The sequence below is a fragment of the Caloenas nicobarica genome, chromosome 2, assembly GCF_036013445.1.
Source record: "Caloenas nicobarica isolate bCalNic1 chromosome 2, bCalNic1.hap1, whole genome shotgun sequence".
Lineage (NCBI taxonomy): Eukaryota > Metazoa > Chordata > Aves > Columbiformes > Columbidae > Caloenas > Caloenas nicobarica.
The window spans coordinates 131,176,887-131,248,975 of NC_088246.1; the positions used below are offsets into that span (position 1 = coordinate 131,176,887).

The window sequence follows — 72,089 nt, forward strand, 5'->3', positions numbered from 1 at the left end:
CTTTGGGGAAATCTAGCGCAAAAAAGCAATTTATGTGGAAAAAACCTAATTTATTAGAAATACCTTTCTTCTCGGATACAGTCAAGTACATTACCATAAATATGTTTTACAAATATGGTGCTCTGAGTACAGACCACCCCTGTTACTGCCCATGGATTGAAACCTGGGGTTTGCCTGCACAATATTGCTTCTCCAGTTCTAACAGTTCTGCATTAATATGGTGTGAAAAACCTATATATAGAATGCTTTTGTTAAAATCAGATTATACTAATTCTATATGAAGTGCTTTAATGAAAAATGTTTAATGGCTGAAATACTATAAGACTGCAGTTAGAGTGCAGGTGCAAAAATGATATTCTACACTCCCTGGAGAGCAAACTTGTACTTACTGTGAAATATCAATTAAAGTTTATAGTTGCCCGTACCAGTTAAATGTCTTTTTCATGGGAAATTTTCATCTTCTCTTACGAAGCAATCACTTGGGTTAAAATGTGTACTGAATTATGTGGGCATTTTGAGTTATTAAGGAATAGATTTGTTTTACAAGCAAGCTGTAAGCATTCTTTGCAGTTTTTATGAGGTCATCTACATGACTTTTAAATGGCACTCTTGGCCAATCTTGATTCTCAGATCAGTTCATTAATTCACACAGCTGTCTTTAAAAACTACAAGAATAATATATACTGGAGTCTGGAAGAAAGAGGTGGATTTCAAGGCTGTATTTCAATCAAGGGGCCTGTTGACATCATAAACTACGAGAGGACAGCCTAAGCTGTTTCGTGAACAGCAGCAAGCTTGTGGCTGAAATACAGCCTTCTTAACTACTTTCTTTTAGAATATGTAGAGAAAGGATGCAGAGTTTCACTTTCAAGTAAGAACAGCTTCCAGAAAATGTTATCTGGGACACATGCAACATTCAATGTTGGCAGAGGCCATCCCCCAAAAATCCTATATTCTGTGGTATATTCTATGGTATATGCTATGGTATTCAGCCTCCTCACATGCTTCTGGACCTCAATGAGGAAGACCTGCATTTATTTCTAATACTGCCACAATTCCTGGATGATTTTGGACAGGCATCTGATCTTCCTGTGCTTCTGTTCTATGTTTTTATATTTTTGAATAATACATCTTCTTACCTACCTTTTATCTATCCTATCTCATGAACTTAAAAAAGTTTTGTGCCAGGGTCTGTCTGCCAACAGATGTCTATATGGTACTTAATGCAAGCTGTTGAGACTTAAACCAAGCTGCTAAGACCTCAAGATCTTCCTGCAGACCAAATAAAATATACTGACACAGAAAAAAATTAGCGGGGCATTTACAGGAATGGAGCCTGGGCTGACAAATTTGGATCAAAACTTTCTAACAAGACCATGCTCTCCCTATTTTTAATATGCCTCTCCACATTCTGGTTGAGAGCAAAAGTCAAAATCTAAGAAATACTTGCAACTAAGCATGTGCATGGTGGAAAGGGGACAATTCTCACACAGCTTCACTAAGAACGAGATGACTAAACAGGCCTGGTAGAATATAATCTGAATATCACAGATGAGCTGGAGTATTGAGCTGTACAGAGAAACGCAAATCCCGTCCAGACTCCTACAACACTTGAGCCAGGGACAGTCAAGAATGACATCTTAGTGAGTCTCAGATATTGAATGGGGCACAAAAAGAGAACGTCCCCTGACCTTAGAGCAAGAAACTCAGGGAGAAAAACAAAACAAAACCCACCAAAACAAAACAAAAAACAGGTTAGGAAGCGAAGACAGGACAAAGAGAAGAAAGTATCTTTGGAAATTATGTATGGAAATTCTCTTTGAATGCCTCCTTGACCAATCTAATTAGTTGATTTTTGTGGTAGGAACTGGAAAGACATTGGCAGTGACATGCTTATCACCCATTATAGCTGTACATGTGTGGTGCATGGACAATTTGCCTTCTATTTTCTCTCTGTCCGGCAGCAGAGAGACTAAAGTAGGAGGAGTTGACAGACACTGGGTGCTCGCTCTGGTGGTCCTCCATAGCAGATCCAGGAGCAGTTTTTCCTGAGGAGACATGCCACAGCTATGCATTGTGAATACTGATAATTGCCCACCATCCTACTCAGCCTGGCCTGGGACAAAACATAGATGCAGGAGACCAAGGCAGCCCAGCCTGTGGTGGGAATCAAACTGTCCCTGCTGCATGGTGAGAATCATAATGAGGGTTATGGTCAGCAGGCTGGTGGTGCATCACAAAGGTGCAAAAAGAATATCTGGCAGAGGCACTGCCAACCAAAAAGCCCGTGTGAGATGCTGAAGAATAAATTGTGGAAGCTGGCTTCTGATCAAGCTTACAGACTTTGAGAAAGAAACAGAATTAATAGGTTCTTCATTTAAAATGTGATACAATTAAACACAAGTGAAGGAGGAACGTGAGGGGATGCTGAACAAAGAGAAGTGGAGTTACTATCCTAAGCCTCCAGGGTGACTTTATTAACTAGGCTGAAATACTGTAAGAAGATAGCTGGGACTCTGTTACCACATCCTGTAAGGAAGTTGCTGTGCGCATTAAAATCTATAGAGAGCCCATAAATGACATTGTAATAGTGGAAACCACTGAAGATCAGATATAGCCTGCTTTTTAACTTACAGCAAGGATGAATAGTGTAAACCATCAACATTTACTAAAGAAAGGCCTGGAAAAAAATGCAGGATATGTGTTCTGAAGCACATGGAAACTTCTCTGCCCCTGTATTTGCCAGGGCTCATAGCATCGCAAGGGCTGGAAAGAGCAGAGCATTGTGCTCCCCCTAGCTACACCACTGCAGGACCTCAGAAGTGTAAGTTGATGGTTTGCTGCATCTGGCACTCTTCCCTTCTGCTACCCATGTGATTCCTAGGAAAATCCACAACTGCATGACTTCAGTACCAGCTGCCTATTGAGATTATGCTATTTGAAGAATGCCTCCTTCCCTGAAGAATATTACTAAGGCCTGTTACTTTTTTTTTTTTGGCCTGTTTTGCCTTTTTATGCTCCTCTTTATTAGTTAATTCTGTGTTTTCTGAGTCTCTCCTGTAAGAAAATGCATCTTGGTACCATTAGTAATAGATGATATATGCAACATATGGGCAGCCAAAGTCCGACATTTCATTTCAAGCATTATCTCCTGAACATCTCATTTACAATATCCTTAGTTCACCAGTGAACAACAGTGTGCTCTCTCACAGTTCTCTTTGCCAGTTAGGAGACAAGGGGCAAGTCTTGTCACCTCTAACACCTCATGTACACAAGAAAAAATCACAAAGGCCTTTCAAATACTTATTTACAGTCTATACATCTACTTTCAAATACTGAAGTTTAAAATTGTATCTTTCATCTTCAAGTCTGCACAGGAGCTCACGACCTGTGTATGTGTCTGGATTGCCCTTAAAATATCTTTGGAAGTGTCGGGAAACAGCCATAGGCTCCAGCCACGCCTCTGGAAACCTCATTATTGTCCCTGACTCATTCAGGACAAACAGGCAAGGACTCCATCATCATGTAGATGGTGAAGAAAGCTGGATGGGACACGGGCGATGACACTCCACACATTGCAGAACCTGTGCCTTGTGAGAATAAATGGTTTCCCCTTCCAGGACAAATCCATTTTTCATTTTAAACCAGAATTTCTGCCTTTGAACACATTGAAAAAAGAAACCAAAATGAACCCTGGGTACAGGGCTTCCTTCCTCCTTGACAGTGTTGGCATTTTGTGGAAAAGCAATCACACAGGTCATAAAATATTTTGTGCTATAGTAGTCCATTTTTAACTGTGAAACAGTGAGGGCTGTGACAGCACATGTGCATCCCCAGACACCCTTTGAAAAGACTAACCTTTGCTTCTTCTGCTTCTCTACGTTTTCTGCTGGGAAAACAGCCAATAAGTGAAGAGGCAACAAAGACGCAATGCGATTCACTCTTTGAGTCTTTAACTCCATAGCTACTTCATGCTCCCAAGACCCCAAGTGATACTGGCTACGGTTAGTGTATCATTTCTTTCTCTTTGTGGTCTCTGCTATGTTTGGATAGTAAGGGCCATTAAAAGCAAAGAGTAACATGGCTGCCCAGTATTGCTCCACTTGTCCGTGCGTTAACTGTTCATATTTAACGATACCTCTATTGTATAACACTTTCGTATAACACTTTCATATAGCATTCTACCATCTGGCCTGAAAGTTGGCTTCTTGGACAGAAAGTGTACTTTTCCAAAGTCACTGTCTTCCATGGATAATGATATCCTTAAATGTTTTGAGAGATTTTGCTGTGCGGTTTGTTTACCCTTTAATTCTCCCAAAGGAATTTAATGTAAGTCTCACGCACCTTTGAGCCTGCCACATCTAGCAGCTGAGAAGACAGCACCATTTCCAGTATTATTTTTTTTAGCACCGTTTGCTTCCAGGAACATTTGAAAGTATTAGAGTCACCTGCTTCAGGTTTCTGCCAGTTTCCTTCTAAATTCAGACTGCTTCAATTATTTCATTTTTCCCACTTACATACTTTATTTCTAACACTGTGTAAAAAAGACATGACACAGGAGTTTTGGCAACAATCCTCAGGGCTTTTCCTCCTTAGGCCATTTCCAGGACATAGTCACATGACACTAGCAATGATTTTAAAAGATTCAACCCTGCTGCAGGCATGAATTGGCTTTGGTAAGTGCTGTGCTTCACAGATGCTTTTGCCCTCCTCTCCTACTTAACTCAACAGGATTTGGGGGTGAAGCAGACGTTCCTTAGCTGTCGTAACTGCTCCTACGTGACTTCCTCTTCTTCTACTGGCTAGAAGTGAGCAGGAAAAGCAAATAGCAAACACTATTTTTTTTTTTTTTTTGCAACAGTTGTTCTAGTCTGCAGCTGTGTTTAATTAATTACTTGGGTAACTGAGATGGATAGAAGAGCTTTTGAAAGCTGTTGAGAAGAGAGCTGTCTGCAAGCTAATTATACTGTTATAATAATCCCTTGGCATTCCGCAGACATTTCGTCCTCTGACTGAATAATAGTATAGCAAAATATCCAAGAGTCCCTTATAGTTTTGAATAAACAGCAGAGTGCTAAAGCAAAATAGGATCCAGTTAGGAACAGCTACAAGTCTCTCAGCTTACTCACAGACAAATCATAAAAGATCAGATCCCAGGAAAATACACAGAGGATTTTCAGAATGTTTCCCCTCCTTCACCCAAAATATTTATTTAAGTTTGGTTTTTGTGCTTTAGGTAGCTGATATGATTCATTTTAATGAAAGTACTTAATACTTATCAGAACCACTTGGGAAAGTTCCTTGTAACGAGCAGCACTGCCAAGAGGGAAAACTGACCACAATGTCACGTAGCATTTTTGCTCATTTTGAGAAGAAAAATATGTACGTGAATACTGAAATACTAATACCACAGAGTCAAATGAAAGATTTTAGATTTTGCAAGGACTTAATAACGTGTCGTTATTGTTGCATGTCTTTTATTTGTTTGTTTTTTTCCAGAACAAACTTTTATCATCAAATGCCCCGGGATAGGGAGGCTGCAGGGAAACACTGAGTACCTGATAAACTGGGAAATCTGTGATAGCAACAGGACAAGATGTGTTGTTCTTCCATAAAATGCAGTGAGATGGGTTTCTTTTTCTTTGTGTGCAGAACTCCACATTGCGAGTTGCTCATGCAGGAGACACAACACATGGAAAAAGTAAAGAATAGAAAAGAAAAAGATCTTCCAATCTGTGGCCCCCAAAGTATTTTTACTTTAATATGTTTATCTCTGCATAAGTCTCAGTGAGCTTTCAGAGCATAAAACAGTCCTCCATGCAGCTACCAATTATGGACGCAATACTCTAAGAGGCATACATCTCATGCAAACATATTGGAAATGAAGAGCACATATGCAAGGTGAGTAAAATCAATGCCAGCCAATGCCTACCAATGCCTGTCAGAGTCACTTTACTAAAGGTCTTCCATTTGCTGAGCTTCCATTCAGCCAAAAAATGCGATAGGAGATGACACTTAGTTAACATCAGACTATATCTCAGCTTAAGTACCACAATTTTTAATCTTACTACATACAAAAACATGTTAGCTCAACATGTTCTCCAGAGCATGACAGGTCTAAATATTAATGGAAGTATTAATTCAGATGTTAAGACACAATAGTAAAATTATTAGAAATGACACATCTGCTGCTGCATCTCCAAGCATGAAAGTTATTCCAGAGAAACAAAACCAAAAATGACAACTCTGTAGTGCAGTCACCCAATGTTGGTTTAAATGACATTTGAGGAAAGGCTGAGAAAACTGGGCTTGTTCAGCCTTGAGAAAAGGTGGCTTAGGGGAGACCTCATCACCATGTTCCAGTATTTAAAGGGTGGCTACAGAGGAGACTGAGACTCTCTTTTTATATGGAGTCACATGGAAAAGATGAGGGGCAATGGGTACAAGTTACTCCTGGTGAGATTCCAACTGAACACAAGAGGCAAATATGCACAATGAGAACAATCAGCCATTGGAACAATATCCCTGGGGAAGTGGTGGATTCCCCAATACTGGATACTTTTAAGGTTCACCTGGACAGGGTGCTGGGCCATCTTGTCTAGACAGTGTTTTTGCCAAGGAACATTGGTCCAGATACTCCTTGTGGTCTGCTCCAACCGGGTATTCTGTGATTCTATGATTCTGTGATTCTGGCATGTCTAAAGCTCTTGTATTTTCAGCTTTCACATGGATAGTCCTGCTAATATTGCAGATGCAATAGATTTTTTTCACTAGTGACACATATTTTCAGGGCTGGGAATGCAGCAGCTACTGCTTTGATAATGTGCCAGTTGCAGACACTGTAGGTAGACAGTGGAAAAATATCTCACTTTTGTGGAATAAGTCTGTGTATGGGCAGGCAGAAAAGAGCTGTCCGTGTAATGCACTGACAGCCACTACAGAGACAACCTGGAGACTTTTTTTGGCTGCTGACTGCAGAGACTTTTCTGCAGTACTTCAGGGTTCTGCATATCTAGCAAAGACAACATTTTTCCAAGGTAAAGTTGTCTGACACTTTCATTTAGGGCATGTCATTAATAATCTGGCTGAAAGGAAGTATCCCAACACTCAGCATCAACAGAAAGGTCCTTAGAGCAGCTGTTGTAATGCAATAACTTCAACATCCAGTTGGTGATTTTCTCATGTGTTCAATAAACCAGTAGGCACCCTACCAGACAGTAGGGTGAACTTGACAGTGACTCTTCCCTCTCTGCCCTTCGGGTTTCTTGCAAAGGTACAAGGCTGTGGTTTTGGGGAGAGATGAGACCTGCAAAGTCAGCACCTGTAATTAAATTCTTGTTGTGAAAATAGAAGCATGGATCCCAGATGGGACTGGGTCTTAGTCCTCTGTGGAGAGGTGACCAGCTTGTGTGTCAGGAAGGAAACTTGTCTCCAGGCAAACTAAATAGCATTGATAATTCAACTGTAACTTTACAGCTTCAGGCTTTCTGTCCTATCCTTCAGACTAGTCATCCCAGACTGTTCGGTAGCATCTGTCTTTGCAATGCCTAGTTAAAGACAGGGATGTTTTGCAAACACAGACATGCACATAACAACAACTTTCCTTATGGCTTCTTCCTAGCCTTATTTGCCTTTTTTTTTTTTTCCCTAATTAGGGGTTCAATTAGTCCTACTGAGCACTTGATCATTTCCCATGATCTAAGAACTGACAGGGATAAATGCTGATCTATTGATTTCTACTGTCTACTGAATATGAAATAGAAAATGTCACCACATCAAGTGCAGAGAATATGATCACAGCACTAATGTGAGCAAAGCACGGCACCCAGCCCCATTTGAGGTAACACAATGTGTAATTTCCATTTGAGATTTCCACTGCTGGTTACAGCTGAAATCAACCAACCACTGTTTCCAAGATTTTTAACAGCACATGTCATCATACATGCTGAAAAGTGAACTCACCGGTGCCCATGGGAATAAAGTAAATTAATTCAAAGGATTCCAGGATGATATCTGATAGGCCAGGGATGTCAAAGTCATTTTCACCAGGGGCCACATCAGCCTTGCGGTTGCCTTCAAAGGGCCGAATGTCATTTTAGGACTGTATAAATATAACTACTCCAGGTGAAAATGAGTTTGACACCCCTGCAATAGGCTGTTTCAGATGGGATTTGCACACCGAGGACATTTCACAGTGCTCTGGAAAACAACAGACTGTTGTGGTAGTGCTGTAATAGATCAGTCACGAAGAATAACCCTCCCTCACCCCACTCAAAAAAACCCAAAGGTGAGGCAACAGTAACCAAAGCCGAAAATCGAACAAAACAGAGAGTAGAAAGACAAAGGAGAGGATGACAGACAGGCATGTTTCTATAGTCATAAATGTACAGTGTCTGGTGATCCCATAAAGCTCCCATGGAATATATGGAGTTTATGGTATTTTCTTTTGCTTCCCTCAGGTAATTTCCCATTTCAGTGAAATACCTCAATGTTGCAGACATTCCTCCCTGGGAAGCTTTGGGTCAGTCCTTTCATGCCTCTGGCTCACAAGGGCAAATGAACAGGTTAAGGGTGAATCAGGAAGTAATACATGGTACCTCTCCCACCTGGCCTTGAGATAAATCCTCCAAAAGAGAAAACTGTGAAGGGATTGCTGAAATGGACACTGCAGCAAACGTAAAGGCACAAAATGTATTTCCCCTAACAGCTCCACCAGTGTTCATCACACATCACATTTATTAATGCCGTATATATAATACAGTAAGGCTTTGTTGATTTGATATGTAACAGGGGGATTTCAGATTTTCTATCTCACCGGCATAGTTCATGAATCACTTGGCTTTCCACTACTGATTGCACAGCACTCGTGGTGCAGCAATGAGTGCTTACACCAAAAGTTGGTATTTGGGCAAGATCTGTAGCATAGTTTAACTTTCTTTTAGCAAAAATATCAGATGGAAACCAGGATAGGATTCAGCAGCGTGTGACCAGTTAGCCTGCCAGAGCTCAGGGGCTGCATTTGACAGGCCCTGTCCTGCATTATACATCCACCATGTGGAGGATCTGCTGCATGGTGCTGGTAATCACCTCTGCAATTAGAGGATGTTATTTTTATATGCATGGTGGTTTTTAAATTGCTTATTGCAGAGCAAACGAATTGTAGAAGAATCGAAACTTGTTGCAATTGCAGTGTAACATTTATATTAATCTCAAGTAACTGAAATGATTTTTAAAGTCAGTCACCCTATACTTCATATCTTATGTATAGTAATGATTTAATGTCAAGAAAGTGCAATTTATTCTAATCAAATTTTATTTGGAAATGAAACAGATTCTAATGGGACTTCATAGATTATACACATTTCAGGACTTGAATCATAGATTTTTGAGCTGGAACTGAACAATAAAAAATCCTGCAGTGTTATTAGCTCATTTTCTTTTTATTTTTTGCCAAAATAAAACTGCTTTTTGAAATGCATCCCCAAGAGCTTTGTCTAATCTATTTTTAAGTGACTCATATAATGGGACTTCTGGCATTCCCCTTCAGAGAATATTCCCAAATCTAATCAACTGATTAATATATTTTTCTTGCTATTTGAAGGGAATTTGCTACCCTTAAATGTTTTCTTTGAACTTCCACTTCAGTTCAAAATTTATATGTATTATGGTATCAAAATTTCAAAAAAATTTCTAATAATAATTGTTATACACACAGTTCATTTCAGTAGCTGTGTCCTCCATTCAGAGAAATCTGGTCCAAATTTCAGATGTACCCTGAAGGACAGTGGCATGAAGGCTGGCGAGAAGATTGGCACCCTGTCTAAGCAACAGCATTTGAGGGTGAAATGAGGAACAAATGAGAGGTCCGCTAACCTGGTGAAATGCATTTGATCAGCTGTGCAAGATCTCTTTATCTTCTGACTCCTTCTCGTTTCCCCTCCCCTGCAAGGTCAGGCACTCGGAGGAGCAATTTATAAACTCACAGCTCATATTCTGGTTGCAGTTCCAGAACTGACACAAAATTAAATCAGTCTTGAGTGCAGTAGGATACAAAAATTACCTTCTCAGTCTAGGGAGCCCTTCAAGACTTCCAATAAATCTCCCAGCGGCAGCATTCCAGTGCTGGTTGCCTATCTTCCTTGCCTTACAAAAAGACCTTGAAATGGAAACAGAAGGGTTTTCTTTGAAGTCAGATTTCACAGCACAAAAAGACATGCACAGAAGCAGCTGACTTAAGTGGTTTCCCCCTCTTGTTCAAAGTATTTTCTGAAAAGTTTTAAATGGGACTTTTTACTTAATCCCCAGAACTCCTAATTGCTGGGGCCACACCATGTGTGGAAGCAGGAGGTGATGTCAACAAAGTCTCCCTTTAAAAAAAAAGGCAAAACTATTCAAAAATATGCTGGCTAGTAGAAACATTGTTAGGTTTTGTCTAATTGCATTCCTACCCTGAAAATTATAGCACTTCTCCCTAAAAAATATGCAACTTAAGCAAATACGTTCATTTCAGCTTAGAATTATCAATGTGCAGACAAAATGTATCCCTGTGTAATTATTAAATTGAGCAAACCATAATTATCCCTGGTAATATTCTCCGGGCTTCAGTAGAGATATGCCAAAGTTGAAGTCTTGTCTGTTAGAGCAACCCTGTCACATATACTTTGTGGAGCAGAAGGAATGGGTCTGGAGGCTGGCTTGGCTGGGTCCAGAGCCCGTTTTGCTGGCACATGGCCTGGCATGGGTTCCTTGTGCTGTTACTGAGTTGCATTTGCCTGGGGAAGAAAAAGCTCAACATGTTGGCTCATTCCTCTTTCCCAAGAGCTCACAGAGCTGAGGGACTGGCAGGCCCACCACACTCATGGTCCCCAAACCGAGGGGCCCAGGAGATGTCCCGCATGCTGATCGCTGCAGCTGCACTTGCCTGTGTGACTACGGGGATGCAGAAGCTTCTTAGACCCTCAGTGGTCACTCTGCGATTTCTTAAAGGGCTGCTGAGGTTTCTTTGGTATCAGGCTCTCAGTTGCTTGAACCAGCTTAAATACTGCACAGCGGATGTGGGCACCAGCCCTGGCAGATCCCAAACTTTGGTTCTGATGCGGATCCAGGCTTTGGCATGGGGCGCACCTCTATTTTAGGTACGAAGCCCTCTGAACCTGTCTGTGTGCAAGCAGGCTCCGAGAGGAACTCCCGCGTGAGTGACCCGTGAAGAATTCATTTTGTTTGAGGCTGCTTAAAGTGTTATTGGAAAATTTTGTAAGGCAGCTCAAGTGAGTGAAAATGATTTGCCTAGGATGAATGTAACCACCGGTGCATTACTTCACGTAATCTAAACAGCATTTCAGGCACACTTCATCTATCATTCCCTGAAAGAGAGAGTCTGAGTTAATGCTCCCTGACAAATATTATGTTTCTCATGCAGCCCTGGTGCTGTCTTCCATGTTTCCTGACCCACTTTGATTAGATATATAAACAGCACGAGTAAAACACGGGTCGGGTTTTGCTGTTGGAAATGCAAGATAAGGATACCATAAAGGCCCATCAACACCCCAGCACTCTGTGCGAGACACCAAGCACTTGGGAGACTGGAGATTCCTTCTCAGTGCTGTAAGATGAGTCACTTGGCTAATAACTATGATTTATAACAGCATTTTAATAACTCCCTGGGCTCTCTGATGAAGGCAGGAGAGGGCAGGGTGTCACACCTCGGGATGGTTGCCTGCAGGGTTGGGGGAGGGCAGGGACAACGTCCAGCGGTGAGTGAGCATCACTCAGAGGGCAGCTGGAGAAGTCCTGGAGGGAAGCGAGGAAGACACACAAAGCAGAGCCACCCATGGTCTCCTGACAGTGGGTTTGCTGGTGCCGGCACTGTCCTCTGAATCTGACATCAATGTCAGGGACAGGGCTTGGAGCTGGTAGTGAAGAGGCGATACTCCACCTTGTCCATGTTGCCTTTGCTACAAAACTTGTGTGGCTAGTGCACCTCTTGGCCCCTGCAGCCTCTGTAGTAGATGATCGAGTCAGTTACATTTGCCTTAAAACCACATAAAGCCTCAAATGTATGTATTAATTAGCTCTAGGTGGGCCCATAGCCACATCCTCGGGCATGTGTACAAAAAAGTAATCAGAAGAAAATTGGAACGAGTCTTTCCAAACACGAAAACCTCCCACATCCATCAAACTGCAATTCCGTTGAAGTCAGTCCTCACTGCTCGCTTTCCCAGAAAGGAGCATTACAGAGCAACTTGGAAGTCAGCAAACAATGTTAATGACACACGTCTTCACTGTACTGCTAATCCAAAGGGCTCAGAGGTTAACTGAGAGCTGGCAAGAAGAACAAAACAGACTTTTCTCTATCTGGTTTCCCTGATAACAATCATGCTAAAACATTGGCTGGAGGAGCAAAGGCTTAAGACAGCGCTCTGGAAAGCTGGGCTTGTGCCCTATCTTCGGATCTTCACTCATTTGAGCAGGAGAGTACAAACTGAGGGACCCCAACAGGCTGTCCAGAGAGGCAACCACAGCTCTGCCCCATGGCCCTGAAAAGTGATGTTTGGCTGTTCAGCTCCACGGGCCCGAGACACAGTCACTCACCCTGGTGGACAACTTGGGAGCACTCAGATAAGTCTGCAGCTGGAGCTGGGTGGGCACAAAATACCTCCGTATGACATGTCGTGGGTTTTCAAAACATATTTCTCAAGGCAGATCAGGAGAACAAATTAAAAATCTCAAACCAAAATAAAAACCATGAAGCTGATGGTTAAAAACTTTATAACTAAAACTGGGTTATATTTAATTCTGATACCTAATTTCAATCATTATGGTCTATTTTCAGTATTTATATCCTCTTCTTTTTTTTTACAAAAAACTGAAATAGCCACACCAAAACAGTATGGGTGGGAAAGCTGGGTATGGACAGCTTAGGTTCTATCTGGTCGGGAACCACCTCAGCAGCCAAATCCATGGTTAGGATAAATTTACAAAAGAGAGCGTAATTGATTAAGGCTTGATTTCTACAGTTAGCGAAGACCCTGCAGAGTGTTGCAGCCTGGTGCATCAGGGGTGGGAGGAAGGCTGGCAGTCCCGTCACAAACTCGGCATCCGCAATCAGCTGGTGCTCACTCTGCCCTGAAGGAAGGGTCATTTGGCTTCCCTGGGGCCTACTTTAACCTTCTGCAGGTGAACGTTAATGTCTGAAGCTCCCTGCAAGCACATTGAGGTTCTGTGTTGGGTGTCATTGCTCCATGCAGAGACAAGGGACCTTTTGGCAGCCTGCAGTCTTGGCCAGGGTCAGGGCTTGGTCTGCACTGATAACTGAATTAATTTAAGAGTTATGAAGAACAGGGTACTATTTTCTGTCCTTTCATCCTTCTCGATCGAGACTTGCTTTCCTTTAGTTTACCCACCGTATTGACTATGCTTGAATCATCTCCAAGTTGCTTCCCACCTCGAGGCACACCTGGAAGCTGGCTTCAAGCTCTCTGAAGTAAAAATGGATCTTTCCTTTGTTTGCAGTGATCTGTGGGAATTCCTGCCATGGTTGTTACAATGCTTTTGCTTCTATGCAGTTATTAACTAGTGTAACAAAAAAATATGGGGGGGGGGGGGAATGAAGAGTCACCAGCATGTTTGAGGGCAGCTACACTGCCCCTCCACTCCCGTGGCTGTGAGCTGTGCTATAAATGCTGCCAAGTGCCAACACATGACATTACAAAAAGGGCATCCACGAGGCTCTGCAGTTCTGAAAACCTCTCGGGAAACATCATATGGCTTCAATTTGGGAAAGACCGCACATATTACAGCACTTGTGCCACCTGCTATATGTTTCTTGCTAGTCACTGTTTTGCTTCGCCTTGCTGGTTCTGGTATAGAAGGTGATCTTGAAAAAATCTTCTTATTTTGATAACAATACCACAGTAATACATATTCTTCTCCTTATAAACACCCCAAGGGTGTATTGCAGGAAGAGCACAGGCCGCTGAACCAGCAAAAGCCAAATAGTTGGGAAAAGTTCAATTTCTGCAACAGGTTAGAATTTCCCCAGTGGATTAGGGCAACCACTAGGGTCAATATCACTTTTGGAGTTTATTTTTGTCCTGGAATATAAAACTCATGCTGCAGCACATGGTTTTTGTTTTTCCCATCTGCTGCACTACCAAATGCACCCCACAAATGGAGCTGGGGAAGCCAGGGGGTACCCTCTGCAGCACCCACAGTCTCATGCCTTCCAACCCACTCACTGCTGCTGCCCACCAGGGAAGCACTCAGGGAGAACAGCAATGACCACCAACCACCACAGCTGCCCTGTCACTGCTGACGAAAACTGAGCAAATCTCCCAACTGCCTCTAGAACAAACCCAATCAACTGAAATTCTGGATAGCAGGGTGTTAACGCAAGATGGATGCCACTAATGACAACACTAATGCTGCCACAACTAGAATGCCTCGTATCTTGCTTCCCAGGGAAAATGGTCTTGCTGACAGAAACCAAGAAACAAGTGCTGTGCTTGCATGGAGGTCCTGGCAGTAAACAGAAACTTGCTGCGTTTTGAATAGCAAGGGATGATATAATCTACTCCTGCCTTGAAAGAAGTACAGGTTTGCTGCTCCTTCATCTAAGAATGTGCTTGGTTGGGATGACACAAAAAGATTGCAGGTGCCAAATCTAAGAATGACAACTTGCTTTGATTTTGTTTTAGTCTCGCTGAAGCATTTGACCTTTCACAACCCTAACTATTTAGATACACTGTAAAATAAACCAAATATCCAAGCTTGAGTGATGTTTATTTTTATTTTATTCAGCCTCTCTTATTTCTTTCTAGGTAGACATTTTTACTATTTGTAAAGCCTAAGAAGAAAGAAATCCACAGGCCTAGAAATGTATTATTATTTGATTTCATAATTCAAGAGTAAACTCTTTACCAACCATTTGGTGTTTATTTAAAGGCTATTTTGTAAAGGAGGTTTGTAGGCATTAAAAAGCAGACTTTTACCTCAGAAAATATGCATGCTGGAGCTAGGATTCTGTTGTTTACCTCTAGACTCATTAATACATGTTTTATGAGTTCCTCAGGAATTATTTGTGCATTGTTGTGTTTATTCAGATAAGTGGACGTTGCTTTTATGACTCTGCTGGAAAACAAACAAAGCTCCCTGGTGACTCACGGTCCTTGTTGTCAGCTGTTGGCTCCATCCTTAATTCCCCCAACACCCCTTGCCCAGTCAAACTTAAGAAGCTTTATAGCATTGATAGCTTTCCCGTCGCAAACCTAGAGATCAAAAGTGTCCTCTAAGCTAGCTTCACTATAGCACCTTTAACATTGTCTCCCTCCTTTTGAGTTTGGCCATAATAGTTATTTTAATGTTCACTTGCTTACACTTTCCAGAGAAACTCCGCTTGTGCACCGGAGGCGAAGCCTCAGCTGTGCCCTGGCCAGGAAGGGGTACTGAGGGGTGGCACCCTCTGTGTCACCCTGTGCCTGATCTCTCCCTGTGGTGACATCCATCACACAACCGACCTCAGGCAGAGAAGGCATCATAGATCCGCCTTGGTTGCTGTGAAGGCAGAAGGGAACATGAGAACTGGGTTTGGTATAAGGCAGGAATAGGCACCGGGATCCATCAGGTCATGGAAGGCTTCCCAACTTCAGGCCACAGCTGATGCTGTGGCTTGGAGGCAGCAGAGGTATATTCCGGCTGCCATATTCACATTCTAAGATCTTTTTATAGTGTTTAGCAATGCATATTTCTGCTGTAATTTTCTGTAACAACTTTTTGTGGGAAACATTTGCTTTGACTTCTCCAGCTATTTTTCCTTGGTTGTAGCAGCCTGACTTTTGCATTGCCCTCACTCCTTCCACAAGACCCCACCTGTCTGGTGGGCAGGAGGCTGAAGGTGCATATACTATATGTAATACGTATATGTGTGAGTAAAAATAAAGACTATTTCATTATAAGTGTGAGGTGTGTTAATACAGTCAGATGGTCAGATATAAACGCATATATGCGTGCAGTAACCTACATTTTTGTTGAGCTCAAAGAAGTTGCCTCTGTTTCCTCCAGGCAGTGAGCTAGTCTGCTTTCTATCTGCAGGAAACAAAGAGAGAGGAAACTTCTCAAAAGCCGTGTGTTTGCAACAGTGTCAGGGCAAGGCTCCAACCCTTAGGCAACTCTGTCAAACCAAGGTGTTGCCTCTGCTGAACAGAACAGTATCGCTCTGTGGATAAATTTGCTTGTGGGCATCCATTTTGTCTGAGAGCATTTTAGAAGTGCTGATCTCCTGTGGGCAAGGCCAGACAAAGCCACCTCCTGGCCAAACACCAGACAAAACCACTAGCATAGTCCTTAACTTGACAATAAAAAAAGCGAGGCCTCACAGTATATAAAAAGCCTTTGCAGACTGCCAAGGCCACAGGCAAACCTCAATACATTACTATTTCTACATTAAAAGTTAAATTTCATATCTAGAGTTAGCAACTGAATTGCAAGTTCCTGTGCTGGAGAGCAATGGATGCAGTTTTTTACGGCTCTGCTTTTGGTAGAGGCTGACTGCAATGGTAATCAAAACAGCTTTGGGCCATTGCTGAGATTTATCCCTTGCCTGAACTACTTGTTCAAGGGTCTGAAGCACCTTCTTTCATAGTTATTGTGACATTGTCCTGTTGCATTTCTATCAGGGTGCCAACAGCTTTATCTAACAGGTTCAGATATGCTTGAGTGGCCTGTGCGCAGACCAACCCATGCACAGGCTCACGTGGAGCTCTCTTGCACTTCACATGCCAGTCCTGATTTACACCTTGGCACCACCCAGTATCTTTTTACTGCTGGGAAAATGCTGCCTTTAAGCAATACTCTTACTTTTGGTATCAGAGATTTTCTCAAATCCTGTGCCATCCTTTGTAGCTTCTCAATCATTTCAAAACAGAAACTCAAAAAACTCTTCTGCTATCCCTAACTCCAAGGTGAGGTTTGCTACACTCCTATGTTTTCTCCATTCATTATTGATAACATAGGGCTAATTCCTGCCCACAGTGAGACCACTTCTGTTAGGCAGTCAATATAAAAACATCTTACAATTGATGCGTACTATGTTGTGCAGCATAAGTGATAACCTTACACTGACAAGGTGGGGTAAAACGGCATTAACCTAAAGGAAGATTTTACTCTGGTTTCTTCTCTTCGGTCCTCCAATATGGATTAAGGATGTTTTCTCATCTCTTTTTCTTTCTCTCACTACACAGTCTGCTTACGGGCATTCTGTGTTATAGAACAAACCCCTAAGCAGCTAGGAGGACCACCACTTTGTTCTTACAGACTTTGCTTCTTCCTCAATACATGTAGCCCTCAAGGGTTTTAAATCCTTCCTGGCTGATGTCAGCAGAGGGGTTCTTCTCTACATATCCTCTGTAATCCAATTTTTCACATAGCAGGCACTGTCTGGAGATCTGAAGGCATGACATTTCAGTGTGAAACATTTTACAAAGCCACATATTCGATATGTTATAGATAAGAAAATGGTATACAACAAAGTAAGGAGAACACAAGGCTATTTCTTTGGAGACAAAATGTAAGAATTATGGAGGCTTAGTTATAGAGTGGCTCTGCCTTTGCTCCAGCAGCATAAGGTCATATAACAAACACAAATACACATATTAGGCAGCTCGAAGCAAGTTATTTCCTATCTACTGGGTTATCCAGCCCTAAAATAGTCTCACTCTAGTCCACTGCAAATTTGGGAACTACAGGTTTTCTCATAGGGCTGCATTTTATTGTTCTAGATTATTTTAATTCACTTGGGTAAAGTATTTTGCTAGTCAGTCCTTCTCAGCAAGAATCAGACACATTCACTAAAAAGCCAGGCCTTTGGTTTCAGCAAAGGGTTGCCAACTTATTTCAGACTGCCAAATCATACTGTAATGGCAAGCATTTCTTCCTCCAAATTGTGATCTTCCTGTGTGCCACACAGGTGAGGCAAGAATCAACCCTTCCAGCAAGAACTCTTGGGGACACTTTGGTTTTGGTGGAAGGAAACGGTGCCATTGCCTGACGAACGCTGCTATTCACTTTGAGGAGAAAGCATTGCCAGAGCTGCTGAGCAGCAGGAAACAAGCTGAAATATTTACCCTCACTCTCAGAAATATTTGATATACAGTTCAGCGAGAGAGAAATGATGCCCACATGTGCTTACAGAGCTGCCTGTACCCTGAATGAGGAGCAGGTGGTATTTCCATTCGGATTAAAGGGAAGCAGTCGATGCAGACTGGATTCAGATATACACCCTTCAAAGTTTGCAGATATGAGATTTGCAGCCAAAGAATCAATTTCAGCTGAATTTATCCGTGTTAATTCCTATATCTGAACTTAAAAATTCACATGATGGCACATTCAGCCAGTATACATGGACGTATGTAACAGGACTGCTTCTAGAGACTGCTGAAATGGCCCAGTATCTTCATCTCAGCCTGTACAATTCTTTTCAAACATAACTGGGATTTGTATTCCAATTGTTACTACTTGTATTACAAGTTTCTTAAGCTCTATACTTGTTGTACTTAGACTCTACTAGATATTTCTGTCACATGACAAATAATCTTAGTCTGATGATTTCCACAGAAAGTTTAATAACTAATTCAACGTTGTAATATTAGCTAATTATAAAATAGCTTCTATCTGTCTTTCCATATAAAAGTTGTTGACCAAAATTGGGTTTTCTTCACAGATTAATTCACATACAGGTGGTATAACTGGTTTTTATCCACTGTTATTTCTGTATCTGCTGAGAACTGCTCCCTCATGAAGCTGAAAGGCCAGATTCTAATTTTGCATCTTTACCTTAAACTGCAGGTAACACCTTTTTTAAACTTCTGTGTTGTCTTCCAGAATTGGCTAATTTTGGATCTGTGTGGCACCATAAGAGTCCTGCTCTGTAGGCACCCAAGAATGGCTTAATTGACAGGTGCTCTCTATATCCCGACCACCATAAACTTTTTTCCTCCCTTTGATCTGTATATTCCTGCTGTTGCTACAGTGAAATGACCAGTTGCCTGCCAACCTGTCCTGATGGCCATGGCAGCCTGAGAATGCGTACCAAACCCAGGAGCAACTACCAAAACCAAGGTATTGATAGACACTAATACCTATTCAACTACCTGTGTGCGAACTACACAGTAAACAAGGGTTATTTGGCAATTTTTCCTTATAAACTTAAATACATTTACCTTTATAAATGGTATTATGACACAGCAGGAAGTTTGGCAGAAGCATTTGTATTGCCAAAATCACTTCTGTATGTGATGAAGTGCCTCGGCTTATTAATCTTGAGCTAGTACTGGATTTAGACCCACACTGGATGCCCAAGCTGTCCAGTCACACTAATTTGTGGAAGAATAGTTGCTACAAATTTTCACATGCTGTGGACTTGCTATGGTTAAGTCACAGAAAAGGAAAAACAAACAAACAACCAACAAGACCATGCAGGCAAACTATGCGATGACATTAGGGTCAGCTTTGGATGTGGATGTGGGAAGGGTGGATATGGTTATCCATATTTCTCACCATAATGACAGCTGTTAAATGAATGAAAGAAGCAAAGCCTGAGGGAAAAAATAAAATTTAAAAAAAGGAAAACATTTATCCAATTTTAAGTTAAATGCTCAGAAAACATGAGAGGCTGCTGTGCGTAAATGTCTCAGAGCTCTGTTTAAAGAGGCTTGAAAGGCTCAAACTTTAAAATCATGAATGCTGACTACTTTGCTTCTGCTGTAACTGTGCTGCTGTTCCTACTCACTTAAAACTACGCATTTAGGCTCAATTAACTTATTCAAAAATGTTATCACTCGCTGCCATCTAGTGTTAATGGTACAGATTGTCAGGGACTTAAACTTGCTTTTCCAGCTTTAAGAAGTAAAAATTTACATTTTTCAAGTTTGGTCTTATCCTGAGAAGCTGGAAATTCCTGTTTTCACAGACAGAGGGAGCCACAGATGCACAGTAGCTCAGAAAATCCAGCCAGTTTATGCATAGGAATAGATTTGAGTTTGAAGGCCACAATGCAACTCCAGCAACTACAGTTACATTCAAGTTTGCTTTCTTGATTCTGACTTTGCTTGTTGGTTCCCTCCCTTTGTGGTCCCAGATTTGGTCCTGAAGCAGAAGCCCCAGCTGCTCCCTCTGCAGCTGGCTGTGCAGATGCAGTGTGCTTCCAGCACATGCTCCTCACCTCCACATGTCAAGAGAAAATTGGAGATACTGTTGTGCTTCACTGTCTGTGCAACACCTTTCTTTCCACCCATGTACGTGAGAGTGCTGGTACACACCAGATTTCAATAGCGCACTTAGAATGCGGTCCAGAGACAGATTTAAGGATGGGGCCCCTGGGGCACCCAGGAGCACATTTGCAGACACAGACTCAGCAGCACGTACATCCATGCCCTCAACTTGCTGTTTGAATGGCATAGCCAAATGCTTATATTCTACCTCAAACTATTACTTAACTAAACTGCTACAGTCACACTTAGATTCAAAATGCGTATGGCGATTCTGGGAGGCAAACCCAGAATAGAACTTCAGTTTTAACAGCAAACTTTTTCAGTTACAACTGGCGTGGATTTATGCCATAGGATTCAAAGGTATCAACGAATCGTGCTAGTGAAGAGAAACAAACTCCAAATGCTTCCTGAATCTCTACAGATGCCATTCACCGTTAGATAACAAGCAACTGTTCACCTTAGTAGGTGTAGTAGAGTGGGCAAAACCAGAGATAACCTCCTGCTTTCTCTTCTTTACCGGGCAAGCATTTAAAGTCTCAAAGCTGGAATGAAGCAGTCAGATGAGAAAGCATTTTCCCCGTGTGTCATCCATGGCAATTTAAAGGCACAAGTCTCACTAATTTACAGTGCATCTTCCTGTGTTTTCTGAAGACTGGACAAATTCTGTACACTGTGAATTACCTTCTGGTGGCTACCTTTTAAATAAACAGGAATCACAATTGTTCTTTCCATGAAGAATTAATGTATATTAAGTTCTTAAAGAAAACGCCTGAATTCAAAAGCAGACCACAGAGTATTGCAACCACATACAGTCATAATTATTTTATTAGCACTGTTTTTGAAACAAATATACTCAGATACTTAAACACAGTTTAATACATGTTTATTTCCACATTTGACATAGTACTGTATATTACATAATGCACTGAATAGCTAGTAAATAAATAACAAAACCAAAGTGCGGACTGAAGTAGCAAGGTCAGGTTTTAGGTTATCAGGAAGGCCAAAATCACATTAGCAGTATAAGGACAGTAAGTTGTAAATGACTAATGTTTAACTTGTCATTCTATTGTTGCTATGTGCATGCCAGTACAAATGATCCCTCTGAGAACTGCATATAGTTATCCACGAAAGAAAACAGTCCTTCTCCTGTTTTCGTGAACTTTTTATTTCTCACCTTTCAGGCCTGATCCTGCAGTCCTTACTCAGCAAAACTTCCAGCGCAATCTGTCAGGTTAGTCCCTTACTTTTTCTTTAAGCTACATAAAGCCCACTGGCTCACTCAAAACATATGAATACTAAATAATTACATTTTTAATTTCTAAAAATTCAGCAATTCTAAAAATATTCATAACAGAAAATATTGTAATTAAGTACACACCTAAGAACACTAGGGCCAAATCCAGAAACAGCTCTAGACAGAAGCCTTGGAACTGTCAGGACAGCAAGGTTGGCATCTGGTGAGTTAGGCACTTTCCGGATTAGCCAGCCACTTCTAGGATCACAGTTTTGGATGTAGACACCTTCAGCCTCCTTAAATACTGTTTTGAGCACCTACATCCTTTTTTTGGATCTGGCCTTTTTTTATACTTGAATACATGATGTATCACATTAACATTATGCACAGACACTAAGAGAAGTGACCCTAAAGTAAAACAAAGTGATAATACAACATGATATCATAGTCATGTCTAGAAGAAGCTATTGTTCTTTTCTGTGCTTTGGTTACACACATTTGTTTTCACAGCTTTTAACACTGTATCCCATTTACTATTCTTGTGTTCTAACTGCCTTTTCCTAAACTTGTGCTGAAACAAATCATTGCTGTCTTCATCCTCAGCCTCCGACACTATCTCCATTTTTTGTATAATCAACTTAATGAGGTCGTGTTGCTTTTCCAGCAGTGTTGATATATCTTTGAGCCTAAAAAAAAGAAAAAAAAATGCATAGAGCAGGCTTTGTCATTTGGTTTCAAAGGACATTTCAGTCATTATAATTACAGATGCAAAAGACCTAACAGTCCTCAACTTCACCCTCTACTAACAAAAATATTATCTGGAGTATGTTTAATTTTTCAAGCTGTGGTACTTTTCCAAGTTTCAGAAAATGGGATTAAAGAAAAAATTCTTGGTTCTTGAGAAAAATAACACTACATACTTGAAGGTAAGAGCAACTTCACTCTCAAAATAAAATTCTCAACAGTTCTGTCAAAAGTTTTTGCTATTGACTGAAGTAATCTGGCAAGAAAAAAGGGCCAGATTTACAATAGCAATTAAGAATCCACAAACATTTAGTGAACTTCACAACTACTTTAACAGCATAGGAGAGACAGTTATGAGGCACTTATTGATCTCTTTTTGAGTGCTATCCAAAATGCAATTGATACAAATAAAGAGTTAACATCAGCTAGTGTGATTCATACAGAACACAATATATGTCATCTTTTATGAAAGAAATGGGAAATGTGTCTAGAAACTGTCTTCTTAAAACTACCAAACAGGCTTTTCAGGTTTTTTTAAACTGCTTTTCAAAATGTCTAGACTCACGAAATTAGAACATGAAAAATACATAGTGACTGAAAAGATTCTCTGTGAAGAACAGTTTGAGGCTTCTTTAGATGTGTGAAAACAACAAGAATTGAAACAGTGCAGCAAACAGTTAACATTAATATAAAGCAGAAACATCCCACCCTGGATCAAAAATCAGGAACATACACTCAGCACTGATTGCCACTGTCTTCAGTAGGAACTGATCTCTATTTTGAACTCTGAGCATAAAAACAGACAGGCAACATAGTAAAACAAAGTTTTCAGCCAATACTTTCAGAGCAGTAAATATAACTTTCCATAGTGACACAGCCTCGAGTTATTAAACTCCAAATAATTTTCTAATTTTATAAAATGATAGTTTTCTTCCCTCTCTGTAGGGAAAAAAGAGGAGTATGTTTGATGCTGGTTCCTAATATATTGATGTAGTATGGATTTGAAGAAAGTCTTGTTAAATTCCATGTTTTGCCTGCATCTGTAGGGTGTATTCTCACCCCTTCAACTCTTGCCAAGTCCTTCATGCAAAAAATACTTAATCAGAATCTGTGCAGGGAGAGAAAAATTGAGTGTACTAAAAAAAAAAAAAAAGAGAAAGACAAAGAAAGAAAAAGAGAGAATAAAAGAGCAAAAAAGAGCAAGGGAGAGTGGGACAGAGTGAGAAAGAATATATTTTCCTAGCTGTACGTTCACAGAAGGCTTTTCTGAAACCATTCTTACTGATATGTTGGTGAGTAAGAATAGTAAGTACAGAAAATTCCTTCCAAGGCTTCAGGAAACAGATGATTTGTTCAAAGGAGAACCAGGACACCAATCCTTTTTTGGGGAAACAATCTGAAGCAGATTTACCATTGGACCAGTGGAAAGTTGGTTACAGATAGTGTAAATTTGCAAAGCAATTGGAATTACATCAATTGTGAGTTTAAAATAACCCTTGAAAACCTCCATACACAAAGCTCTAATTCTGAAATGAAAATGCATTCTCCCCATTACTTCAGTTTACTTTAATGAGCAAACAAGCCTGTTCCGTTTCTCTTCCATGGAATAAAAATATTTCTCTACCATACAAGTATTTTGAAGGTAAATACATTACAGAACATAAAATACTAAGTTACCATAGTGAGGGAGCTTACTTAAGGGCACTAGCTACATTGAATTTTACTTTTTAGGTACAGTATGGAGCTCTGGAAAAGTTTTTTGTTGTTGTTTTTGGTTTTGTTTTTTAATAGGAGTATATCTGTAATATTGGTTCTACTTATTTTTACAGCAGTAAAATAACACAACGAATACCTGTACTTCTGCTTCAGAACTTCCAGTTCTAACGTCGTATCAGTGCTCTGTGCATCTGTGGTAGAGTCCTCACACCCAAAGCAATACTGGAACACACTCTAAACAAAACATGGAACCAAAATGCAATCATATATTATAGTCTGATAACAGATTAAAAATCCCAAATAAATGAATGGTAAAAGTCTCCCCACAGTGTTAAAGCTGAAAAAAAGTTTCTGTTGTGAAGTTATTTTTTGCATATTAACCACTTGTTTTGCAACATTTCTTTAATCAGGAAATTCAGTCTACCAACAACAGCTGAAATGAAAAGTAAAAAAATAAAAGAAGACATGTCAAACAGGAGTAATTCTATTTTCTGTCTGAATAACTTCTGTAGCATGTCTCACTTTAAAAAGTCACAGATCACAGAGAATGCAAACACTAACTATATCTGAATGAGTTAGGCTGCACTCAAACTGATTTATCATTTTCACTGGAGATAGTCAATGTCTAATCACGATTCCACTGATGTCAGTTAATGGTTGAGTCTTATTAATGCGATGTTCCTAGCAATCTCTGTACAAAGTAAGTCTATCATATCACATTCTAGTAAGAATTCTTTAGCCTAAAATTCACCATCTTACCATAAATCCACAGTATCTTGGCCTGTTGGGATACACAGTGATTGATTCCTGGTCCACTCGACTTAAGAACCAAAATGGCAGCTTCTTCTCCAAGTTGGTGTGAAGATTAACCTAAGCATAGTTTTGCATTTAGAACAGAACAAGATATATTCTCTTAAGATAAAGACACATTATGTTGTGAAAATAACCATCATGTCATTATATTCAAAGTACTATTACTAGATGTCAAGTGTCAGAGGATATCTATGCTGCAAACAATGGTATAATATTTGAACAGTCCAGGCCATACACCAAAAGCATCTAGTCATAGCAGTATTGAGTAACTCAGCAGAATTAATTATTCCACATAAATATGCACTCTCACAACTAAAATGGCTTTGAAATTGAGCTAGCTCTTGTGTAATGGCTTGAGTAGCCCCTTAGTACACTGGGGGTTGCTGTATAGAATTACAGGGCAGAAATGTTCAAAAGATGGAATACCTATAGTAGCCTTGGGTTTTAAGACCAAATAATAATGGGAAAGAGGGTGATCCCTCTCTTTTCTGTTGTGCTATATCCTTTTACTAGGTTATGACAGAGTCAGTATAGATTAAGATGCAAGTGGAAGGCCTGTGAGAAAAGTTTTCCTTTGGGTAGAAACAAGTATGTTACATATGCATGCCTTTTCAGAAGATGCTACCTTTCCAGTCATTCTCAAATTGCTACAGAAATACTGAGCACATGTATCTAAACAAACAGGATGTACAGTATAAAGTTATCGCAGACAACTATAATCCTGTCAAACATAGAGAAGGTTATATGATTAAAAAATATTTCATAGTACTGTCTGAAGCTGCAAGACACCATCCTTCCTGAGCATTCTGTGGGTAAAGAAATACCTGAAACAGGTAAAAAACATTCACTGCTACAAGAACTGCCCTTTAGTCATTTGTATCTCTAGCAAAAGAAATATCTCTTGGGAGGAAATATTTCTCTAGAAGAGAATTCTCCAAATACATTTGAACTAAGCCAGTACAGCACACAATTTAAAGGTACGTGACTACCAGAATTTATTTCTGAGCTATTCCTGCTCTTGAGTGTTCTGTCTGTGCACACCTCTCCTTTTGATTTCTGTGAACATTAGCCTTCTTTCCACTTCATCAATTCTCTTCTTAAAAGGCAACTCTCCAATTTCAAACATTGCATTTACTCATTTTGAGATTCTGTTGTTGGAATAACTCAGAATTCATTGAACTGACTGTTCAAAAGTTCCTTAAAAATGCATTTGCTTACACATTTCCTTGACGATGACTCATAGGACTGAAAACGAGACTCAGAATAGGATGCCTATGTTCACTAATTTGCTTTACAGAGATGTTAAAGATGTTAGGGATGTTGATGATAAATCAGCTAATCATCTAAATGGTGTTCTAACAATGATATCTATTTCCTATAGTTGGTGCTTCTATAGTATGCTACTTACCTGCATAGCAATCCTTTTGAGTGCAGCATATTTTTGTACTTCTGCTATGTCCCCAACAGCCAAACCAATCTAAAAATACCAACAAAGATTTCATTATGTATTTTTTCATAGTCTGTTATTTTAATTGTATTTCTTATATTCATATTTAAATCCAAAATTTCTATAAAGTTAAATTTATTTTGTTTCATGTGAATTTGGAAACGTACCCCTTTTATGCATATTTGGAAAATCCATATCAGTAAGGCACTAAAGAGCTACTTCAAAGATTCATCAAGAATAACACCCCTTCTTTCTGATTCTTCATTACTGCTCTTATGTTAAAAAAATTGTTGGTCTCTCAATTGAGCAGCATCAAGGCAGTAATAAATAACTTCAAAAACCCGAATCATTTGATTTGCATTGCTCAGCTCATATACACACCCGATTGCCTAAAAAAAATTGACGTTGAATGGAGCATGGCTGAACACATATTACATGTTTTCTGCCCTTCTCACCATTACCAGGTTTTCTGATTCTTTTTTCAGGTCATGCTCATTAGTTAGTTTTAACACTGCTGCTGCTGCTGCTGACTGCTCTTTTGTGTGCAATGAAGATCTAGGTTTTGGTGTTTTGTTTTTTTTTTTTTAAATATTATTAGATCCAGGTTGTGTTACAGCAAGGCGTTGAACGATTAAGACTATGTCTACTCTAGAAAGTACACATTTGTCAAAGTACTTCTTAAAAACTTTGTTCACTAATTTTCTTTATCAAGACCTCATAATAATACATTGCAGCTCCAATTCAAATTCCATCACAGGTACTACAGAATTAGTAGTAGTATTCTAATTAGTAGAATTAGAAGATTATACAGAATAACCCTGCAAAACTTCATTGTGGGAAAACATTCAGAACAGTAAACTGGAACAAAAAAAAGTCCAGAGAAAGGCAAATTTTTAATATGTTAATGAAAATATCAATTTGTTAAATAATGAAGGAATGTCATAAATAAGCACTAAAGTAATTCTATATGCTAAAACTGTGTATATACCTGTGCTTATCCACTTTTTATATATTAAGTAGCATACTTACTAGCAAGTTCATAAGAAGGATTGGAATAAGCAAGGTAAATATAATGAGAACCGTGTAACTCAGGAATGGATACGGTAATTCATTGCTTAGTAATGGATCAAGGAATGCATCATGGTAATTAATGTCTCCCAACATCATTGCAAATGTCTTCATTACAGAAAGCAGAGGCGTGCTATACGTTTGCTGCAAAAAAGAAGAACCACCAAAACCAAGAAAAAAAATGAACCGGTGAGATTTGTAAATAACCTCTTGAGATTTTCAGTCAAAAATAAAACTTATAAAGATAAAAAATTAACTGTGACATTCCACCAACCTGTGAACCCAACAGGACAAAGAAACTGAGTCCAAAGGCCAGTATCAGGAAAAAGAAAACAACAGCAATCCGAATCAAAGTCCTCAAAATTTCCCAGAACATCACAACATAGATGCCATAATTTTCAAATCTAGACAATGAGTAAACAGAAAATATATGCACAATTAAATATTGAGTTTAGAGTTTTTTACAGTTATTTATGTGGGGCAATAAGTAATCCTAATTTTCATATGTGAAAAGAGACATTTTGCCTCCCTGAGACATTCTGAGATGGTACTTTCACATCATAAAGAATGCAAGTGACCTTATTTACAGCAAGCCTAAACTACATAATCTTCTATTTTAATGCACTAGAGCAGTACATCTTCAAGATATTATTTTTCATGAACAACTTCTATTCTTTCCATAGCCACAGACAGTACAATATTGTACAACTCTTGCACTCGGAATAATAACATTAGGAAATTATCACATTTTTTGCTGCTATTTGAAGCTAAATAGCAACTGGCACCATGATCCATCTAGCAGTCACAAGCCTTATTTTAAAACATTTTGCTTTTTATGACACTACAAAGTATGGAAAACAAGCCAACAAAACCAAACACATTGCTCAGGAAGATAAGGGGAGTAGCACAGTTTTAAGACACCTGTGTTTCCAGCAACAGTCTGTCATCTGGCAAGCGTCTCCCATTCTTGGCTTACACAGAAACTAGATCTCAGAACATGCATTGTCATAAAGCAGATTAAGCTACTTTTCCCCCCACATGTGAACCTGGGAATTCATGTCTTCTGCCAGATTCAGGGAACAGATGAGTGTTTCATGCTACAACAGTAGCAACTGAGAAAATCCCTCCACAGGATTTTCCCCCTGAAATATTATGTGCAAGGCTGAAAAGATTAAGCTGGAAGTAAAGCAAACCCTTGCCTCTCCTATTTATTAGGTATTTATTAGGCAAAATTCCACAGAAGTCAATGGAGTGATAGGTTGCTTTGAGAGCAGATGGCCTAAATGAGTTAGAAAAATTATGTGTAGAGTTCTACTGCTATACAAATGAAAATATTCAAGCCAGGGAAGCATTTCATCTAGCAGAAGAAGAAAAGTCGTGCAATCATGAATTTACTTTTTACTCCTCAGGTTCAACCCTCATTTTGCCCACAGCACACAAGAGAAGACTTGCCCATTCATTGGTCATCTAAGGTCATGCACAAAGTGGGAGAAGGTTTGCCAGCAGAGTCAGTACCATAAAGATATTCTCCATGACATTAACTCTGTTTACAAACCTTGTCCTTAAACATCCTGGCTACAGTAAAATGATCTTGAAATTAATCAGCAAATGCCAAGTTTGTCTGTCTCTTAGACCTCATGGGAGTGATTGGTGCATATATACTATAAGAATCAGAAGAGCACATATGCAGTATTATCACATACTGTCATCCTTATTTTCTGAACAGCTCCAAATCATCATTTTCTTGCTGATCAGCCACACCTCATCTTTGTGCAAGGCTGTCCTGCTCAGGCACAAAGATGTTTAATTAATTAGCTGTAAGCACTACACCTGCATTATTTTTCCCTTCACTCAGCTCTCCTGCAGGCCATGACTTGTGGAAGCTATTGTACCAGTGACAGCATTAAGATCATTAATGGCAGTACACAAATCTAATTTCAACTAAAGAAGTAGTTTCCTCTGTTATAGTTCTTTTACAGGACACTATGGTGTAGAAAAGTGGGGCGTGCCATTTAATCTGTAAAATGATAACAGAATTTACCTTCTCCCAGGTGTTACTTATAAAAACAGACTTCCTTTTGCCTCTTGCAATTAATTTTTTTAAGTGAAAGTCTATACAGTATAATGACACACATTTTTAAAAATACAAATGTGGTGGCTTTGCTTACTTAACATTAAAATAAATCTTGTTATTTCTTTAGTTGCCATAACACATGCTGTGATTCTCTACACGAAAACCACTCAAAACTGCTTTACAGTTCATTAGGTTAAAAAATTCCTATGGTCCTGATCTTGAAACTTGCACAGCTTGAAAAAAATAAAAATAAAAAATAGGGCTATCAGACTTGATCAGTCATGGTTTAGGATATGTAAGATATCTGAAAATATTACAAGTACTTTATTATAAAGCATGTAAATAACTTTTACCGTTGAAGGTAAAGCAAGAAGTTCATCCAAGACAAGTATACAGCAATTGCTCCACATTCCCACTGCAAATGAGCTGGTGTATTAATAAATAAAGAAGACACAAAAATTATGCTTGTAGTATAAATTGTCCAGTCCAGTAGATTGGAGTAATCCAACAAATATTTCAATTTCTAGGATTTAAGAGAGACAGATACATATTTACAAGTCATGCATCATTAAAGGACTGAATTCAATACACTATTTAAATCCTCTTCTCACTTTTAGTCTTACATAAATTGGTATTTCCCTTTTAATAAAGGAAAATAAGATTTATTTCAATATCACACAAACTACTATGCAAGCACACTATCTGATTAATGTTATTTCTTGATGTATTTACCTGCTGAATGAGCTGAAATATTTCTTTGCAGATTCCCAGTAAACTCATAATTAAAACTAAACACATACACACCCTTGTGAAGTATGAATTCTGAAATAAAAATCAGAGCACAAAACAAATTAGCAATTATTAAGTGAACATTTATTTCAGCTCTACCTACTACAGATAAAGGGTGTTTCAAAAAGGTGGATCCAACATGTTAAAATTACACAAAAATTTACAGTTTAAGGAGTTATCAAGTTTTAGGAGCCTTTTTATAAGTGCTCTATGCTGCATGGACTGTAGAGTTTCATTCACGGGCAGTTCGTGGTCACAGAGATATAGTGATTGGGTCCATCTTTTTTAAACACCCTGTATATTATACTGCCAAGTTCAGAAACTCTGTTAGCTTACTTCAGACAAACTTACTACTACCTAAATTCTGTTTTACTAATATTTATTGTCAATTCTGTATCACGTGTATTGTGTTTAAGTTATTCAAACCAGGTATGAAAGTCTGTGCATTCCCATGATAAATAGTTGCTGTGCAGCTTCTGCTACTATTTGAGTTTGGGAACAGAAATTGCAGTATTTATGCCTCATTTTAAGTATATTTTGCCACTGGATGAACATAAAGACAATTCTGTTGTCCATAACTTCAGTATCATATTGCAATATCCGGAATAGAAACAGAAGTCTCTGGACAAATTGGAACTCCTAGCGTCCTTATGTGTCTGCTCCCTTTGATGTTTCCTTTCACAACTAGCATAGGCAAAGAATTTTTTCTACTGGCATAGATAACAATAGTGAATTTAATCTAATAAATAACTTGTAGAGTTAATTCCCCACCTGAGGGTTTGTTAGCTCACAGGCAGACAACAAATTCACTTTTCAGTGGTGCCGCCATACACATCAGCATTTGCCAAGTCATGTTGTCCTTCTTTAACCTGGGTTAAGAGTACAGCACCACATTCTGTAACACTGTGCTCCCTGCAAAGCTGGCATCCCCACTCCATTCCCATTACTGAGCCATGGGAACACTGTCTCCTCCAGTGCATGACATTCCATGGACGCTGGTGTTGCTCCGGTCTCTCAGACAGCACCTTCACGGCTCCTGTTTGGAACAGTGCTTCCCCACCAGCTGGCATCGCTCCTCGCTGAAGGACTGGACTCCCTCTTCAAGCCATGCTTCTTTCACCCAGTTTCTGATGATTCATGGAGCTGGGTCAGTCTGAGTCATTCTCTGTCTGCTGTACACAGCTCCTGTCACTCTCCTGTCTTCCACCAGGGAGGTGAGTGAGTTAGTGGAGCATGAATTCTTCCAGTCCTGCTGATTCTTCTGGCTTCTGAATGTTTGAGAATCCTGTACCTAATGGGCTGGGCATGTGATTCTCCAGACTTTTTCACGTATCAGGATGTCCTCATGAACCTTTTATAACCCTTGAGTTTATTTTATTTCATATTTCTAGTAGCATATTCTTTTTGAGTTTCTTTTTCAGTTTGTTTTTTCTCTCCCAAAAGAACTGTAAAGTATTTTCTTGCCTCTGTTATTTTTTTCTTGCCAAAATCATTGGTTTTAGTGATAAAATCACTTATTTGAAATCTTGTCTCCATTAACACCAGTATGTTACTGTTTCGGGGCTAATGGCACAGGTGTCTCTTCTCAGAATATCTGACTCCATGTCATGGAGATAGAGCTCTGTGAGTCTCCTGCCCTTCAAACAGACACAGGAGTGTAATGCTACATGTGAGTTGTACTCACAGATTCAATAAACAGCAGAACTTGCATTTCCTTCTCTGGAAGCCTAGTAAGGCTCAGCTTAGGGACAACACAGCCTTCTCAAAAGACAGAACATTGCTTAGTTTTAACTGTGGGAAGGAAACACAAATGGACATCAAACAGTTGCACCAACTTGTCTTTCTTTACTAAAACCTCGTTCTCCTGTAGCGCTGGACCTGGCAAGTCTAACTTCTTTGGTTCACTATTGTGTCCCAATTATTCCAGTTCCAGCTTCTGAAAAAAAGTTTGAGCTTTGTCTCTTAGCAAGTCAAAAGTATCTATGGAGGACAGGCTTATCCTGAGACAAGGTTCATCCTTGTTTGCTTTTCTTATGGCCCCATCGTTTCCATCCAATGCATATCATGAATGTGACTGGGAGACAAACATTCAAAAGTCACTATGACACATATGTATTTTGCTGCCAAATAAAGTTTTCGATTTTGAGATATCATAATTCCAAAATGGGGATATATCATTCACATGTTGGAAGAACACCATTTTTTCTATTTTTCTCTTTTAAGTTTATAAAAATGAATTATAGAAAAAACCAACCAACCAAACAAACAATACACTTAAAAACCTTTAATGGAGTTTTCCATCCATAAATGACTAAATTCTGCTCTTTCATTTTTCACTACTGTTATACACAAGGTAGCTATATACGGACTGGCAAAAATTGTTCTGCCTTGGCCTCATAGTTTATGAACCTAGTGAAGAAATACTGGACCTGCAAGGGAAATACATAATACAGGCAAAGCAAACTGTATTTGAATAAACCAAACCACTTTATTAGTGACTATTCTTTCTATGTCAAATTTTAAATAAACAATATACTTTTTTTTTTTTGGTTGAAAATAGAAAGGATATAAAAAGCTAAAGAATCCACTGTTTTCTGTCTTTTCATAGTTAAACACACATTAATCCTTTTTCTTCAACACTGAAGAAATATTCATTTCAGGGAAGAAGTTGAAGTAATCATGTACCAGACGTGAAATTTTTAGTAAAGATTAAAAATAAGAAATGAGAACTGAAAATTATCTACAGAAGTTGCTGCTGAATGTTTAAAAATATTCACTTCAATTCTATTCCTTGTAGTTGCTAAATAATAAATAATTCTAGAAATTATTTAAATAAACATACGTTTTTAATATAAAAATACTAAACATATGGTAACTAGTAAGAAAACTCAGTACCTCATATTCTAATGGTCTTGCTTCATAGACCTCTGTTCCATTCAAAGGTTTTCCTGGCTGTATGTGAGTGACCAGAAGAGTCAGTGGGATGAGACCAAGAGAATATATGCCTAAATTCATTAGATGTGCTCGAAACCCATAGGCCATCCTTGAAAGTAAGAACATTAAAGTTACTGCACATCACAAATTTAGACGAGCATGCATTCAAATGTAACAGTCAACAATGTTTTCAAGATGAGGAAATAAACATTTCTTTTAACTTCCTTTTGTGATGAATGTGTTAATCGAACTTTATGTGGACAAAAGTGTACTGGTCATTCTGAAATACTGTTCCTCTTCTTTTTAACTTGTCAATTCTATGATATACTTTTGCAATAAAGTGGAAACAAAGATAGTGGTTGTCTTTGCTGTAAATATCAAAGAATCATTACTAAATTCTAAGCTACATTTTATAGGATAATCAATCATCAGCATACTCTAAATATGCTTATGAAAGGTCACATGGAAAAGACATTTACTTCAGTCAACACTATAAATATGTACATCCTAGTAAACAACTGTCAGGCACAATAACTTTCATCCTGACATGCAATATTTTATGTACATTAAAATACACCTACCATTTCATAAGCAAATACTCTTTACACACAGGATGGCTGAGCAACTCCATGCGATTGTGGCGTACCATGGCCTACAAAACAAGAACGCAGAAGGATCAAAGTTATCTCATTTAGCTAAGTACTTACTGAACTGCCTAGGTCACCTTCTTTGCTTGAATATTAGCCTAATGAAAAATAAAATGTCTGTAAGATATTGCAGATTTCTTCTGTATATGCAATCCAGCCCAAAGCTATTGCTGTCTCTTCTCCTCTGCTGCTCTGTTATTCTATTTCAAGCTTTAAAAAAATAACTGTACAGACACAGCATATTTTGCCTAAAAATAAGACCGAACATTACATGATTTTTCAGGAGCAAATGCTTTGCCAACTATACATGTGAGATGACCAAGCTTGTTGAGTTACATTTAACTAGAAAATATTTATTTATTATTAGACAGTATACCAAGTCTAATTGCTGACATGAAGCTCAAAAATTTATCAAATTAAGGCAGAAAGGTTGTTCTGTAAACTTTTTCTGACAAAAATAGGTAATGTGCAAGAACAGAAAATTTATTTTAGGCACAGAAAGTATTTTGCAGTTAGCATATGCAAAAGGCAGTTTTGTCAGGTTTTTCAGTGTGTTACATTCCAGTGCATGGACACTATTAATACAATGACTGGAGTCCCGTTTTCTTTGATGTATTACCTGCACTTCCAGCATGTTGTCTTGAAACATGCATAGTTGTTTAAATAAACTAACGTCTTTTAACTAAACCTAAAATAAATGTTATAATACTTAGACTACAAGAATTTTGTCACATACTTCATTCCAGTACGGTTTAAATATACAGTTACAGGCTTTGAAAAAGAAATATTATGATAAAAACCCAAATCCCTTGATTTTATCTAAAGCAAGACAGAGTGGAATGATGTCAGAGAAGAACTCACATTTAAAGTGGTAAGTGGTTCATAGAAGATTTCTTCATCTTCTTTCAGTTTCCTGTTAAGTGTCAGAGGACACTGAAGATATCTGAAGTTATATTCAATCTGAATGATAAACATACAGCAGCATTTAAATGTGATGAAACGGATAATCTAAGACTGAGACAATTGGCTTAATTTTTAAAATGTTCTCCTTTAGAGAAAAAAGAGAGCATATTGTGTCAAAGTAATGAGAACACTGATGTTTACATTAGTCACTCTACCAGTGAACACATGCCATCAAGATACACATCTGTGACTGTAAAATGATTAAACTTGTAGCTATTTTTCATTGTAAAATAAAAAGTACACATTTCTTCTTTAAATATCACAGTTTAAAAATGATATTCTGATAGTCAATTTGTTTTAATGTTCACGTTGAATAAAAACTTGTTTTTAAAAGTTGTATGGCTTTGATAATACAATATAAAGAAAATGTACAGTAGCAAAAAATTTGCAATTCCTCTGTTAGTGATTAAGACACAATCCAATGTAATAATTCATAAGGAGGTTTTCAAAAAGATAACATAACTGTAGAACGTTCATGTCTCCTTAGCACTGTGAAAGCAATTTACTGCTTAAGATTTTGGAGGAGAATTTACAAAAAAGAAGCACATTGAACACTGCAAATTATTGATGACAAGTATTGATGACTTATGATATGCATGCTTTTGATATGTATAAATAGATACTATGTCTTCTATCACTGTTATCTTGAAATATACATAACCTTGGATACCCAGCTTGATTGCAAGAGTTAACACAGCAAAGATAAAGTCTATAGATTGCTCAAGTTTAACATTAAAATTGTTAAAATGCATAAGCATGAAGACTACAGAAACTGAACTTCAAAGCTGTTTGCAGCCCAAAAGGATAAAATCAGTCACCTGTGTTTTCTGTCATACAACCTTGCCATACATGTTAAAGTATACAAATTGTATACTTCCAAGCTTTCAAGTAAAAAATGTGTTCATTTCAGTGTCACACAGGCAATAAAGAGAATTAAATCAGTGGCTTTGCTGAGAACAACAAGAAAAAAGAGACTAATAGTTGAAGATAGCTAGTATCTGGTGAAGTGCTTTTTAAAAGACATCCTAACACTGAGGAGTTTTTTGCCAAAGACACATTAAAAGCACAGACTCAAATACGGTTATTGGTGAATAACTACTGAATTATTCATAAATCAAGTATTGGCTGATTATAATTTACCAACTACAGAATTATAATTGCAACCATAGAAAATATTTGAGGCATTACAATGTAGTCCAGTATTAGTAACTGAAAGCCACACTGATGATTTTCTAACTTAATTATTATGCAAATAATGTACCACTGTTAATATTCCATCCCAAGAACACAAAATGTACTGTCTTCACAATTTTTTTTACCCACTTACGTAAAAGTCTCGACTGGTTTTTTCCTCTGAAGACTCAATTATACAGTTGTCCAAAACCAGCTTTGAAGAAGAACAGAAAAGTGAATTAATGTGATATAGATAACATTCATCAGGATTATTTGCATCTGAAGAAAATGACCTTCAAATACAGCAGTCATCTAACAGAAGTGATGATTCAGTCAGATTTCATGGTGTATGATTCGAAGACATAAAATTCCATGTAGGATTTAAATAATGAAACTTTGCAGTTTACAAGGCTACATGTTAGTTTACAAGTATAAAATGTGAAGTGTTTATGAATACATGCATACCAAATCAATTGCTAGTTTAAGAAAAAGCTTTTCTGTACTGCCATTTAATGGTTATCTCAGAAGGTGAAAATATCTCAAATGGTTTTGAACCTAGTTCTCTTCTGACTTTCATCATTTTTATACTACTTTTCATACTACTTTTATACTCTTAGAACTTCATTAACATCAGGAAGCTAAGGACTTTAACACCAAAGAAATCAAAATGGGCAACCTGAAACCATGACTAAAATACAATTAAATAAATTAATGAATTTATATTGTTTCTGTTTTATGATATGACACATTAGTGTATGTAGCACTAGAAAAGCAATAGCAAAAGCTGCAGTGTAACTAAGGGGTTTTTTTGTGTAGTCATTTCTTCAATATGTGCACAAAACTTACTTTAAATGAATCAGGAAGATACTCAACCATTTCCAGCAAAGGACACTTATTGGCACTAGACGAGTGAGAGAATGTCACAACAGCTTCTTCCCATCTGCAAAAATCAGTTGAGATAATGGAAAACGAATTAGCTGCTTCTCTTTTAAATTAACTACTTTTAGATTATTTGAGTTTTATTTTAGGTATTATCTTGCAAATCACAATATGTAACAAGTTTACTACTCTCAATTGGAAAATGAGCTGTATGAGGAGTAACTGGGTATTATTGTGGATGCTTCTCTAATTCATTTTAAAATCTGTTGTCAATTAAACAGAAAAGTTTCAACTACACTAAGACCTTCTAAAAAATATGAACCTTGAACTAAAGCTGGAATCTTGGGTTTCAAGATTAAGTGAGTAATTATAAATACACTAAAATACTAGCAGTGTTCCTGCAACTCTTACTAAGAGGCAATGGTGTAACATTTTTACTCCTGAAGTGGGGCTTAACTAGATTGTAATATAAAATATTCTAAACTGCAGTTGAACTGTCACATTTTTAAATATTAGCAAGATATTTTAAACAACAATTTTAAATTACATCTCTTGAATGGCATCAATTACACTTACATTTTGATTAAAACTCCGTAGGTATTGAAGCATTATGTGAAAGACCAAAATTACGTATGTAAGAACAGGAAAGACATGGGAAGAATTGCTTATTTCTAATGTTTTCTATGTGGTTTTGTTTTAACAGAATGGGAATACTCAATCTAACATGGAAAACAACACGCCACCTTTCTGATGTCCATTCCAATTATGCCATTTTTTATTTCATCTCACTAGAACCAAACATAATCTCTGGAATTTTGAAATATGTCCTCAGTCTCATTAAACTAGAGATTTTCAGAAATTAATCTCAGTTAAAAGAACAAAACACATACAAAACAAAATAAATTCAAAAGCTTTTTTTTGTGTACCTTACCTTTTATGCAAAATGACAGCAGACACTACATCCTTCCTCCTATTGTGTATTGCTTCATGGAAAAAAGAAGCTACAGCTTTGTTGAACAGAATTTTTGCACCGTAGTCAAGAAGTAACCTTACTGCCTTTGCATGTCCTTCTCTTGCAGCCAGGTGCAAAGCTGTGTTCTGCACAGAAAAGTAGCACAGCTATGCATGCATGAGAATAATTTAAAAAAAAAACCAAAACAACCATATTTTGGTCCTTTCCCACATTGAAAAGCTACATGCTATTCTGACTTGCAAATCCTGAATACTTTTACTAGCATCATTAAAAAGCAGAATATTGTCACAGAGATTCTGATAGAGACTATAGATAAATTCTTTATGGCTATGGTAGTGCTAAATTTGAAGAGGAAACTCAGAAGTAGGTAAGAAAGGCCAATTCATTAGTACGTTTTTATGGAAGTCACAAATAGGTAAAAATGATGACATCTGCAGATATAGAAGTCCTGCATTTCATAATCAGGAAGAGAAGCATTCAGTTATATCCGGGGGTGTTTATTCAAACAAATCTGCAAGAAAACCTGCAGGCAGAGTTTCAAAAGAGGAACATCTTTGGTATTTTCATAAAAGTAAGGCAATGAGTGGTTTAGGAATCAAGTCACACTGAAGCTGACCTTTCAAAGCCTTCCCAACCCACTCAGATTTTTCTGAGGGAAATTAAGACCTAAGCATTGGCTTCTCATTGATCTCTAGGTAAGATTTGTTCCTAATATAGTAATTTAAATGTTTTCAACACCAGTTCTCAGAGAAACTAGCAACACCTTCTGTGTTGGAAACTGAATCGTTCTTTAAAATGACCACCCTGTGTTTTCTACTGGGGAACTGTTAGGCAGGTTCATACAAGAGGTCTCCAATCCAGGAAATGGATTCTGTCTTGACCCAACAGATACTGCATTTGTCCAGACTTTAGAGCAAGATATAGAAAGAGCTGTATCTGCTGGACATCGCTGTGCAGAATAGACATATTTAAAACAGTATGTTAAAGAGCTATAGTTGATGCTGGTTTTTAATCTGTGTAAGCACTTTAAATTTAAATTACCACTGTTTGTAGTACATTGTTAAACTACTCTTGCATTGTAAAGAGGGCAAGAGGGACATGTCATACTTGCTCAGGATTTTATGTTTTCTATTATGCTATTTGCCTTTTTTTTTTGATCTCCCACTTATAAGAATTGAATAACAATTTCAGCAATCATATGTTATTTATTCAGCAATAAACCTTAACAGTGGTGAAATATAAAGATTTAAAATCTGCCATAGGTAATGAAAGGCAGCACACAGTGGAAAACTACTAATAGGATACCACCACCATTTGGTCTAGAAGTAACAGCAGACAGAAAAAAATAATGTTCTGTGAACACATACCCCTTCTTCATCCACTCTGTCGGTACACTTCACATTAGTATCCAAAATGATCTGCATCGTGCGAGTGTATCCACCGAAGGCAGCATGGTGCAGGGCTGTCCAGCCTTTATAATCACTTACATGTAGCAGTATAAAATAAGTAATTATAAATGGAAAACGTTTTACAAATTTAAAGCAAATGTAAATGCCTTCTCCTCTTACTCAAATCTCTTTTATTTCGCATGACTTCTGCAGAGATATCCGTGCATTCTGTCAACCATTATGTGATTATCAATGCATCATTTGGAAGTAGAAGGTTCAACTCAGTAACAGTATTTGTGTCTCCCTCTCTCTTTTCTTCTCTCTCTATATTTCTCTGTACATCTGGATTGTGTCCATTTTCTTATATGTCTCTTGAAAATTACACAAATGCTTGCAATATTTTGTTACTAATACTTGGCAACAGGTCTGGCATAGATCATGGCCATATTATGGAATTTTGCATTTAAAGATAGTGAATATACAAAACATTATAAGCACACAAATCTATTCCTATTAGTATTACTTCATCTAAGTAGAATGAGACTTACTCAGCCTTTTATAGCATAGAACCTACTGACAAATTTCTTTCAAAAATGCCAGGTTTAAGGCTAATTTAAGCCTAAATACATCCACATATACATATGTGCACATAACTATACATACTTAGATATATATTTACTTATCTATGTATATGTATATTATCATCTCTGTCCTTGCCAGGTGTACTAGTCCAGCTAAGGACACCGGAAATAAAGGGTTTGACAATAGTCCATTTAGTGAATCCACCGCAGTCACAAATAACAAACATATGACAGGTCTGTTTGCTAAAGGATCTCCTCAAAACACTTAAGCCCCCAGCTCCAAGGTGTAACTGCACTGGACTTGGACACACAAGACTTGAAAGCTAAAGCTCTAGACTGTACCTTGGAAACAGGACTCTAAACTATTTTGGTAGATTTGGCTCTTGGCTTTACAGGTCTGGGCATGGCAGTTTTTGTGGAGCTGCCAATGATCTTTAACCTGAAATCAAGACTCAAAGTGCAAGGCAAGTTGCCTGTGAACCACCAATCCTAAGAATCTCTATTCAAGCCTATAAGTGAAGCTGACATGATTATATTATTTCCAAACCATTTTTTTTTCCATTAAAAGGTTCAATATTCTTCTCTCAGTTGGATTTAGAGAAACCTCAGTTTCCCCAGTTTCAGAAGTCTTGCTTTACAGCTAGCCATGATTCTATGTGTCAGGAAGAAACAAGGCACAATCAGCTTAGTTTTAAAAATATTTTATATATATGCTCTTATATATTTATATTTGTATATATTGATATATTTTTTCATATATTGTATTTACATTCATATTGTATAAACTTCTCAGCAGATGGACATAAAATACAGGGTGATAACTCTTTTTTGCCTTAATGAATGAAAATCTGTATACTTACCAGAGAAAAAGGGCCCCTCTCTTCAGGAGAAACTGAACTACCTTCTCATGACCATTCTGGGCTGCCAAATGAAGGGGAGTCATTCCCTTCTTATCACCTTCATTCAAAAGTCTTGTGTCTTTCATATCTCTTATAAGTCGCTGACATGTATGGATGCGCCCATAGCTTTGAAAGATAAACATACAAATTAATGTCAAAGAAATACGGATGGAAAATTGGCATTGATTTCATTGCCTAGACTCCAATACTAACCTGGCAGCAAAGTGCAGTGGTGACTTCTTGTCCCTGCTCTTAGAGTAGATGGAAACATTGAGGCTGAGTAAATTATTTACAGAGAGGGCCACGCCCTGCCTGCATGCATAATGCAAGGGAGTGCATCCTTCATTATCTTCGTCCACTACGAGATTTTTAATATGTTCCATCTGTTACCCCCCCAAAAAAACCAAAAGCACAGAATTACATTTATATCATTAATGCCCCACAGCTTCTAATAGCTTGTAACAATAGCATTAATACTTAAAAGCGGTATCTAAAAATAATAAACAAACTTTAGGAAAAGTAAATTTAGCAATAATGAGCGTTTAATGTCTGCTGATTTGTGTGTCACCATTTTTCAATCAACTACTGTTTGAAGAACACAGCAGTTTGCCACTCTGCACCCTTAACTTCAATACATCCACAGTACAAATACACTATGGGAGCTGCTGCTTTGCTGCCATTCAACCGCAGCGCTCATTGCAGTCAGCAGAAGGCTTGTACAGAGCATAAAGGTGGTCTGTAGTCTGTATTCAGTAGCAGAACTTCTGGCTGTCAAGAACCAGCAGTTCACTGGTTTACAGTGCCATTTTATTTCCCCCATTTCTTTCTCCTCTTCGTTTCCCTGGTTTTCTTCCATATGTTGTATAACAACATCCTATGTGTAGCCTTTTTAGAGCAACTAAAAATCTCCTCCCCTGGTCTACTTCACTCCTTTGTCTAAATAATTAGTATGACAAATAACTAGAAAATCAATGCAGACAGCTGAGAGTTATCACTGGTTTAAAACTGATTCTCTACATCAGCTGAAAAGGGAAGTTAAATCCACTCTGCATTACTAATCAAAATTGCTTACAGATTTCAGCAGATGTAGTAAGATCAGTTATACTTGATTCACATTTAAAAAATTGTTTCTGGAGCTCTGGAGCCTAGCAAATTTAACTCTTTCAGGTGAGCCTGGGCTCTAGCAGTATGAATGCTTCACCTCAGCATAGCCAAATACAAATCCATGTTTGAAATCCCTTTCAAAACTAAATCCAAGGCTTCATTGCAGTCCAGTCCGCAGAAAGCACCTGTAGAATATGCTGTAAGCTATTTAATTCCTAGAATTTGACGGAATATGAGTGCATCCCATAGCCTTACTGCATGCAAGCTGGGAAAATATAAGTGAAAAGTTCTGTATTTTATTGCCTACCTCTTGAGCTATTCAATCCCCCAACAGCAAAATAATTTATGGGATTATGTTATTCCTTTGCCTGGCAATAAGAAAACTGTATTATTGGCTTTGAAATGTTTTCATCAGAGATATGTACCTCTTCAAATTATTTTCTGTGACACCAGGCAACTCAACAAGTACCACAAACTTTTACAAATATTCCACAATAAAATGGTAGTTGTTTTTTTCTTCACATTTTCTAGAAAGGGTAACAGAAAGACACAAATTGGTGCTTACTGTACCTGCAGAAATTTCTCATTCAGATGCTGTAATCCTCCAGGCTGCAATACCGTCAAATGCAAGAAATTCCGACCCAGATGATCTTTTAATGATACATTTGCTCCTAGATAAATATGGAAATAAATACCAGCAACTTCAAAACTGCTGGCCCCTGGCACTAACTGGTGGTGTTTAAGACAAAGAAACAAATGTTGAACAAACATGTTTATAAATCTATAAAATAACAAATATTATATCAATTCAACATTATAACATATAATTTTACTTACAAAAAAACCCCACTGACACTCAGATTTCATTGTTATCTCATGTGTGTATGCATTTTATATTTCATTGCAGCATTAACGTTTATGTGGGGCCCTTTTATTCAGAGATACCCACAAATCAAGAGATAATTTAAAGATGCAGGTAGTCACCTCTTCTAATCTTTTAAAGTTGTAACCTTGTAACAGCTTCAAAACTTATTACCAGGCTTATTAACAAAATCAGTTATGTTACTATTAACAAGAGGAAATAGAGTAACAATAATTAGCTTGCACCAAAAGTGCTGCAATGGAAAGATATTGCTCATTTTCAAGGTGACTGTGATTACATTAAATCACAGCTAACACTTGACATATGGGCTTTAATGCTTAAAGGCTGCTGGTACAAAACTTGAGTCTCTGTAAGTGGCATAGTTATTCCACATTATTTTGTGAACTGCTGAGGAATGCAGGGATGGACTGCCAGTGCCACCTCTACCTTGAGAAGCCTGGCACATGGTACACACGTTTCTCTACAGCCTGTTCACTCTGTATTAAAAAGGGTGAAATCATCGCCATGATTAGTCCTTTATCTCAGGGGATACCAGCACTGTGCAGCTGTTTAGGTCAACTGCTCCTGGACTGTATGCAGTAGTACTGAATTGAAACCGAGAGGAAAGTTAGACACAGGTTTAACATTTATGAACCCTGATGAACTGAAGTATAAGCATATATTCTTTTTTACCTTTTGAGAGCAGTAAATTCACAATTTTCCATGATGCACAGGAAGTGGCCAACAGAAGTGGGGATCGACCTTCTATGTCAACACTATCAATATTAGCCCCCTGCAATAAAGAATTCCAAGTTTATCACGAATAATGAATGTATGAAATTTCAAAATGGTGCTGCTCCTTATAAGCATACCAGAATTACAGGCATTCTGGTAACTCCAGATAAGTTCAAACTATCAGCCACAGCCCAGTCATCCATATATATGTAAATTTAGACACCTAAATAATAGTGGCCTACTTCTAGGTATACTGAACTCACAACTCACGGTCTTTTGTTAGGGTACCTTTCTATGTATTTAAATACTCAAAATATTTAATTCTAACTTGAAAATACTGGGATTGAAGCTCTGGAAAAAAACCACAAAAATTGCAGCCCTTTTGAATGATGTGGTCTTACCTATCAAACAATTGACAGAACAAGACCCTTCTGAACCTCTACGCCGGAGTGTCAAACTCATTTTCACCGGGGGCCACATGAGCCTTGCAGTTGCCTTTAAAGGGCCAAATATAATTTTAAGACTGTATAAATGTAACTACTCCCCCGCTCTATGCTATATGAATACTGTTCAAGAAGTAATGCATCCAGAGATTAGTATAGTTCCATCTGTATCGCTTGATCTATCTTCATTTTCTACTGTTCATCATCGTCTATATGAGACAAGTTAATTTGGACCCCAAAGAGCTGTATCAACAGCATACACATTTTTATTCTCCAAACTCAAAGTTTTTGATGTGACCTTTCTCCTTAGGGGAAGCATGAGGACTGGAATGAGATATTCTGGCAAAAGCCCAGTTTTGCTGTTTTGTCTGGTTTTGCATAAGATGCATATTGCCAGGCCAGTGTGGTCACTATGCTCACAGCATCACTGTGATCGTATCAGAAAAATACTATGAGCATAAACATATCTATCTAAAAATCCCACCAATAAGGTAGTATGAAGATACAATTAAATTAACCAATAAGAGGTATGTATATTTTATGATGTTTGAGATATAATTTTTCTAGATATTGAGTTGCTAGTCAAATTGGACGAGTTGAAAAAAGTACACACAAAAAATCTATTTTAGTTCAGATAATATCCAAAGATCATCGAAAAAAAATCAATGGGAGTTTTTCTATTAACTTCAATCATCTTTGGATCCAGTCCTAATACAAGAGAGAATTAATAATAATCATGAGCAATATTTACTTTATAGGATGATAAAACTTGTAATGCAGTAACGTGAAACATTTAATAAAGGTACAATGATTACCACAGAGAACAGGAAGCTTTCAGTGTATGTTGATGAAATGTTTGAGAATAACACATGAGGATCTTTTCCCCAGTTACCTTTCTACAAGGTCAGACAACCTCTTAAAAATGTTCTTATTAAAAATGTTCAAAGAAACAGAGACCTTTTTTATTCAAGTGGTTCCTTCATTTCAGTGAATATAGGGGCAGCAATTTCCCGTTAATAAATCTTTAATCACCTTCCTTCCAGCTAGTATCATTGCTCAGCCTTCAGCAAAATGAAGCCAGCAGCATTCATCATTATTTAGCACAATGAGTAACTTTTACATTGTTATATATATTTACCACATTTATGAGACAGCTAAATTAAGAGTTTGGAAATTTAGTTTCTGAACTCCTTTTACTTTTGCATTTATATATTAATATCTATGAATTAAACATACATTATTATTAAAATACTATGTGAATATTGTAAATATCAATTTGTATTGACATCAATTTAATCTTTCAATTTTCTTTCAGTGAAAACAAAAGAAGTAAAATGGAAAAAAGGACGTCCAAAAAAATGAAGCAAGAAAACATGTAAAATTACTGCTTATTTACTTTGAGTAAGCACATTTCAATAAAATTAATGAAGTAAACTTAGGAAACACCAGACATCTCAATGGTAAATTCTCTAGTACACAAAAAAAAAGAAACACTGAAAGATGCAATGAAATTGCTTAGATACTCGCTAAATCAGGACAACTTTCTGATTTTCATGGCTTTCTTCTTCTTTGTAGTTGTATATATAACTTGCAAGTACAACCACACTATTTGCATGCACAAACCAGATACTGTGCACCTGTCAAATATGACAATGGCCACTTGGACATTGTTGTTAAATTCACTGTGCTTAAAATGCTTAATTTGCAAACCAATTTGTAAGGAACATTTCTTTAAAGCTACAAAGTTTTGTAATGTTAAGAATTTGGAAATATTGATCTAGGCTTCTGTCTTTTCCCTTTTCCCTTTTTTAAGGCTTCAGTTAGCCTTCAGTTATGGCAAACCACAGCTGTACATCTCACCAGAACAGGAGCATGTACTCTTTGGCACGTTATGTTGAGGCCAAATGCAAAATAATGAAAAGCTCTGCAAGAAATATCTGTAGAATTTGATTCTCTGATTTTTATGTAGGACATTGACCTATAACTTAAAGAATATTGGTGCAAGTTAAATGTAAACGGCATACAAAGTGTGCCTGGATGGTTCTATTTAGCATAGATATCACCTTTTCTATCTAGAAGACCTAGATGTAACATTCTATGTGTTTACAATAGACACTAGAAGTACCAAAAATAAGATAAAGGAAAGCATCATTGTAAGTTAATGTGCATGAAATGTGGATATTTAATAAATAAAATAAATACATTTTCTTCTTTATTGAAACCAGAGAGCCATTCTGAGCTGGAATTTGCTGTTCCTTTTGAGCAGTAACATTGCTTCACCTTTTCTTTTTCACCCTCATGCAGCACAGGTGATCTCTAATGATCTTGCCAGGAGTCCAGGAGAGTAGGCAGGACAGGCTGCACGTGCTGCAACCCACTAACCCCGGCTGGTATATTTTGATCCATTCCCAGACAGGGTGAATGAAAACAGTCCTAAAGCTTCAAAAGTGACTTACTTTATCTGGAAAGTCAAACAAACCCTCAGCATAGATTCTATAGAAGAGGTCAAAAAAGTCAAAATGACACTCGAGGAATAAAAGCTTGTTTTTAGCAAATGTGTTGTTAAAGATATTCCCTCAAATACTTCGTGCACACAAGCCTACAGATGTAAAACTTGTGTTTGTATTTCTCAGATAATAATTTCTGTAGATACGTTGTTTTGTCAGACAAGTTGAAGCAGTCAAACCTCATCATTTCGTATCTGAATTGAAAATAAGTGCAACATCTAGTTCTGACTAAATCCAATCCCTATAATAGATGTTTGAAAAAAAGTAAAACTGTATGTAGAAGATAATTTTTCTGAATACAATTGTCATGAAATTAAGCAAAAAACCATAAACATACACAAAATGGAAAAGAAGTCTGCTGACTTCTGAAAATTTCCTCTGCAGAATGGAGCATATAATGGTTGTATGACCCTTAGTTTAATAGGTATAAATGGATACTTGGAGCATAGCCAGTACATCCCCTGTTACGTTTCTTCTCTTTCTCCCTCATAATTATTCAGTGAAGAAACATAACCAAATTACACAGAGTAAAAAACATTTCTAGATCATGCACAAACTTCAGTGTATGGCTATGTGATCCCAGAAAAATCGTATGTACATACTTCAAATAAAGGTTTGTTTTTTGGAAAAATCAGATTTAATTCATGCATGCTTAGCATTTATTTTATATTTCATATCCTAAAAGTGAGGATGACTGAACCAGTTTGTTATATCTGGTAAAAGGTGTTTATAAAAGCTTTCCGAGTAAGTAAAATGGAAATACGAATGCAAGTTTTCATCTTCCTTCCGTAACTGCAGGATGCTGTTATGGAGCCATAACAACCACTGTACTGCAACTGTCAATTATGCATTATGAAATACAGACATATATCTAAATAACCTATACCTGAGAACACATTCTCCTTTATGAATTTTTCTATGCAGACCTGTAGTAATATATAACAATAAACTCTATAAACGTGTTGCTTGATTAAATATTTACCATTGAAATCAAATATTCTGCCAGCTCATAATGATCAAACAATGCTGTCCTGTGGGGAAAAAATGCAAAATACAGTAACATTAGAAAGGACAATGAAGGTTCAAGCCAAAGGTTGGTATTTTTCTTCATTTGCTACATTTTCTAGTATTTTCAAATCGATACATTTAAAAATAAAGAAACAGAGAGATATCTTTATTATATAATCCATTTTAATAAACTGTTTTCATTTTCGTCATGGAGTTTCGTTTTTAAGCTAAGTTCAGTTCAATTAATACATTGAAAATTCACTGCAGGAAACAAAGACCTCATTGGTAGGTCAACAGGTATTTTACCACTATTTTTGACAGAACAAGTAATTTCATATGTGAGATCTTTCGCTGTACCATACGAGGTCAATATAGAATTCCATAAACTTCAGACTCAGTTTGTTTCAGGCAGACTAGTGTCTCAAATCCATTTTATTGTTCTGATCTTCAAAAATATCTTGCTATATATTTTGTGTAATAACTCTAGAGTGGGGTTAAAATGGAAATGACTAAATGTATTCTGACTGTGGCAGTCAAGTCTACTTGAGAAAATATGAAAATATTTGATATACTGATATAAATCTTGGTGACATTAATTTACTAAAAATATTTTAAATCTGTCTATACATGTGAAAAAATCTCGGTTTTTATTTTACAGTAAGACAGTGAATTATATATTATAAAAAAAAATTTTAAAGCAGGAAATATAGTGCAATTAATACACCCACTCTGTTTTCAGAAGACAGACTTCTGTTGAATATTTTAACTCAATGAACAAAACAGGAGGACAGCTCCAAGGCTGCTCTGTATCTCACACATAACAGTTCCTGTAGGATTCATTATAAGAGGTAAGAACACAGGGTGTACTATAGTTAGAACTGATTACTCCAAAGATATATTTAAAAAATCGTGTCATGGTTCCAGATAAGTAGAGATACCTCCGTTATCTGTAGTAGACCCCTACAGCCAGCCATAAATATCAAATGCTTCACACACACTCAAAATATATTCCAAGGTGAATGAAGAGAAAGCTAAGTCATTTTGTAAAATATTTAGATGGACACATGACAGTAGGATTGTGAAAGGATCAAGTCCTGCTTATGCTTCACTGCTCCTTCACTTCTGAACAAGTTAACTTTCCTGTACAGTTTATTTATATTCTGAGATATCTGGGTGACTTTCTACCTTTCTGATGATTCTTGATAATATTTTTTTCCTGTTTCACAGACTCAGGTTGAAAGAGTGCCATTCTTTTTCCAAGATTTTCCCAAGGATAATCATTTTCATGGATATGACAGCCAGTTATCTATTCAGTAGTATGTTGTGTCTGTGCAAGTTTCTTTGGCATTTGGCATCACTTTGTCTTCAATCTTGTTCTATTGTGGTAGCATTTCCAAGTTTACCCAAACCTTGACTTTACAACACACTCTCCTTTTAATTTCTTCAATTACCTTTGAATCGTTCCACTTCATACAATGTCCAAAGAACAATCATCCCCACTGCCTCTGACTTTCCACTGATTATTTCATATTGTAAAACTTCTTGTAGAATAACACTGTAAAATTATTACACTGAAATGCAGTGAGACATATCTTTCTTGCAAAAAAAGTATAGATGGGGAAAAATACTATCTTCCATAGAGCTGGTAGCCAGCACGTGTAACGAAGCATCTTTCTGCTACAGAAGACTGAGGAAACTTCTCCACAGCCTAGTGCTCTAATTTCAAATGGGCTGTGAAAAACTAGAAGTCTAGACCAAGGGTGTCCAACTCATTTTCACCGGGGGCCACATCAGACTCGTGGTTGCCTTCAAAGGGTTGAATGTAGTTTTAGGACTGTATAAATTTATTACATTTGGCCCTTTGAAGGCAACTGCAAGGCTGATGTGGTCCCCGGTGAAAATGAGTTTGACACCCCTCGTCTAGAGGATTATGCCATACACAAATGCCATCTGCAGCTTTGTCGTCATAGGGAAGTGAAACAATATTTATTTGCAGCTGACCAGGCATAAGACAATTTTTTAGAGAAAAAAAATATGTTATTACTTTTCATTCATTTTCTGGAGAACATAATCCCGTTAGATGAGGGCATTTGTTCCACAATTGCAGAAGTTGTTAACAATTCCATAAATTTGTTCACATACTACTTCACTGGAGTAAATTTTCAATATAAACTCTTAGTGATAACTCCTTGATATGGTTCCAAGGTAACTGCAACTGTTTTGATTTTTCTATCAGCACTAAAATCTTTGACATTCTGACCTAATTATTGCCTCTTTCATAGTGTACTAAAACCATCCCCCATCCCATGCAGAAGTTCCAGCCCATGAGGAAGGGTGTTTTAAAGCATGCTATATAAACTGCTGAGAATAACATCATGGCTCACAATTAATAGTGAAGTCTGGCAGAGCAGCCTCCTACCTGTGAAGCAAAGTTTCCTTATTCCCGTCTACAGCATCAATAATGGATTCATCACCAGCATAGGATGACATCATTAACTTTACAATCTCTGTTGCTCCTTGAGTGGCAGCAAAATGAAGTGCTGTGCATTTTTCATTCTGTAAATGTGAAAATAAAACATGTAAATATTTAAACCCCAACAACCTAACATTCAACCTAGTAAACACACTAGCAATCTAGCCCAGGATTTGCAACTCCTAAATGCCTAAATTTCTATTCAAGTAATGAAACTTCAGTCTTTAACTAAAATAGTGGAATTCTAAAGAGATCTTAAAGACCAGAAAAGACTAATTAGCCAGTTTTAAAGGATTACTACAAAGCTCCTTATTATTCCATGCCAAGTCCCTAAGATATGAGATAGTTACACTCTTAATAATATTTTGTAGTTGAATAAATAAACAGACACACAGAGCACCATTTAATACAAAAGATGAAGCAAAGGAAAACTACAGAAAGCCATAGGTAGACCACTACAAATGAATAAGCAAACAAATATGCCCATACAATATAGAAAAAGTATTCTTTTAAAACGTTTTTCACTTTCTTAAACGGAATCTTCCTTAGATCTCATTCATAATAAAAAAAATCTGCAGGTTAAAAATAACTTGGTCTAGTATGTTATTAAACTATTATAAGCTAGACAGCCATTAAATTATTAAGCAATAAATAAATGATTAGAACAAGATTTGCCAAAACAGGATTTCATTTAGCTAGATGGGACAAACTAGATTTAATACATGCCTGAGGGTTTTGACTTTCTCCTTTTTAGAACAGGAACATTTCATTGCATTGGAATGAGCTTTTCTACAATGTCTTAAGCGTTCTCAAAATAGTCTTACCCATCAAAAAATCAGGAGTATAAATCATATCATTCAAAAGCTATGTGTTCAAAGAATCAAACCAATAAAAGAAGGCTAAACTATGTTTATCTTTGCTCTCATGAGTTGATCTGAGCCTTGCAAACAATCCAATTAATGATAGGTATCTTCTGAAATGTTTATTCATCATGAAGCTAGGCACAGACCATTACACCAAAAGTATCATGGTAGCAGCAGTAGCATCACAAATTTGTGCTTGCTTACAAAGAAGACACTGTAAAGGCCAGAGCAAGGCTGAGAATAAATAAGAATGATGAGAAAGGGTCAGATTGATGATCCCATTTCTGAGAAAAGACATGGCAGGTGTATAGAAAAGACTTTGTGAAGAAGGCTGTACCATTCTCCAGAGTGCTCCCCCAGACTCCCCCGGTTTATGACTCAAGGACTTCCTGAGCCAGAGGGGATGCCAATGTATTCAGTAGCTGAGAACTGATTTTTCTTCTATGGATCTGCCCAAAAGCATTTTGAATCCATGCAAAATTTTCATAGCCACAACATCCTACATGGCTTCTGTAAAGAAAACTGCCATTTTGCCTGATGTGAACAAGAGACTTGTTTTCATTTGCTGCTCTCTAGGTTTTGCATTGGAAGAGACAATGAGCAATGGTTATCTGCTCACCATTTTTCATACCACTTAGAGATTCAGAGATATCTCAGTTTTATCAAAATTATATTTCACCCCAATTAAAGTTTTACCTGTTTTAGATCAATTTGGGCTCCAAATTCAATGCACATTTTAATCATTTCAAGGTCCCCACTTTGAACTGCCAAATGAAGTGGACTGCACTTTCCATTATTGGTAAAATTGATGTGGGTTTTAGCAGAGTGACCCAATTCTTCACCTGAGAAATGAAAATAAGTGGAAATTTTTCAAGCAAGAAAGATAACAGAAGCTATCAAGGCTTTCAAAACAAGTATATTAACTGTGGAATAATATCCTCCCGCTCAAAATATGAACCTTTCACATCGATCGCTAAACAATGGATGGGCATACATTTACGAAAGCAGTTAAGCTGCTGCTGCAATCCTACAAAAGTTACTAGCATGAATTGCCCACAGGAATAATTGCATTAACTTCTTGTAGGTTCAATCGCAGTTATAAGTGCTTGTTTGCATAGTTCTTTGAGAATTAAAGTAGAAAATTGGTAACACTACTATAAATAATAAATCTTACTGATGGCTTGGGAACAATGTATTTACCTTTTTTTAAAAGAATTTCCATACATGTTTTTGCACCTGAAAATGCAGCTGCATGGATAGGCATACTTCCAGTTTTGTTTGGTTTACATATTTTCCCTCCATTTTCAATCTGAAAAATAAAGTCTGGAAATAGCTTAATGACATACAGAAAATTCTGACTAATGAACATACTCTTACAGGTACAGTCTCCTGGGTGGCCGCCTCCTTTTTTTTATGTTGTATATGCATTGTGAAGTTCATATACAAACATCTTTTGCATGTTATATGCATACATCGATACATACATGTGCTTTATTTTGTGTTCTGATGACCTTCAAAACCAGTTGAAGTTTTCTCTGTTTGCCACTCAGATATATTTACATATGCTCTTAAAAGATTAAAGTTTGTTAGCAAACTTGAATATTAGTAACTTGAATATTAGGTCCATGATTAACCTTCCTCCCTTAAACAAAGACAGAACACAGAAACAGAATAACACTGCATCAAGGTAAACAGAATCACATCAAAAGATGACAGATAATTACACCTACCAGGAGTGTCAGTGCTTCAGGATTATCCTTGTAACATGCTACAATTATAGGTGTGTTCCCTGCTTCACCTTCCAAATTAACATCTGTACTGCTATGCTGGACTAAAATCTAAATGTTTAAGAAAACATTCAGTCAACCATATGCCCAATACAACAATACCAACACAGATTTATTCCACTACTTCTACTGTTTATCACTCATAGCACTCTTGCAACTTATTCTTTTTGCATGCCAACAGCTCACAATGCATAGGCAGAGGAGGGACAAAATGAGGGAGAATGTAAAAATAGGCAGGTGAAAAATGCAGGTGAGAACAAAGAAAAGTAAAATTCTTTACAGTAGACAGCTGGGTAACTAGGATAAGCACTGCACATAGCTGCAGAATATCTTAAAGTTTTATTTAACAATTTCCCCAATACTGGGAGAAAATCTTTTCTGTAGCAAATTACAGATGGTGATTTTCAACTAAGTTTGTTACAATGTCTTGTAATATTTTATATTCCCTGGAAAGCCGCAATGTTGCAGGTGCTACTCGATTAGGCATCTCTTAAGACAGTTATATATAAGATCAAGGGAGATGGGACTTGGTGAGAACAGGGACTCTTCCAGCCCTGAATTCCTGCTTCAGTCCCTATGTTAACAGCTCACACCGAGCTACCAGTGTCACCAAGTACCTCTGTGACTGCTTCCAGCACTTTTTGACAAGCAAAGGATCTGTAAATGAAAATTATGATACTGCATCTCGTATTCATTCCTCTATCTACATATTTATTTAATTATCTTTCAGTAATTCCAATGAATTTTTCTGTACTGGAAGAACTGGCACACTTTAATCACTCTCAAGCAATTTGACAATAGAAACCAAAGAGGAATTAGTTTGAATAAACAACACAGTGGGGAAAAAATGAGAGCACATATTTAGTCAAGAGCAGAGCTGTAAAATAACCCACACCCAGAACATGACACGAAGCCCATTTTAAAAATGTAATTGTATTTCACATTTTATTGTTCTTAATTTATAATAAATAGAGATTTTGTAGAAGATCTGAGGACAGCGAAATATTTTAGCACTGAAAATCTCTAAAGGATTTTAAGTCTTGAATACAGGAATAGGTTTTTCTTTTTTTTTGTTTGGATGAATGAGAAAAGGAGACAAATTTAAAGGGAAAAACAAGTGATGTGGTGTTAAGGTTGTATTCACCTGGTAAGTTCAAGAACTCTACAAATTCTAAAATTCTATCCAAATGCTGCATATGGAGTGAAAACATTCTCGTTGCACTTGGACAAATTATGAAAAAATTATGCTGCTTAAAATCCCAGTGCTGTTGCTATTTTACATGGTCCAAAACACTCACCTTAGTAATTTCTTCACAATATATGTTTGTGATTTTTAATTGCAGGTTTAGTTCTGCTATTATTCAAATTATTATTACAATGTTATTTTTAAGAACTGTGTTTTCTGATTAATTTTAATCTGGCTTTCATTAAAAAAACATAATACATTAGTTTCAAGAAAATTTTGATACTTCTATGACTTCCTATACAGTTGTAAAAAAAAAAAAATCAGAGCACAAACATTTGAAATAACACGTCTACATGCAATCTAGTCTTAAAAAGAACCTTTTTAAAGAAAATTCCTTGTGTTTGAAGAATTTAAAAGAATTTTTCACAAAACATAACAACTACTGTCACAGCACAAATATCAGTATTTAGAAAAATTAGTAAGTTACTTTTTACTTGCTGTGCTAAGAAGACACAGAAATTTCTATAAGCCTCATGTGTTACACATCAGGCTCACTAAACAAAGCATGTGAGGAGATAAAGCATATATAAACAAGGTCATGTTCTGCACGCAGCTGCTGTTGAGCTGCTTATCAATTCTATATATTTATGTGGACTTTAGACTCACCTTAACAATTTCATTATGCAGGGACTGCACGGCCATATGCAAAGGTGCCATCATATTGGCATTGAGAATGTTTGGATTGGCTCCTCTGCTGAGCAGCAAACTAACGCTTTCCACCTGGTTTTTCTTTGTGGCCCAGTGCAGTGGGGTATTCCCAGAAGAATCCATCACGTTTAATACTAGGTCAAAGGAGAGAAAACAAAACAAAACCAAAGCAAAGCCATCAAATATTCCGATCTCACTGAAAAAAAGTTTCTTCAAGGGAGGTTTATGTCTGTGCTACTACATTTCTTTGAAGAGAGAAAGTGAAAGACTGCATGTCACACAGTGCATTGTGTTAAATTCATTAAATATTTTGCTGAATCCACAGTATTTGTTAGAAAGATGAGAGGTGTGAAACACCTGTCTATTTTTTGCCTATTATTATACATCTTTTTTGTTCACCCAACAGTTACTTGATTTCCCTCTTTCCTTGTCTTTTCACTTTCCTATCTTATTTGACTGCAGCTATTGCTTTAGAGACTGCACAGAGCAACTGTGTGAATAACTAAAATAAGAGATAAGTGCTTGCAAACTGAAAGAAGATTAAAGATCATATCTATTCTGATTCACTTAAGAACACAGAAGTAAATCAGTTCATGGTAATTATAAAACTAGTCTGTTCTACACATATATTTTGAGCTTCAAAATGTCAAATGAACTTCAACGGATACTCTGAAAAATAAAGATAAAAATTATATACTGAAAAGAAAAACAATATATTTCAGCCAGAATAATCTAAAATTAGATTAGCCATCATTAGGTGTAAAAAAGGAGCTTTTCAGGGCCTTCACTTGTTTGCTCAGTAGCCCACAATCTATCAGTGGAGTCTTATGTAGTACACAATATTTACTAATAACTACTGAACAACACCTTTTACATAGAGTGTAGTTCCATCATTCAAGGCCCCCTGTTCTCCCACATATCACTTCTTCCCTAAATTTCTTTAGATGGCCGATCTCATCAAATGTTCATTCTTCCTCACTACTAAGTATACATGATGACAACTTGAATGACAAGTATAAGGAAACAAATTACTTCTCTTTTACATTTCCAGTATTACAAGTGTTAAAAAAGACACATAAATTACATAAGGAAGACAAAAATTCCGGCCTCCTGTATTTCACTGCAGTTTTCTTTTTCATATCTGAAGACTCTAAATCTGAGTCCTAAACTAAATAAGATATACGGATTCACTGCATTAGAGAGAAAACAGTCCTAACATAACAAGGGTGATCCAAATCATGCCCAACACACTGCAAACTATAGCAGACAGTTTGAACTATATTTAAATCTATAAATGCAGATAACACATACCAGTTCTGCTTCGAGTGGGTAACAAACCCTGATTAGTGAACTTCTTTATTCTGTTAAGTACAATGGTTCTTAAAATGTGTGTTACCTTCAGAGGAAGAATCGTCCATGATCAACTGCATTAATTCTATTTGACCTCCTTCTGCAGCGTGATGCAGTGGGGTGGCATTTAATTCATCCACTTTGGTAAGTCCAGAACGATTCTTCTTAATGAAGCTCCGTAGCCTACAGGCACTTCCATCCGAAATCACCTATTTTTGGACACAAATATTCTAATTTTCTCATTAATAGGCGAGATGTTAGCAGTGCTATAATGTGTTACTGTGGGCATGTTACCACTCAATACTTCTCTCCCAGCTGCTTAGTTTCATAGAGAAATACACAAATTCTGATCATATTGAGTCAACAGCGAAACTCTGATTGATTTGATTGATTACAAAATCAGACCCAGATGAGGAAACAATGCGAAATTAACAAAAATGGAAATTATCTTGAATACATTATTTTGTCTTATGTAATGAGCTCAAGATCCTCCTTCAACCACAGCAAATTTCAAACAAGCAAATTCATGACTTACTGTTTTATACTCTTTCCAGCTGTGGCCACGTCAAATGAACTCAACAAAGAGGAAAAGTTAATAATCTTGATAAATTCCTTTTCTAGACCTTTCTACAGAGACTGATACTATGTCCTGGGCTTTCACATTCAGCTACTGGGTTCCTGTGGTGTTCTTTATGTGAGCGGAATCAATAAATTTCTTAATTTCAACAGTATCCTAAGCACATCCCATAAGTTACCATCTCAGTCTGAAACAACCCAGCATCTTCACAGTGTAGTACAACAAAACCCCCTCCAACAGCTCAGCCCACTGACACCTCGATACCTCCCTGGTACAGTGCTTTGCAACCAAAGCGCACTATGGAAACCCTGCTGATTCTTACTTTATGATTTCTCCAAATATTTTTGTTAGAGTGTTTCAAAACCAATGCTTGCATATGAAGAAATGTGATAGAAAAATAAAATTATTGCAGTAGAATGGGCAGGAATTTAAAACCAAGTTATTATAAAATTTAAAGGGAATAAAAAAAAAGAAAAATAATTCAACAAAATTTGGAGCAAAAAAAAGAGAGAAAAATGCATGTCAAAAGTAATGCAAACCATCCCAAAAATGTGTAAGGAAGCAAAGTGTAAAATAAAGGAAATCCCTTAAAAACACTGTTCCCTCCTCCGCTGCAAAAGAAAAGGAAAACTTTGCTCTCCAGGATCCCCTGAGCCACAAAGACTCAACAATATTTGCTGTCATTACTGAGCAGCTCATTCATACACATAAGCACGTGTTTAATTTCCTTCACCTTAATAGTCCCATTGACCTCAGTGAGGTTACTCATCTCAATAATGTTACAAATGTGTTTAAAGGTTTAGAAGACTGAGGCCAAATACAGGGGTAGCATCTGCTTCAAAAGTGCAATTAGAAAAAGCTAATAGAAAACTGGTGGTATTGTGGAAAGGGTATTTAAGATGATTCAACTGTCATAAAGGTAAGACGTCAATTACATACATAAATATCTGTATGTTTTATACACATCAAAAAGCTATTTAAGAAAACCATATTACAGAGACCACTATCTTCTATTCCTTCTTATAGTCTAATTTAATTTTAATTGTAATGAATTTCAAATATTCGTATTGATTTAAACCACATTTCACCATTCTTTACATTGGAACTTTTTGTCAATGCAAGACAAAATGTGGCTAAAATGTGGCACGATAATTTCTATTTAAAAAAAAATCAACCAATGTTGCAGTCCTTCATTAACAAAAATAAGCAAGGAAGAAATAAGTTTTTGGTTGTTCAAAACAGCAAAGCAAGCTATTTTAAATGGCAGCTCCTCTGCACTTCTCCTGAAGAGCTCTGTAGTGGCAGATCATGCACCAGAGTGATAAGCCATGTCACGCTGAAGAGGTGTTGCTCAGGACTACAGCTAGCACACAGAAAACAAGGCTGGAAATGACCTCAAGAGGTCTTTAAAAACCCATCCACATCCTCTGTCAAGTTTGTTTTGCCTGCTCTTAAAAATCTCTGAAGTTAGCCAAGTCATCTCTCCTGTAAGTAACTTCTTCCTTTGCTTAATTATTCTTACTCTTAAAAAAGGCTTCCCTAGCATTTGGTCGATGTCTTCCTAACTGCAATACAAATATATCAGTTGTCCTGTTCTCTGTGGAAAAGGGAAGATGTTATATCCTTCCCGGCAGCAATTTTGCTGCTGGTTGCCTTTCTCTTTATAATAGCTCCACTGCTTCTAAATCTTCCTCTTGTGACATTTTTGCTAGATGGTGTACTATTCCCACCATGACCTCTGGACCTCCCTCTAAGAGGGGGACTCCTGGGGAGCCCCATGGCAGCCACTTGCCACCCACCACCCACCCCTACACCCCGCTTTGGCTGCTCCCCTCCCTCATTCCCGCTTGCCCTGGTCCAGACTTGGCCATACAATGTCATAGTGTCCTGTGCCTTCACGTCCCACGGCCAGTGCAGCTTCCAGCCTGTCCACCACCCCTCACGACTCCACAGACGAGTGAGGGGAAAGGGACCTCTGGGAGGAAAAGGTCTCTGGGATGTAACTAACGCCAAGCTCGCACAGCTGCCTCCGGAGTCCCCGCACACCCTCGCCCAGCTCCCTCTCCATCTTCGCCCCTCTTTGTCCCAACGCCTTCACATGAGCCCCAGTCTCGGGCACTAGTAGGTGCCTCTGGCAGGCTCGGCTGTCCCGAGGCTGTGCCCTCACACCTGCCACCCGGCCCTCGGCACCCCCACCTCCTCCGCTCCCCTCCGCACGCACCTTGAAGACATCCTGCGAGGCGACGGAGGCGGCATCCGCCTCGCAGACGACGCCCTGGTAGGAACTGGAGCCGGCCGCCTTCTCCCGCGACTGGCAGAGCCGCAGCAGAGAGCGCTTCATGGCGCCCGCCCGCCCGGCTCCGAGCAGCGCCCTCCCCGCCCGCTCCGAAGACCTGCGAGGCAAGAGACCGAGTGACGACCGGTGCCGGGGCCGCGAAGCCAGCCCGCCGGAGCGGCGGTGGCAGGAGGCGGGGAAAGCGGGCGGGGGCGCTCCCGGGAAGGCGAGCCGCTCCCCGCCGGGCGGCTCCCCCTGCAGAAAGGCAGGTCCCGGGGGCGCGGAGCTCCGGTCCCCTCTGGGGACACCGCCTCAACTCGTGCTGGACGGGCGCTTGGCCGGTCGGCCGCTGTGCCCGGCTGTGGAGCAGCGACGGGCAGAAGCGCCGCCGACGGCATCAGTTGCTGGAGGGGGCGAAGCGATCCCCGCTGGGTTTTGGCTGGTGGGTTTTTTTCATCCCCTGGTTAAGCATCTGGCAGTGCCAGAGATCCCTGGAGATGAGCGCATCTGCACATGCAAGAAGCGCAGCGCAGAGAGCGTGATGTGCAAAACTGGAAATAAATAAATGCGGTGCAAACCGGGAGCAGCCAAGTCAGAGTGTGCGGAGCGCAGCTGTCCCGCCCGGGCTGGGCACCGCAGGGCGGCAGGCAGGGCTGCGGCACCGGCCTCGCAACTTTACCACAGTGATTTGAGTTTCCTGCGGTTAACTCCTCAGCATTTACTTTGCGGTCATAAAATTGTCTTGTAGAATTTGTTTTACCGGCAAATTTGGAGCAGCGTCGGGAAGGTATAGGAAGAGTGCAGAAAGAAGCAGCACAAAGTGTTTCAAAGGGTTAATTACCAAAGAGACTTTAACCGAGTCATGCTTGCTGAGTCTTCAACGGAAACATTTGTAACTCCGAGAACTAACAGTTTATTTAATATGATAAGAGCAGCCCTACCAAAGGTCAGGTAGTGGCTGGGCATACGCTTAGGAAATGCAATAGGAAGCACACAGGATTAATATTTCCCTGGCTGTTTATGGTTTATGGCAACCGGTGGTTTAAGGACTGTCAGAACCAGGTGTCACATCCCGTCCAGCCTGTTTAATAGCCATCAACTGGCAATTCTCCATTACTTCGTTTAAGCTCTTCCTGAACTCTGTGGCACTAAGTGCCATCATTTCATTATGTTTTTTTTGTGAAAAATGCTTTCTTTTACCTCTAGATTCACTTAGTGATCCCTAGCGTTTTCATTTTGAGAAATGGAGAGTTGCTCCCCTTTTTTTATCCTTGTTAGTGCTCATAATTTCACAAAGTTCTTCCAGCTCTTTGCTCACTGACAGGGCTTTGTTCATTTAGTTTTCCTTCTTAGAGATGCCATTTTGTATCTTTAAACATCCTCATCCTGCTACTCTGTGTATTTTCCACGTTCCTTCTGAAATGGGATGACAAGACCTACATGCCAAAGTCAAGATACATTCAAGCAATAGTACTGTTTGTTCATTTTTTTCTTCATTCTTCTCCTAAATGCTCACAAAGGTATTTGCTTGTTTTGAATGCCACTGACCTAAGTTTCCTGGGGATTTTTTGCTGCTCCACCACAATCCATTTTCTTAGTGGTGATAGTATAAATAAATAGCACTCATGCTGTACTCATATGAGGGTAGTTAGGGTTATGTTTCTTCTGTGTACCCACCTAACATTTATCAACATCGAATTCAATCTGACAGTTTCTTACTGTATCACCAAATCTTGTGGGATCTCTCACAATCATCTGCGTTTTTGGTCATTCTGAAAGTTGTTTTGATCCTAGAGCCTGTAACTCCAGAATAATTTATAATAAGTTGCTTAAGTAACATAACCTTAACTAAGTAGTCTTAAAATCATAAGACTAAATACTCCTAAGACTAACTGGGTGGTTTTAAGCGCTTGTGGTGTAGAGCTTTGATCCTATTAATTATCAGGCAATGCTAAAAAATGGAACAAAAAAGATTTTTCAGCCCACATTCTGCCATAGCCATAGGTATTGTATATATTCAACAGCAGGACGTTAAGGTACATTTTTATTGCTATGTCATCATTAATTGTGACCAAAAGAAACAGGGTCATTTATGCTATAGCAAGAAAGCTCTACTCAAGAAAGCTGGCCATTGCTGCCTGCAGAGGTTCTAATTATGGGATTTGGGATTGTGTCACTGGAGAGGCCCCCGTATTTCTAACCCCTCTTCCTGGTACTTCTCTTAGGAGCAGCCCCAGGTGGGGAGACTGTTCACCATCCCATGGTGAGGTTCCTTTGAATTCCCTGTCTAGCCTTGACTTTTCTGTTGCCCATAGTCCTCTTTAGCAGAAATTAAAGCCAATAAATAACAGTCTAGATACCGTATAAAGAAAATGAATGCTATTTTCTGCAATAACTACCTAGATATAGAGGTATCACTGAAACATTGGTAAACAGTAGTAAGTTCATATCTATCATTCATTTTTTTGTTAAAATCCCCTAAATTGTAGTTAGAATAATTCTGTGAAAAAATAAAAGTCATGATCCTCAAACAACCATAGTTTTAGTTATTTTCTTGAATCTGATAATACTGCCTCCTTCTTTTAAAATTACTGTTAGTTTTCAGTCTTCTAGTAAATATTCAAAAGAATGCCCAGAGCATGAAAAATAATACAAAGGTTTCCCAGTCCCAGGAGGAATCTAATGGAATTTTAAGTGGGCTGACCACAGCTTTTATTTCCGCGTAATTATTTCACATAAGGAACTAATTCACAAAGAGTAACCTTTCTTACAACTGTTTTTCCCAAGAGTGGATTAAAATACATTTATACCATTTTATTTCAAACATAATCTTGCTAATGGTAGAATAGTGGATCCATTAGTACAAGCAAAATTCACTAAAGGTAATCATAGAGCAGCATTTCATTAAAAATAGGATTGTTTAATAATTAAATTGTATATATAGTAAATGCACACCATTCCAGTCCTGTAGCCTTAGTAATACAGTAATGCAATTTTGTTAATTTTGCAGGCCTAGGAACCATAAATTCAAGCAAATATCAGTAATGAAAATGATGCGCCGTATGGTTTTTTGCTTTGGAAGTTATGTGGCAACGGTGTTATACAAATTATGATATGTAAAATGATATTTAGGATTTTGTGTTGTTCACTTAATTTGGTGAACCAGATGAATTCATGATGCTACGTCACATGTTCATTACAGTCATCCAGAAACTAATCCAATCTACTGCCTAAAAAAGCAAGAATGTATTGTATCCTACAAGTTTTCAGAAACATTCTTGTACTTACCATGGAGAAAAGTCCTACTGTCTTTAAACCAGCAAGGTGAATTTAACTCACATTTTACACTTATGCCTAATTAATTTTTCATTGTATTTTTTATTCTTGAGATTTTGCTGCTATGCTCAGCAGAAGGATATAAGTTTTTGACAGGTTTATTATATGCTCTTTTTTTTAAGAGGATTTATAAGATGATAATTCATTCCACTACACTGCAGAGTCTTTTTTCTTTCCTAATGATAATAAGATATGAAATAATATCTTACAGATTTTGAGTCCTACTTTTAATGATTTGGACAAGAAGAAATTTAAATAGAGGCTCACAGAGCATGATCTGTGTTTTGAAAATAAGTATAAATTGATCTTATGGTTAATATCAGTTGCAATAAGTAAGGGAGGTGACAGTCGATGAGAGCATTCTTGGTAAGAATACTTCCCAAGATTTCCAGTATATCCCAGCAATTAATTGCAGCAACTGTTGGCTTCAAAGCAACTCCTAGACGAAAGCTTTCAAGTACATAAGCTGGATCTGGAAAAGGTTTAGGTTCATGGTAGCAGAAGTGAATACAATCCCTGTCCCTGTGAGAGTTGGGTGCTTCAGAGTGGAGTGTGAAGAGGTGAGGGCTGACTTAGGTACCCGTTTCAGACAGTAATCCTGTGAAGCTGGGAGCTAAGCTGTTTCTTGCAAACTATCTTTCAAACAATTGCAGGGCCTCTTACATGTCAGACATCATATGCCTCCCTCAAACTAAAGTAACTCAAACATACTCTGTCTACTTCTTAATGAAAGCAATCACGGCCACCAAATGACAGGCTGCTTTCTGGTAGTGATGCTCTCTCCTTCTCCTGTTGAACCTGTGCCAATGGACAGCCAGGGATCATCAAAGTGCTGAAGTCTGGTTCCTAGCACACTGGAAAACTTATCTTCGTGTTCCTGCCTAGAGTACTGGTTTCGTGGTTTTGCATTCAGATACCACTGACCAAACCCAGCAACAACCTGTGAAGCAGGGACCTCAATCCTGGACTTCCCCTAACTATGGAATTTAGGAAAAGCTGAATTATCAGTCTTCAGAAAGTTTCTGGTCCATGAAGTCAAATCAGGCTGAGGCATGGTACAGATGCATTACATTGCTTATTATGGACAAGTTTATTTCACTTCTGGATATTTTGAAGCTATGCCTCCAGTTGTAACAACTCTAAAAAGCTGGAGAAACTTAGTAGTGAAATACAAAAAACCATACAATAATTTGGGTAGGGAGGGACCTCTAAAGATCATTTAGTCTTACCTCTGTGCAATGAGCAGGGACATCAACTAGATCAAGTTGAAGATGCAGGTGTCTCAGGATATTGATACATGTAAGGGTTAGGCAAAAGCTTGTTTTAGGCAAGACAGTCCTAGATTTTAGAAGCCTAAATCCTACCTGCAATCTGATTTAGGCACTTTCTTGCTGACAAATGATCCATTCAGAAAGCATTGTTTCTAAGTGCTAATTGGTCTTTCCTCATCAGATGTGTATTTTACATCACCATTGCTGTCCTAACATGCATCCGCAGATTTTTCGCACACAGTATATTTGCTGCTGTGCCTGTCACGAAACAGTACCCTCATTGCGATAGTGCTTTTCATTCATTAGTCTGCCCACTTAGAAACCCTCTTCCAGACATCTTATCCAGAAAAATCTGTCCTCTATAAAGATATCTTAATCACACAACTCTTACTTTTTCATGTGTGAAAATCTGGAAAGAGCCTTTGATGACTTTTTTTCTTTCAGAGATGTAGTCTGTAGTCTCACTGGTGCTTATTGATATTGACATGTTATTGATAAACGGAATTTAAAGATGGAAGTCCTTAAAAATTACTGTATGAAGGAAAACCTGTCAGAATGTGCCCTAGTAATTCATAACACTTTAGGAATGTAATTGAATTTACCACATACAGTATCAGAAAGGCAAAATAAGTAGGAATAATTCCTTATTGCAACCATATTAATGGCTTTGTTTATCATTCTGTTGAATGTTTCCATGCATTCATTGTTTCCTAATGAAAACACAAGGTAAATTTTAAGTTCACTGTCTTGGAGTTTCCCTATTATGTAGGATGTCTGATATACTTTGTAAGAAATTTCATCATTAAGGGATTAAAATAGTGATGGAAATACATTACAAATTACTAGGTGAGTGTGAATCTACCTATACTTACTCATATTTGTAGAAAATAACTATTATATCCAAGAAGATTTGTGCCAGAAATTGCTTGAAATCAGAATGAAACTGAAAAGTCTTAACTTGGAGGAGTAGCAGGGCAGGGAACCCAAATAAACAGTGAGAAATGAACTAGAATTTAGGATCATAAAAGCAGGTAAAATTGTAGAAAAATGCATGTCAGCATTTTCAGGGAGGACATACTGATACTATTTTCCTTAAAGAGTGCGGTGTGCATCTCACCGCCAAACCAGAGTGCTCAAGCTTTTTCAAGCTCACAGTTGTTCTGGGGAACCACTGATGGAAAATTTCATGGATGTTTCCAAGCATAGAAAGTGAAAGGTGGCAACCTCAAGCACGGAGAAGTAGCATTAGTAAAACAATAATGCACATTATTTCCAGCTGCCTCGATCTTGACATTTGAAACTTATTTTTATGACTGTGTCTCTGTCCTTCCTACTATGTGCTCTCTTGCCTGTTCTTCTCCCTTGGCTTCTCTGTTTATATTTTAAGGCTGCTTAGTCATCTTTCTTCTCTTTCCTTAACATTATTTGCTTTCCGTACACATTCTCCAGCTAATGTCTGTCTTCCTCTTAGCTTCTGCTGACTATTCTTTCATTTTTTGAACTAAGAGGATTCACTTAACACTCTCTCTTATGTACAAGCAGTTTCTGAAAGCACTTCTGTTATTTTTAGTATCTAAGAGAGATGTGGATCCTACCTTTCCAGTAGTTAACCTGAACATCTTGTATAAGTAAGTGGGAATAAAGAATTGAATCTGTATTGCAGAAGCAGCCAACACTGGAAGTCTTCAACATATGCTTTCTATGGATCATCACAAACTGGTATAACTGCAACAAAATATCAATTTTTCTAAATAAAATGCAGTTCTTATTATCTATGTCAGATTACATCTCAGGTTTTCAGTTCTTTCAAATAGCAATAATTTATTTTGCAAGGTGTCTATATTAGTTTTATTTCTCCTCAATGAACTACCCATACAATTGCACTGAAATAATGAAACAGAACTTTTGGTATATTAAACTATATTTCTATCAGGTTAGGAAAAAAATACTTATTAAAAAATAGAAATATTAAAATATATGTTATATAGTGCAAATAAACTATATATATATAATTTTAAAAAGAAAGAAAACATTATCTTGAAAATGGTTACATACATAATTGAATGAAAATGATGCTTACATACCTGAATTTGTAAAATATGGAAATATATAGTTTCTTCTATATTAGTAAGTTTAAACAAGTATAATTCAGGAAAGAAGAAAAAGGACAAAATATCTTAATGAAATTACTTCAGGTGTAGCATTGTATATTTTAGCTAGTCTTTAAGACTTGATGACCCTTTACTTGATTTCTGCAAGTCCTGGACATTCCTGTCCTAACTGAAAGGTGGTAGTCATATCAAAGTCATTCAGATGTTGTGTTTCACTGACCAAGATTAAGTTCTGTATGCTTATTAGATGGAATAGATATGGGTATTTATTTGAAATATATTTTCTATTTCATATTTAGTAAACATGAAACTATGACCAGACCCTCAGTAATAACAGCCTATTTTAGTCTAAGCAAATAAAATCAAATATTTCATTTTTACAAACATATCTTAAAATTAGAGTTAATATCTACTAATAAGGTGGGTGCAATATTTCAAATATTTTTTTCTTATGAGTCTACTGGGTAAAATGAACAATATCTGATGGCCAAAAGAAAAACCAGATTGTGAAATAGTTTTACCAAGAAAAAGAAATACTGAACAAGAAAGGATGTCATATTATTTGGATATTGCTTGTATTTTCCTGATCAGAAAAAGTATTTTTTACTAAAATATACTAAGATATGTATCATACAGTTCTTCAATTAGCTGAAATTATGACACATTTACATTTAGTTACGAATTCCAAATATTCTATCTTGCATTTTTGACACATAAATCTGCATAAAAGCAAAAGAAAAATAGGCCCAACAAAAATGTGAGTGACAGAATCTGAGCTACAGGAAAACTATATTATGCTTACCATTCAAGAAGTTTGCAGATGATTTCTCTCTGAAGCAACACATATATAAACACAAAAATACAACTATTTGAATCCTTATCTGATGCTTATATCAGTAGGTTCTTGTGACGTGTGAAGCCACCAGTTCTGTCATGTGGTGGCTTGTTCTGTGTAGACAGATGCTTATTTAAAAGAGGTAGGTACACATTGCTCAGGATGGGAGAAGCATCAATACTCATCAAGTGATCCTTGAAGCTTTCTATTTTTAGTACATCTAATCCAATCCCATCCACTTTCACTTCTGGCTGAAAATGTACCTTCTGTACCAGAAATTTTTTTCTGATGCGATACTTTAGAGTAGTTTCAGTTTTGTTAGGTAGTCACTTGAGGGTACTTGTTTACCTATTTGCAGTGAACTAATTGCTTTTAATGGAAAATCTAAACATCACCGAAGAGGAATACTGTCTATTTATGAAGACTCACTTTACTAATAAATGTTTCAAAAATTAGATTTGCCATATAAAAAGGAGTGGACTGTGATCAATGTCTAATGCAATATGGGGCAGCATAAGAGTTGCATGTGCTGTCTTTTTGAAATCTAAATCATACTTTGTTTTCTTCGCTTATCTTCGAAGTGCCACAAAATTGCTCAGTTCATTCGAATCAATTCTCAAATGACTCTTCGGCCCCATCTGCATTAGACTGAAAGTCAGACTACATGGTTCTCTGCTGCTGGAAGTGTTAGTGTGGCCAGCACTTTGATACAAAACAATGTTTTCTTATACCAGCACATATGAGTCAAATTGCCTTACCACATATACTAAAATACATATTGTACAAACTGGGGAAAGTAGCTCATAAAGTCCAAGCAGTATCACAAATTTAAGTTCTGTGTGACTTCATCTTCTTGCTTTAGAATCTATGAACCTTACAGATTTTCAAACGAGGGATTCAGTTTGTGGTTTAGAGAGTCATATTTTCAAGCTTCTCTATCATTTTGATCATATACAAGCTGGAAAACACCAAGATATTTAGAATAAAATACTTATTCTATTCTAGGTAGAGTTTTATCTGAATTTATTTTTAGATAAAGAAATTTAGTTAAAATCTCCTAAATTTATATTTGAAAAGGATGGAGCTCCTGATTCTGCAGTTCACCTTTCCCTGCCCTGATAAAACCCACCAAGCATGGTAACTCGGCCATGCTAGCTCTGTTTGTGACCAGGATAACTTAGTGACTCAAGAAGACAGGTGAAGAACAGCTTTCTAACCTCTCAGCAATCAGGGAACTTAGACATTTCTCCATACAAAAGTTGTCTACCATTCACTACATAATTCTATTTATCTGGGGTTTTTTTATATAGAGTCTCTATCTCAGTAAACATGAAGTAGAGGCACACACAGGATATGGAGTCTCTGTCTCAGCAAATACAAAGTAGATGCTTACACAAAACCAGTCTAAATGATAGTTGAAGCTTTACAGCATGACATGTTTATCTTTAAAATATGGAACCTGAGAAGGAGTGTTCCTGACAGACTTTCTGGACTTACTGGTGTACTTGGAGTTATTTTCTAGGGCTGCCATACAGTGCTCAAACCATGGAACGTGCTGTGTTCACAGACTCTTGTTACAGCAGGTAACTAGATGATACAGTGCACTGGTTCATGAATATGGACATGGTTGGAATTTTGTGGATATTGAGTAGTCATTCTCAGCCAGAAAACCTGATTTCCTCAAAATCCAAAGTTCAAATCACCATGACATTTTTTGTGAGCAAACTTCAAAACAAAGCATTTCTGAAAAGGGATCTTCGCAGTCACTAAATTCAACCTTCTGGTAACCTGAGTGGTCATACCATGTCATTCATCAGACGAGCAAATGTTACCTTAAAGACAGTTATATTTCTTGCTATAAGCCTTCTCCAATACTTTACTGCTTTCATAGTTAGAAATGTCTCTGTAACTGCCAAACTGGATTTATTCATTATCTAGGCATGACCATTTTCTCTTGGTTAGCAATGTCTTCTTCTTCAAGCTATTCTTCCCTCACCATGGTATCTATCCTTCTGATTTACTCTGAAAAGGACAAAGGTAGCTCTTTGCAGCCTTAATTTTGTCAGATTCAGCAAACTAAACTATTCTTTCGTCTTCCCCGAAACCCTAACAGGCTCTTGGGACCTGTTCCTGTTTGTTCTCACTGTTTTCAAATAGCAATTTGTAGGTTTTTTCTTCTATATATATTAAAACTGGCAGCTGCACAAGTAACAGCACTTTCAAGAATTCCAGGTATATATTAGGACTTAATTTCAGAATGTTTAATGGGACTAATAAACTCATTGTAACCCTTTCTGTTGATCTGAGAGTGAAGTCATGCTTTTGACTACTTAAACATAGACTAACAGTGCTCCCAAGACATCTCCCTCTCTTTTCCTGATGGCTAGGTTGCATTTTTATCTCATATCTCTCCAAGGGTTGAGATTTAGAAATGAAACATGAGAGCTGAAAACCACGGGGATCCATGCTTTAAAGATATTTAGGTCCCTAGCTCCTAGATAGCCCACTTCAAGATAAAGCAAGGAAGAGATGGTGTAATGTGATGGAAAAAGACCTTCAGTATGCAACTGTGTCAGCCAGAGTAGTGCCTAGGCTGCACACAGTGTGGAAATAAACTTTGCACCATCTTTTATAAGACGTCATCACATAAGCATTGAAAGAATTCTCTAACATTTAGAAGTCATTAACTACCAAATTAAAAATAGGTCCTGATCAAATGAGAGGGAATTAGATGCTTAAATACAACAAGGATCCAAACCCAAGTCATCCTTTTTAAGAATTCGTTTTCTAATGCTGACACTAAAGGATTAGGAAGACTACCTGTGAAAAGTTTGTTGCTCTGTCACAGGAGGGATACAAGTCAGAGAGAGTTTGAGAAGGAACTGGCAGTGCTCCATAAGTCATGTGGCAACTGGTGATAATATCTACAGAGAAAAGGACAGCAAAGTACACCGTATTAAAGAAAAGGATTAGATGTTATTATAGAATTAAGAGCAGCAGAGAAAGCAAAGAAAATGATTTATTAAAAAAGAAAAACCCACAGATATTTTAGTGAAAATACCTTCTGTAGAATGGAGAAGGTTTGAAGGACTAGAAGTGGTAAAGTCGAAAGAAAGATTTCAGGTATCACATCTAGTGAGTCAAGAGCTAAGATGGAGAGGCAGGAGAAGGGATTTTTGGAGGGTATCTTCATATGATGGTACTGTGAGAAAGGGAGAGTGGAGAGTAGTTGAGAAATGAGTAAAATACTATTCAAGTGTTTCAAAATACTATTTCATTCTTGAAGGCAAGTTGTGCTTTAATGAGAGTCATTATAAGCTGAAGATGAGAAAACATACGCATAGCTCAAGCATAATGTCAAAACACACCAGGTACTCAGCAGTTTAAAAGGTGAAATCATTTGGCAGGTTCACAATTAGATGATTTTAATCAGAAACATTGTCTACTTACATCCATTTGAATATACCCTGGAAAATTTGTTGATTTTTCACCTACATTTTCTCTGCCTTATGACTCCATTTCTGTTCTCTACTGCACTGGATTTCAAAGCAAGAAGCAAGATTAAGATTCCTAAAATAATGTAGAATATATATCTAAAGATAAAACCTGTATTAAAATAAAGCTTAATGTTTGCACTGTGTCATGTTCTCAATAAATGCATATTTCGTTATCACTTCATTCAATTAGAATATAGAAGTTAATGTCACACTGCAAACAATCTATGATATCCTTGCTTCTTGGATAGATATTTTTTTTACTTAGTGAAAATTCTGATAACTTTACATACAGCTGACTTCAGTGGGATGAGAGTGTGCAATGTTATCCAGCATTAGTATGAAATTCAAATAATTTAAACACTTTGACAGAACTACTTCAATACAAGTCCTTACTAATCACCTCATCTGTTCTTGCCAAACCAGAAAATATCGTTCAGACAAGTTGAAAATCTTTCATTTCTTCTACACTGAGGTTTCTGGCATATACTAGAAGAACATTAAAATTGTTCTAGTAATACACTGGTTGTACCAGTCTGAGTTACTAGTTCAGCACCAAGAACATTAACATGCTTTGCAACTGCCCTGGGAAAGAGGGATGGCATCGAACCACTCCTTTCCTAGCATAGGATTCTCAAATACTGGGTACATAAAAGCAATGTCAGCTGTATTTTTGTGGTTTCACAAAACCAGAAAGGCATAATGGGATGCTTTCAAAGGAAAACATGTCCCTTTGATTTCAAAGCTAAAGAGATCCAAGCTAGTAGGTAGGACTTACTCCTCAGTTCTGTAATTGTCTTAGTACTTGACAAAGAGTTGAATTTTTCAAATATCCCATATTCAGTGCTAAACAAGTATGAGCTATTGTGATTTTATGTTATTCTTAAGTCTAACCAGCTCATATGCTTTCCTTGAGTATATTATACTGAGTCTCAAGAGAGATTCTATGTTTATACTCAGGAATCAAAAATAGCAATCAACTTATTTTATCTGGTCTTCTTTACAAATGTGCTCAGCTTGATGCAAGAAATGTCAAAATATATGTATGTATTAATCTGGATGAAACATGATGTGAAAATAGAACTTCATAAATGCTTCAATTATACTTTATCTTAAGACAAACAAGGAGGTGCTGTTTCCAATATTATTAGCTATTCTATTCGCCACTCTCAAAACCTGTAGATTTTATGGGAATGCTTATAAAAGAAAAAACATGCATTAGCGTTAAGTAATTATTTATTCAATATTTACTAAAACTCTGCAGATTTTGCCGACAGTCACTGTTTAGTGGCTGGAAAAACTAATAGGTCCTGTTATAGTGCATCCTATTAGTCATTGTCACTGAAATGACATTGGATTTTCAGAGAAAATAGTTTATTGAAATAACTATGAATAATCTTTTTCATTTTATCAGAAACTCCACGGAATGATGTGAGTTACACAAAACTAGTAGGGAGTCTATTTTCTGTCTTTCACAGGTTTGCAGAGAACCTGAGTTTGTATGTATACTTCCAGATGTTTCTCCAATGAGAAAGAAAAATCACCCAAACCTTGTGTCAGGGAAGAAGAGGAAGGAAAAAACGGAGGAAAGAAGATCTGGGAGGCCAAGGAAGAAGGAGGCAGGCAGGGGGAGGGAAAGGAGAATTCTTGGCCATTACTGCTTCTATACTGTCTCTTTCTCTTTGGCAAAAACCAAACTGATTTGTATGTACATATCATTATTTATAAGCAGTCCAACTGGACTGAGTTTTTGTGGTATTTTTAAATCCATGATAGTAACCAATTTTTTGCTTCCTATTAGGATGTTTCAAAGATCCCCACAGCAGTAAATATTCTATTAAAATATGGTTTGTAACTCTCTTAGACCCTCTGAAATTATTTACCCTTTAACAACATATGTCAGCTCTTCCCACTGCATTAAACTTCCAAATGTGTGTTTGGAGTGGCCATAGTGATCGCGTTACTTAAATCGAGCAACAAATAGATGGCAGCCATATGCCAATCAATGACGTTGCATGGGAAGTCACAAGATAGCAGCGTGCTTACGTCTGATAACAGGCCATACCACATCCGTTAATGTGACTCATTCTGTTTATTGAGACTCGTAAGCCATTTGAAAAATAACTGTTTCTCTAAAAGTATTGTTAAAACACACCAAGCTGATTAGTCACTCCAGCCAAAAATATCTTGCCATCAAAAAAGAAAATACAACTGAGATCCGCTGAAAAATAGGAATGTGTTAAAAAGATTTGTAAGATGTGTGTGTCTAAAAGACACTTCGATATACAAGCTGAAAGTCTGAAAATGCTGTGAGTGTTTCAACTGGCTCATAGTAACTGAGAAACCAGATGATGGAAAAATGGGCTGCATGACTTCTCCATCAGAGCTAGGTCATGCCTTGCCAGTGTCAGAAGCTGGCTAAAAGACTTGAAATACTGCCTGCAGCTGCCACGTCCATACACCCTAGCCTAGGCTGGATAAGGATCTCTGTGGTTTAAATATTTACACTGGGTCCCTTTTTTGTGTTTATAATGTTAGTAGAAACTTTATTATGTAGATTGTGTCAGGACTGTAA

General features: G+C 37.6%; 1 protein-coding gene across 1 annotated transcript; it reads right to left on the reverse strand.

The window, feature by feature from the left end:
- Window positions 1–21,955: 21,955 nt before the first annotated feature.
- Window positions 21,956–58,533, reverse strand: TRPA1 (transient receptor potential cation channel subfamily A member 1). The gene is made up of 27 exons (XM_065629691.1): window positions 58,414–58,533; window positions 55,662–55,824; window positions 54,224–54,399; window positions 52,315–52,422; window positions 51,785–51,893; window positions 51,281–51,426; window positions 49,668–49,804; window positions 47,223–47,271; window positions 43,249–43,348; window positions 42,264–42,364; window positions 40,803–40,972; window positions 40,551–40,715; window positions 39,089–39,203; window positions 37,680–37,846; window positions 36,716–36,809; window positions 36,024–36,083; window positions 34,595–34,693; window positions 33,668–33,738; window positions 33,048–33,195; window positions 30,096–30,185; window positions 29,717–29,886; window positions 27,564–27,693; window positions 27,251–27,433; window positions 26,183–26,251; window positions 24,721–24,831; window positions 24,098–24,195; window positions 21,956–22,187 (listed from the first exon to the last, which is right to left on the reverse strand). The coding sequence occupies exons 1-27, from the start codon at window positions 58,531–58,533 to the stop codon at window positions 21,956–21,958; spliced, it is 3,381 nt and encodes a 1,126-aa protein (XP_065485763.1).
- Between the last annotated feature and the right edge of the window lie 13,556 nt (window positions 58,534–72,089).

What these genes read in the sequence shown, in the direction of transcription:
- TRPA1 (XM_065629691.1), bottom strand. Translation starts at nt 58,533, where the DNA reads ATGAAGCGCTCTCTGCTGCGGCTCTGCCAGTCGCGGGAGAAGGCGGCC. An exon ending in CAGAATATTTGATTTCAATG is followed by an intron (nt 43,349 to 47,222) that starts GTAAATATTTAA and finishes TCTTTATTGCAG; the next exon opens with GGGGCTAATATTGATAGTGT. An exon ending in GCTGTCATTTTGCATAAAAG is followed by an intron (nt 36,810 to 37,679) that starts GTAAGGTACACA and finishes TGATTTTTGCAG; the next exon opens with ATGGGAAGAAGCTGTTGTGA.